Raw genomic sequence first — 72,089 nt, 5'->3', positions numbered from 1 at the left:
TCTAAGTCTTGTAATATGAATATAGAATATGTCAGTCTTTGAGTTTGGAAGTTTTCTTTCCAGTATGTATTTTTTGATGTGTTTTAAAGATGTTCATACCTAGTGAAAGATTTGTTACATTCCCTACAACTGTAAGGTCTCTGTCCAGTATGGAACTCTCTGATGTCTTCTAAGATAATCACACCTAGTAAAAGATTTTGCCACATTCCTTACAACTGTAAGGTCTCTCACCAGTATGAACTCTCTGATGTCTTCTAAGATGTGAGCAACTAATAAAGGACTTGTCACATTCCCTTACAACTATAAGGTCTCTCTCCAGTATGAACTCTCTGATGTTTTCTAAGCTTTGCCATATGGGTAAAAGTTATGTCACAATCTTTGCATTTGTGAAGTTTCCCCCCAGTATGAATTTTCTGATGTCCTCTAAGATATGAGCGGCTAGTAAAAGACTTGTCACATTTCTTACATCTGTAAAGTTTCTCTCCAGTGTGAACACTCTGATGTCTTGCTAAGGTACAATTTCCAAGTAAAGGTTTGTCACATACCTCACATTTGTAAGGCTTCTCCCAGTATGGATTTTCTGATGTCTTCTAAGAGTTGAGTTGCAGGTAAAGGATTTGCCACATACCTCACATTTATAAGGCTTTTCACCAGTATGGATTCTGTAATGTCTTTTAAGATGTGATAATTTAAGAAAGCACTTACCACATTCTTTACATTTGTGAAACTTCTCTAGAAAATGAGTTTTCCTATGCCTAATCAATGATGAATAGCGGGGAAAGGACCTATCACACTCATTGCATTTGTAAAGCTTCTCTACAATATGGAGTCTGAAATGGCTTTTAAAATGTGAAAGCAGAAGAAAGATCTTGCCACATTCTTGACAAATATAATGTCTCCCAGCACTATGCATTTTTTGATGTTTCTTGACAGAGGAAGAATCAGGCAAAAAAAATTTATCACATTCCTTGCATTTGTAAGGTTTCTCTCCAGTATGCCTTTTCTGATGGCTATTAATTCCTGACAACTGACGAAATGACTTTCCACATTCTTTGCACTTGTGGGTTTCTCCCCAGGTATGAACTCTTTTATGAATTTTAAGGCTTGAACTCTGGGTAAAGGATTTTTCACAAACATTGCACTTGGAGGTTTAATTCCCAGTATGAATTCTCTGATGTACAGTGAGGGTATGCAGCAGTCTTGAAGCATTTCCCGCATGTCTCACAATGGTGTTGTTTCACTCCAATATGGATTAGTTGTTGCAAAATCCTGTATGCAGAGCTGAAAGAGTCATCATATTCTCCCGGCCTGTGATCTTTCTTTGCAGTGTAGAGGGCCTCTGATCTTCAGTAATGTTAGAACACAATTTTACTGAATTCTCACAGTCTTTGGATTTGCAAGGGTTCTTCTCCAGTGTGCATGCTATCATGTTTATCTAGGTTTGATGAGTTAAAAGAGGCATCCCTGTGGTTACTGCAAATGCAGTTACTAGGATTTTTCTGTAATTTCCTTGTTCTACCTAAAGTGCACATGTGGAGGGGGTCATAAAGCACTTTGCCAAGCTCATTACACTGACAACACTCCTTTTCAGCCTTCCCATGGTGATGGACAGGATCATATTTTGCAATACTTCTCTCTGAAAATGAGTACAGTTCAGATTAATAGGGCTTGTTCTAATAATAAACACATGATAAATGACTGTCTCCCTAAGTTGTTACTTAACATAAATGAACATGACACTGTTTGGATTAAAGCTCACAATAATGGACATTTTTTCATTCACTGTAATTGTGGCGGATTCTCGCAAACATCAGCATGACAGCCTTCAAAGGTTAGTGAGTTATAACAGATATCTCTCTTTATCAAAATCTCTAACTGGAGAGAGAGGGCCTGAGTCTCAGGCCTGAGAGCACCATCAGAGGGAAGTTAAGCCTCGGGCTTAGGAGCAGTGTCAGAGGGAGATCCAAGCCACCAGCCCTGAACCAGGGAGTGATTGCTGGGGGAACAATAGGAGCAGCTTCCAGCAGTGGCTTCCAGAGAGATATTGCACCAAATTTCTCTGGAAAACAACACCTGTGTCCCAACAAGCATCCCACTGCCATTTCTCCATTTGAGACACCCTGTAGCTACATTGAACACTGGAACCCCAGCTATACCTACACCTAAAGGAACAATCGGTCGGAAACGTGATCCTGCCTCCAACAGAAGCATCCAACGGCAGGCTGTAATCCCACCCTATACTCAAAGGGAGTGAACACCCGTGCCTTGGGCCCACTTCCAGCAAGAGCAGTGATCACCGAAGGTTCTGCTCTGCTTGCACTAAAGGAGCGGTCAACAGAGCCATAGCCCCCAACTATCCAGGTGGAGAAAGAGATGCCCCCGTTATGCATAAGCTTCACCTATGCTGATTGGAGGAAGATATGCATAGACAAAAAAATGAGAAAGCACTCAACAAGATAAAAAGCAATATGGCACCACTAGGAACTAGTGGTGATACAATAACAAAACCCGAGACAACCCAACACAGATGAAGCAGAAGAAAATGACCTTAAAAATAACTCTACGAGGATGATTAACACACTTTGAGAGGAAATGAGAAACTCCATTAAGGAAATAAAGGAAAATACAAACAAGAAATTGGAAGAAATCAATAAATCTTAAAGAAAACCAAGAAAAAGCAATCAAACAGGTAAAGGGAAATGATTTAAGACTTGAAATCTGAACTAGAGGCAATAAAGAAAAGATAATCTGGGAAAATGATTAGCAACTACAAACACAAGCATAAACAACAGAATACAAGAGAAATGGAAGAGAGAATTTCAGGCACTGAAGATATGATAGAGGAAACAGATTCAACAGAGAAAATTTTAAATCAAACAAACCCTTAACACAAAACATACAGGAAATCTGGAATACCATAAAAAAGACCGGACCTAAGAATAATACGGATAGAAGTACAACTCAAAGTCACAGAAAATATATTCAACAAAATCATAGAAAACCTACCTTCCCCAACCTAGGAAGGAGGACATGTCTATGGAGGAGTACAGGGAAGCCTACAGAACACCAAATAGACTGAACAACAACAACAACAAAAAAGGCCCTCATGCTTACCACATAATAATCAACATCAAGAAAAATCACCCACTATGACCAAGTAAGATTCATCGCAGAGATACAAGGATGGTTCAACATTATAAACAAACTTAAAGAAAAGAAAAAAAAAACCACATGATCGTCTCAGTAGATGCTGAAAAGGCCCTTAACAAAATTCCAACACTCACTCATAACAAAGGTCTTAGAGACAATGGGAATACAAGGAACATACCTAAACATAATAAAGGCAATATACATACAGTAAGCCAACAGCCAACCTCAAACTAAATGGAGAGAAACTCAAAGCAATCCCCACTGAAATCAGGAACAAGAAGATAAGGCTATTCACTCTCTCCATATCTGTTCAATATAGTACTCAAGTTCTAGCTAGAGCAATAAGACAATAAAAGGAAAGCAAGCGGATAAAATCAGAAAAGTCAAACTCCCCGCTATGTTGCTGATATGACAGTTTACGTAAGTGACCCCAAAATTCTACCAGGGAATTGCTACAACTGATAAACACCTTCAGTAATGTGGCAGGATACAAAAATTACCTCAAAAAACCAGTAGGAGGGCTACATCACACTTTACAACAGCCACAAATAAGATTAAATATTTTGGGGTAATTCTAACCAAACAAGTGAAAGATCTCTATGACAAGGAATGTATTTAAAGAAGGAAATTAAAGAAGATATCAAAAAGGGATAGGTAGGATCAACATAAAAATGTCAACCCTTCCAAAAAGTAATCTATGGAGTCAATGCAATCCCCATGGAAATTCCTGCACAATTCTTCATAGACCTTGATAGAACAATATTCAACTTCATACAGGAAAACAAAAAAAAACCAGGATAGACAATACAACCCCTGTACAATAAAAAGATAATCCCTGACTTCAAGCTCTTTTTATAGAGCTAGAGGGTAATAAAAGCAGTTGATATTAGCATAAAATCAGACAGGTGGACCATATGAACACCTAATTTTAGACAAAGACTCTAAAAAACACAATGGAAAAAGAAAGCGCATTCAACAAGTGGTGCTGGTAACTGGCTGCTGACATATAGAAGAATGCAAATAGATCCATATTTATAACCATGGACAAAACTCAAGTCCAGATGGATGAAAGATCTAAATATAAATCCTGGAGTATAATGGAAGAGAGGAAGGAGGAAAAATATGAACAAATGTATCAAGGCAATGATGGAGAAATCCACAGAATCAGCAGACCCAAACTAGTGAGAGATCACTGACTCTATTTGGTAACTCAGGAACCTCCATAGGACTGAATTGGACTCCCTGAATACAGGTGACAATGGTGTGGTTGGGGCAATATATGAGGCCACTGGCAGTGGGTACAAGATCTAACTACAATGCATAAACTGACTTTTGTAGAGCCCATTGTATATGGAGAGACACCTTGCCCAGACTAGGCATGATGTAGGGACAGTGGTCCTGCCTCAATGAGATGATGGGATAGACTTAGTAGATTTCTTAGGGGGAGCTCCTCCTTGTCCGAGGAGCAGACGGGATGTGGGGTGGGGGAGCATGGGGAAACAGGAAAGGAGGGGGACCTGGCATTGGGTTGTAAAAAAAATTAATGAATAAAAAAAATCTAATTGGAAAAAAAGATAGAAAGTAATTGATGGCTATGATTTAGCTTTGAGGTAGAGCTCACTGAGTGGTTATATTTAGAATACATGCCTCTATCTTTAAATATTTCTTCTCAGAAACTGATGAAAAGAGTTTAATCCAATCACAAGTTCACAGTATCTATACTTACTAAGTGATAAGCATGGAAGAGTATTATTCAGAAGACCCAATTCCTTTATGGATTAAAGTCTTACTTAAAACATCAAAGGATTTATGTTTCTCTCTAGAAAAATACATTAGGTCCTTCAAAAAGTCATTGATGCAAAGAGAGTATTCTGCCAGACATAAGAGCCTCTAGATCATCTGTATCAGGGCTGGGATGGCAGTTTATTTCTATCCTCCACAGTCTGAGCTCCACACACTTATTGTCTCTTAACTTTCCTCATAGGGTTGTTCTCAAGTCCACTCTGTACAATGACTCCTGAGATTATTTCCCAGAAGGGTGTGTGCATGTTTGCCACCGGCAAGAAAATGAAGGACATAATGTAAAGATATGCATACAAGGAAGACAATTATAGAATATGCTTACTTCATGGTCTCATGTTATACTTAAAATTTTATAAAAATTATTCCAATCCAATTTCGGCATGGTCAAATAAAACTGAATTTTTATATACTAGAAGTAAGTCACTATATAATTCAGGTGTAATAACAGAAAATGCCTTTTAACAGTTACTATAATAGACAAGATGCACAAGGTACCAGGACACTACATTAAATTATATGATCAGGAATCCTTTAAAGTGGAATTGAACCTCTGGCTTTCTCTTTCACTTGCAGCCTTCACTGTTGTCCTGCTCATTCACTAGTTCACCCTAGTTGTGGTTCTCTCTCCTTTCCACATTCCAGGGCAATCTCATTGTTTCCAGACAGGTGGCCATGCCTGCCTTGACACAATAATCCACATGATTTTTCACACAGCCAATGACCCATGCTTGAACTTTTAGAAAGTACAGAGAAGTCTGAGACAGTACTGTACTCAGTACATGAAAAACACAAAAGCAGAGGCATTTAGGCAAGATTTCTCGACTGATATTTTTTATGAAATTCCTCAGTATATTTAGTAGTTTCAGTTTGTATACACTGAATTTTTCTCACAATTAAAACCATGTCAACTGCAATACCCGACATGGAGCTTTACAGTATAAGTGGAAATATTACACGGATGAATCTTGGGAACCAAAATGAAGAAGGATGACACCTCTGAAATGGGAAAATGGAAAGAGAAAATAAATAGCATGAAAAAGTTATTTCCTTTTAACTCTTTTCAGGACAGATTAACAGATTTTATATCCAATGAAGTCAGAACAAACAAAAGACAGGTTAGGAATTCTACAAGCAAAATATTCTCACCCACGAAGATAAGGTTGTTGTAATTCTCCAGCATCACATCAATGCACAAAGCCCTCTTAGCAGAGTCCAGGCATTCCCACTCCTCTTTCGAGAAGTCCACAGTCACATCTCTGAATGTCAACACACCCTGAAATAAAAAAGCATGGTTTGATTACTTGCTATCTGGAAGTGCTGGCTATAAGGAGGCGGAATGTATATGAATGAGTAGTTGCTCAAAAAGATGATATCCAGTGCAGTCACATTCTATCACAAATGTTCTAACTCTGTGCAAGCAGGATAAAAACAATAGTCTTACAAGCAGTATCTATGAAACAAAAAATACAATTAAGGTCTGGGCACAGTTGTCTATCTGTTACGGATGCTGTGTTTGTGTTACACAGGATCACAGCAGACATGTATCAGAAGAAAAATTCATTATGAGAAAATGTCATTTAAATGCTGTACCTGTAGATCATGCTAAAACCCTCACACCTATCAATCCAGCGTGTACTAGGGCCTTATGTGTCTCTACTCTAACAGGCTCAGTTGGGATGTTTAAACCCTAGGTACAATGCCACACCATTAAATAGCAAATGGGTAGGTTAGAAGGCAGACTATATGATGGATTTTATAGACAAAGAGTTTTGGTTTTTTTCCATAGTAGCAAGGATTTTAACATCACTACATGCTTTCACTTTTAATTTTATGAGAATATTTGGGCCACTAAGATGAGATAGAAATTTCTGTATCTGCAATATTTGATATAATCCAAAATTTCCCTAAGAATATGCATAAGCCAGCAGACAAATAACAATTTCAGAAGTTTCAAACAATATTTCACTTCACTCCCAAAGAGCATAAAAACTGAGGGAAATCTAAAACACATCCAAAAATGTTTAAGGTAAAACTACTAAGAAAACCTTTACCAGTGACATTTTGAAGGCTCATAGCAAGAATTTACCAAAAGTCTGATTAATTAAATATCGAGGAAATAAAATTATAAATCAACAAACGGGCAAATGAACTAAACAGACACTATTCCCAAAGACAAAGACCACTCAAATGGCCAATAAACATTGCAAAAGCATTCAGGATTCCAAAAAAGACCACCATGGAAATGCAAATTAAAACTACTTGGAGCTGGGCAGTAGTAGAGCATGCCATTAGCCCCAGCACTCGGGAGGCAGAGGCAGGCGTATCTCTGTGAATTTGAGACCAGCTTGGTCTACAAGAGCTAGTTCCAGGACCAGGACAGCTTCCAAAACCACAGAAACCCTGTCTCAAAAAAAAACCAAAAACAAGAAAACAAAAACAAACAAACAAAAAACCTACTTACAAACATATGGCCTCATTCCAGGCAGAATGGCTGTCATCTATTAACCTGACAAGAAATGTTTGAGTGGATATGGACAGAAAGGAATCCCTACTCACTGTTGATGGAGGGGAGGAGAAAAATTAATACAGCCATTCTGAACATCAATTTGGAAATTATTGAAAAAAATTTTACAGAGAACTAACATGTATCCCAGTTCTTCCTGGCCATACACCCAGAGAAAAAACACCCAACTACAGAGATAAAACAGTAAACATGTTGTTTTATCACGAGAGGAAATATATTGGAATCAAAACTAATTATCAACAGATGACTGGATAATGAAAATTGTATAAAATGGAATATAATTCAGCTGGAGAGAAAAAAAATAAAATATAAAAATTTGAAGGGGAAATGGATGGACACAAAATGTGTAACATTAAGTGCGGCCATACACTTTCCCAGAAAGAAGATACCACAATTTTTGCTCATATGCAGAATCTATCCATAATATATGTATATAGAAACAACGTATATGTGGGCACAGTATAACATGGAGAAGAAAACAGAAAAAGGTTAAATTATCAGGGACTGAATGCAGGTAATGAATACCAGTTATGAAAAAGGACATAAAACTAAATCCTTTTCTAGTTCTAATTTTGTCAAAGCTTTTGGGGTTTGGGTGGTGGGTAAGTAAATCAAAACATAGTAGATTGTGAAATATAAAACCCCATGTGAGGCTCCAGAGTTTCTATTCCCTGTGACAGCTCTAACTGCATAAAAGTACACTGAGTTGTAGTGTTTGAGTCTGCTTAATTCAGTGTGGGATTTTCTTGTTTGCTTGCCAAATTGTTAATAATGAAAAATTTAAAAATCAGAAGCAGAAAACTAAGAGTTTCAATATATCAAAGTATAACATTTTTAGATAAAGAGTAAAAAGGACCACTGACCTGGGACATCTTTACTGGAGAATCAGCCATTTCTTACAATTTCTCTTCTTTGAGTTCCTCTTTCAGGAACAACGAATACATGGCTTGCTTCCCTTTCAAATAAAGTGGTCAAAAAGGAAGAGTTAAAATTAATACTGAAAGCTGTTAGAGAAAAATGTCAAACCACATGAAAATACCCAAGCAACAGTATTCTATCAGGTCTCTAGTCAATGATCCCAGAAGAGCATGGAAGACATCTGAAGCTTGAAGAGAAAATCACCATCAAGCATCTTGTTGCACAAAGAAAACTAATCTCTGTAACATTGATGGAGAGAAAAGGCATTCAAGATAGTCACCAATTAAAACAGGTTTACTTCATTAAATACATTAGAGGTAAAAAAAAAATACACAGGAGTATCAGAGGAATCATTCAAGAGAACACGGGGAAATAATAAATGCCATGGGAAGAATAAATACAGAGAAACTGGGAAGTAATTATCTACGAGCCATACAGCAAATCACTCACTATTTTCCAAAAAGGAGGAATATTATGAACAATCCAACCAGTGACAACATGAAACAAAACCATTGGGAAAATGCCATGAAAACAAAACAAAACTAGCCACACTGAAAATCACAAAAGAGGATCCTCAAATAAGCAAACCTTCAAGTTAATAAATTCATGCCCCAGCTGCTCCATTCCTTGCCATAGGCTCAAAGGACTCAACATCCTACTCCAAAGATACTTGCTCACCCTTATTCATTTCTGCTCTACACACAATAGCTACAAAATGGAAACAACATAATGTCCTCCAAATGACAAATGGACAGGTGAAAATGTGGTAGTACATACATACCAGAAAAACAGACATTGCACGATTTCTCTCATAGGGAAATTCCTAGCTCCAAATGCTCAGATGTGAATACACAACCTGGGGTAACTGGAGTAACCAGAAAAGTAACAAGACAGCCCTGGAGGTGTGTGGGAGTAGTAGAGAAGGGAGTAACAGAAACAATTGATCTGAAGGGAAATGGAAAAACAGGTGTGAGGATTTAGTTATGGATAAGGGGCAGATATTAACAAGAGAAGAAGTGTGTGAGGGGGTAGATAACAGTAGGGGTGTGTAGAAAATTTATAAGGAATCCACCTATTCCTTGACTATTATCCAGCCGCCAAATTTGTGTATAGTAAGTACATAAAAGCCTGTGGAAGCACATACATTTAGTGTATAAATGAAAATTTCCCAACTGGATGGTGCTCCTTGGGGGTGATATTTTGTTTGTGCTGTAACAAGTAAAGCTTGCCTGAAGATCAGAGTGCAGTGCTAGCCATACTAGTTAGTCACAGAGGCCAGGCAGTCGTGGCACACACCTTTAATCCCAGCAGTGGTGAGACAGAGGCGTACAGATCTCTGTGAGTTCAAGACCACCCTGTGCTACACGAGTTTTAACCAGCCTAAAAGAAAAACACAGCTCACCCCTTTAATCACATCACCAGAATGGTAGAGCCAGGATTGATATAACTGTGAGGAGAGGGGTATGTATACAAGGCTGGAGAAGAGAGGAGCTCAATGCATTCAGTAGGAGGTTTTGTAGAGAGAGCATTCAGCCTGAGGATTCCTCAAGATAGGATGGCCCTTTTGGTCTGAGCATTTGTAGAGGTAAGAACTCTAGTGGCTGGCTGCCCTGCTTCTCTGATCTTTCAACACTCACCTGCTTGCTAAGGTAATTGTCCCGCTAACAGTTTTGGGCCCTTGTCTTTCACAGTACCCCCCGAAAACTCCTCGAAGGCCCTGAGCCTCTAAGGCAATGACTTAGAAAGGACAACTTAGTCCAAAGCTCATTTTAGCCTAGTGCAGAGCAGGTGTGTCGGAGAAGGGTGTTTTCCCACCATGTGTCCCTGGACCAGTGGTGGGAAAGCAGACCCCTGTGTGAGACATCCAGGTGAAAAGTCTCTAGACTCCAATAAGCCTCTCCACTGATGCAGCAATCCAAAGCAGACCAAATCAAAACGAATTAGAAAAGGCCCACGTTTACTGGATACAACACTGCCGGATGGCCTTACAGCTCCCCCCACCCAAAGAGGATATGGGGAAAGGGAGAGTGGAAAAAACACAAGTCTGTTCTCTGCAGAGCAGTTTAAATGCCCTGTGGGAATAGTCTTGGGTATGTCTGGGGGAGGAGGCCATCATTTGGCAGAGCCTTTTGAGATGCAGCAAGGTTTGCAGGGAGATGGGGGGCTTGGGTGGAACCTCCACCATAACACTGCTAATATCTGATTCTGGATTTTTATATTGAAGACCAAATAGAAGTCGTGCTACAGATCCTCACAAGAGCTATAGATTTTCTAACAAAATGACCAACACCAGCAGTAAGAAGCCTGCTTACTTAGAAGTTGTTGGTCACAGTTGTCCGAGAGACTTCCAAACATTACTTGGTATTGTTGTTGCCCATGGTTGCCTCCCAGAGACAGAAGATGATTCCCTAGTGCTGAAGAAGTCACAAACTTCAGACACAAATACTAGAGAACTGGAGACAGAACTGACCTTAAAGCCTCCTCCCTGGGGACTAGCTCCCATGGTACGAGAAGGCAACATGCAAGCTTCCAAAAGGCAGAGCCAGACAATAGTCTTACCCAGCTATGACAACTATGGACCACAACACTGCATGCAGCCCTGGGCATACAAGGGTGGCACATATACCTTGGTGGTAACCAACAGCTAGTAATTGGATTAAGACACTCTCAACAAGAGTGAGAACATGCCTGGTACTGGAAGCCTCTCCCTCTTTCCCCAAGGCTAGCAAAGGCATGGATCTTAGAGAGTCTACAACCAGTACTTTACTAAATCAGCAGAAGTCCTTACTGCACTCTATTTATCTTAATTTCCAACAGACAATAGGAGACAATAAGAGGGAGGATGGATAGAATTTAACATGCTGTAAATATACTTCCTGATTCTTATCAAAACTATGTTGGCATCATTTTCAGGATTGGAAACAAAAACATTAAAAGGTAGAGAAAGCTATAATACCAAAGCTCAAAAAATTCTGAAAACAATAAATAAACCTAGAGGTATTAATTTTTACCATTTTTATAGTACATAAAAATCTAAAAAATGAAAATGATTCAACAATGGTATGAAAACATGGTCTGTGATGTTAATGAATGAGGACAGCATCACTCACATGCATAGTCAAATAAAATTTTATTGACTCCATTATCAGTTGTTCTGAAGAAAGTCTTCTCATGCCCACATTAGGAAAATCCTGACGATTTCTCAGTGGGTGTCTCCAGAATTATTTCTAGTGAAACAGAATGTGTCAAAACTGATTTCATTTACATGACCCCCTTTGCATACCTTCACCAATCCCTCCACCAAGCCTGGATCCTTACTTAGCCACTGTCTCCTGTCTCCTCAGGCCTGTTTGTTCTGCTCCAAAGGTGAGTAGGTCAGGTGCATCAGTGAAGTCTGCATATGAGAAAAGGATACTTCAGAAAGCATCTAGATTTCTGACACAGATATCTTCTCTGTACGCTAACAAGTAAAGCTTGTCTGAAGATGAGAGGGCAGAGTTAGCCACTAGTTCACCATAGAGGTCTAGATGTCTCTGTACAGACAGAGAGCAAGTGTTACCGCTGGGCAGAGAGAGGACTATACGGCAGGGAGAGACAGGAGGTCAGCTTTTTGTGGGGCCGAGTTAGCAAGGTAAGAGCTGTCTGTGGCTTGTTCCTTCCTCTCTGACCTTTTCAGCATTTGTCCTGAAGTGTTCTCGTTATTAAGACCAATTAGAACTCATGCAACAATTTGGCAACCAACGTTACCGCAGGGATCTTGAAAAGGCCACTTGCCTGTGGCATTGCAGCCTCTGGTACATGAGAGGGCTCCCACTGCAGTCACAGCCAAGCAGGTTAGATTTTCTTTTCCTTTTCCCCAAGCCTCAGGACCAAGTTTGTATTTTTTCCTGTTATGGCTTCCTACAATAGTCTCCAGCTGCCACACAGACTCCAAAAGCTCATGGGCTCCAATCACCACAGGGCTTACCAGCCCTAGACCAGCTAGGTATGCCTTCAGGCAGCTCCAATCACACTTGCTGTTTCTTGCACACAATCCATGTGTGTTTTTCAGACAGCCAGCTCTCTCCCCTGTGGGTTGTCAGCTTCCCCTGAAATCCCTTCTTGAGATGCTGCCCTACTAGGTGTTATGGTGGAAGTTCCACCCAATTTCCTCCTTTACCTATCTTCCTCCAAACCCTGCTGCATCTCAGAAAGCCCGACAAATGATGATTTCCCCCCGCCTCCCCAGAGGTACTCAAGCCCACTCCTACAGGATATTTAAACTGCCTCCCCAGAAAACACATGTATCCAGTTTGATTTGGTCAGATACGGATTACTGCATTGGCGGAGAGGCTAATCGGGTTGTAGGGATGTAGAAAATTTTCGTCTGGAGGTCCCACCGAGGGGGCTGTTATGCCCCCATTGGTCCAGGGCCCTGTGGTGGGAAAACATCCTTCTCCCCCATACCTGCTCTCTGCCGGGCTAGATCTGCTTTAGACTGGGTTAAGTTGTCCTTTTCAAGTCACTGCCTTAGAGACCCCAGGGCCTCCACAATTTTCAGGTGTCCGGCAAGACACAGCCATACCAGGCCCCGACCTGTTACTGGAACAAGGGCCTGCCTTGTCCAGTGGGAACCCTTCTTCTTCTTCAGAAGATTCTCTGTTCAAGGGATCTCCTACACCCTGTCTGTTTTTGACCCAAAGCCTACCACAGTGGACAACATTGTGTTAGGCTTTGGGTTCTGGCATAGACTTGTGAAAAGGGCACCTGCCATTCAAAGCCAGATCCCCAAACACCCTTGGGCTGCCTTTTACAAAATCTATTTAAATTGTGGTCTGACACCATATGTCCTGAACACCTGATTTCTCTGTGCAACTAAGGCCTTGACAATGGGACACAATGGCCACCAGGGGGATTTTTGAACTTTCCATCCCCCAGGCCCTTGAAAGTTTTTGCCAGCATGGGGACCAGTGATCAGAACCCCATGTGTCCACGGTTTCTGGATACTCCCGCCCTTCCTTTTGTAGCCAGTGTCTCACAGTACTGGTCATGTTAGCTAGAGTCACAGCACCTCCGCATTCCTGCCTATCTGTGAACTGGGACCCTGAAAATTCCACCCTGACCTTGCTGCCTGAGACACTGGTCCCTCCCTCACCTCCCAACCCTGCCTGCCCAACCCTCTTCTACCCTTCAGGGCCACACATTTCATTCAGTGGCCCACATTCCTTTCATTCCTCCTCCGTCCACTTCTTCCCCTTCAGGACAAAGATAGAGAAACAACTTCCCCCTCCTTACCCACCTTCCTCTTTTTCCCTTCCCCTGACGGCCCCTCCCTATCATTCAACGCCATCTCCTTGTCCCCCTCAACACATTGTCCTATATTTGACCTAGCCTCCCCAGTGGGAGTCACAGTCCTGGCCACCCATCTCATTTCTTAAGTCGGCAGCAGATACTAGAAAGCAATTTTAAAAAGCTGAGGAGGGGTCCCCAAACTCCCATATGGGAACTGGTTTTCAATGCCCAAAAGGAGGCAGCCGAATCCTCCTGAAAGACAAGGCCGTGCTCTGAGTCTAAGCCTTAGCAGCTGCCCTGAGGTCACAAGGTGTACAAGGGAAGTCGCCCACCATGAGGATCCATCCCACTGGAGCTCAAGGCAAGTCAACTCTGCCAGGAGCCTGCATTGGACAGTCTCACAAGCTATTGCCTGGACCCTCAGCCACAAATAAGGACATGCCCCATCTGCCATCAGCCTGGACACTGGAAATCAGAACGTCCCCATGCAGGCTCGTCCTCAACATAAATACAGTTACACAAAACCGGATAGAAGAGAAAGTGGGAAGTAAATGTGCAGAGGGTGCCTGAAGTGGCCTTCCCCCTGTAATCAGATTGATGCCTACCCCAATGTCATCATCGTTGAACATTCATCCAGTAGCTGAGGGAAGCAGATGCAGAGATCCACAGCTAAGTACTGGACTGTTCTCCCAGAGTCCAAAGAGAGATAGGAGGGATTATACTAGCAAAGGGGTCAAGATAATGATGTTGTAAACCCGAAGAGACAGCTCATTACAGCTAGTGGGAGCTCGCTGACTCTCGAATGACAGCTTGGGAAACCTGCATAGGACCAAACTAGGCCCTCTGAATGTGGGTAACAGTTGTGTAGTTTGGGCTTCTGGAACCCATTCCCCTGTGGAGGGATACCTTGATCAGCCTTAATACATCTGAGAGAGAGTTGGTCCTTAAGTTGATGTGCCAGACTTTGTTACCCTCCCATAGGAGGACTTATCCTCTCTGAAGAATGGTTAGGGGGCAGGGGAGGAACAGTAGGAGAGAAATGGAGAACTACAGTTGGTATGTAAAATTGGGGGGGGGGAAAAAAAAACAACTTTCAAACAAAAAGGGAGAAAAAGCAAAACAGGCTTATTCCACATACACCAAGGGAAAGACACCCACAGCAGAATTTCAGAGTCGACTTCCTTATGAACAGCAGAGAAACTGCTCGCACCCCTGATCCCCTCCCTCCTGGTCCCAGCCCTGCAGCTCCTCTCACCTGGGAGGTTCCTGGGCCACCGGGCTGCGGTTCCCGACACTGCGCTGCTGACTGTCACTTTCCCAGGCCGCCCCGCGTGGAGACTGCGGCTCCGGAGTTTTCAGGTCCCCGCGGTACCCGCCATGTCCTCCGCACCCAGATCTGCAGCAGAGGATTCCACACCGTGCAGGACCCGGAGCAGCGACAGAGAATGGGGACTTGGTACTGACGATCTTGGCTTTTCTCCAACTTCCTTACTCTCATATTATGTCCCAGACTTCCGTTTAGCACACTCCCCCAACCCCTCCCACTCTCCACTCTTCCCCCTATGCCCAGCCAATGGACCATGTCTTCTCAACCACTGTTTCCTAGTGAGTGTTTCCTCTCCACTTAAGCGTCCCTCCCACCTTCTCAGCCAGCTCCAGCTGTCAGGCTGCCCTGGACCCACTCTGCACAGACTTCCCACAGGCTTTGCTGCCAGCCTAGACTAGAACTGCATCCAGGAGGACGCTGCACCCGGTATTTGACCCCACAGTGAGCTCTGAAGCCTTCAGGTAAATGACAAACAGCCTAACTTCGACTTGACTACCAGCCTCCTGGACTACAACTTACACCAAAAAAAATATGCTAAATTCAGATGCCAGAGTCCTATCGCCAATACAAACATGACAAGCCAAATCCAAGTACCGCAGTTGTGACCTGGGGAGAGACATTTTAGGAACTTGGATTTTGAAAATAAATAGATGTTTCAAGAAGTCAGAGGTCAGGCTATTACCCAAGGTTGAGTTCATCCTGCATTGTATTGATCTCATCAGTAGATGGAGGTCTTGGGCATTTTGGTAATTCAGAAACAAGTTCTTTTGTGACTCATGTTAAAGGTGCTTTTTAGATACAATTTAGAATTTTTTTATGTTTGTTAATGTGATTTTTATTGTTCTATCCTTATGTCCTCCAGTGTTACTAGAGTTCCTGATTTTTGACAAACATTCGGTCAAATAAAGTCAGTGAAAGAAATGCCCATTCGCCATTCACTTCTCAGAGTCATATTTCCTTGAACACAGTCTGCCCTGGATCAGCATGAGGGTTTAAGTACAGCGTTGCCTAGAGCATGGTGTCAGGCAGGCCTTGCTCAAATGGCACTCCAGGAATGAGTGAGGTGTGTGTCAGCAAAGAGGGAAGCCTCATCAGGTGATTTAGCTTCCGCATCGGAGGGATATTCTTCCATGTTTACTGTCTCAGACAAGAGGCAGGCCCTCCAGTTTCTGTTGAAGCTGGGTATAGTGGCCATCTCCTGGTCACTCAACTGGAAGTCAAAGACTTCTCACGTATACGTGTTGGTGTCACAGACTTGGGGATCACCACCACATTCCTCTGGATGTGGAACCTAATCAGAACCTGGGCTGAGGTATTCTTGTGCTTTGCAGCTAACTCTTTGATCTTGGGGTCCTCTAGGAGTGAAGGGTCTTCTGGCTTGGCCCAAGTCCTATCTGGGGGTGGGGTGGGGCTTAAAGGGCTGTAGGCTGTTACAGTGATACCCTCCAAGTGACAGTACTGGATCAATTTTTCCTGAGTGAGGTATGGGTGACACTTGACCTGGTAGGCTTATGTTTCAATCCATGCTTGTTCAGGATCCTTTCAATCTGGAAGTGGTTGAAGTTGGAGATGCGCATGGCTTTCACTATGACCTCTCAGGCATCCAAGAACGTTATTTTGCTGGTGAGGACGTTGCCTTGATCATCTTGGTGAATAACTCCTTTCTGGGCTGAAGTCCTTGTGGACAGTGAATAAGATAGAGGTCCAGATAGTCCAGTTTCAGGTCCGTGAGGGTCTTCTGGAAGGCCGCCTCTAGCAGTTTTCTCTAAAAGCAGGTGGGTCACAACTTGCTGGCAATGAAGAGGTAATCTTGCTTCACAGACTTCTCTTTGATCTTCTACTTCATGCTCATTGTAATACACATATGTGCAGTCAATATGGCGATATCCAGCATCAATGGCCACCTTCACAGCTTCCTTGACTTGGACTGAGGAAGTCTGCCAGGTGTGCAGGCCCACAATGAACATCTTGACTCTGGTATTGAGCTCCACAAAGGTGGACATGGTTGCTGTTGAAAACTTCCTGAGAGCAGATGTCCGTGTGCTGGTTAAGGGGGGCTGGTGGAGGCTTTATCAATTTGGAATTTTTTAGTGCAAAGGTGAATGAAGACACTCTTGCCTGTTTCAGATGCAGAAAATAAGTAAGGCATGATGTTCCAGCCCTGAAAATGTCAGTTACACCTTCCCATATATGGCTCTGTGAACATTGGAGGAAAAGGAATAATAAGGGAAAAAGGGAAGGGTTAAGATATGCCATTTTCTAGATTCCATACAGCTGTTGTAATCAGTAATCAACAGCAACTGTACTTACCTGCATTGATCTCACACTAGACTACAGTCAGTCTAGGAAAGGGAAAGGCTCACAGGGCCCCATCCTTTACCTCTCAAAAGCTGGCTCTGGGTGGATTGTGAGAGAAGAATCGTTGCCATTAGCTGCAGTCCTCTACTGAACCCAGCAGGCTCCAACACATAGTTCCAAACCCACAGTCTTACAGATGGCCCTGGTTAATCTCAATGAGTCCCAAGCAAAATGAATGAAGATGAATACAACAAAGATTAGTTGGAAATGTGGACCAGGATAATTGAGATGTAGGAAGTGAGAAAGCATTTGAGGCAAACACACACACACACACACACACACACACACACACACACACGAGAGAGAGAGGGGGGAGAGAGAGAGAACATATAATAGACATTTTTAAAACGAGAACAGCTGTCTGTCATTTCTTTTGGTTGTATCAGCTTAATATCAGGTAATACCAAGGGTCAGGAAGTCTTCCTTTTTCTTTCAAGTATTTATGTAGCTGTTTTTCTTTGAAGTTCTAATAGAATGCTGTCAATCTGGTCATGGAGTTGTTGGGGGGATTTTATTACTCATTGCTGCTTCTGTTTACATTTTATTTCATGGTGTTGAAATTTCATGTTATGTGGATCTCAAATTACATCTGTTTCAATTTGAGTCTCAAATTCAGTGAAATAGAAGTCTTTAATATCAGTAGAAATAAGATCCACTTGTTTACTCAAGTCTATCAACCAGGCTGTTGTGAAATGATAATAAAAAGTTATTCATAGTTTGCAAGGTTATGCAAGCTTTTAATCCCAGCACTCATGGGGCACGGGCAAGGGAAACTGTGAGATCACAGCCAGCCTGGTCCAAGTAGTAAATATAGGACAACTGGGAAATACACAGAGAGTTCTTGTCTAAAAACAAAGATGACTTCTCCTGGAAAAGTACCTTTCATGGTAACAGAAGTACCATTTGGGCTTCCAAATGTAGAAGCCATTGAACAGCCTTATCCAGCTATGATTTATATGAACCTCACCAATGATCATCATGGCCCAATAACCCTGAGTGCACTAGTAGAAGACATACCTTGGTGATAACCAACAGCTCTCTAATTGGACTTTAGAAATTCTTAACAAAAGAAAAACCATGACTGGTACTGGAAACCTGGCTAACTACTCAGTGCTGGTGAAGTTTGTGTCCCTAATAATGGCTCCACTTCATCTTGAGTCAAGGTCAGAGAGTTCAAACCTGTCCTTAGGCTTCTAATGTTAAAGTAATAATACCTAAAGGTCTAAGGCATGGTATTGTAGGATATTTGATATTGGTAGATACCTTATCTAAATAACAACAGATTTGGTCTGAGGTGTGTTTACTCTTGACCTTCAAGGCCAGATAATGGGAAATTGAGTCTAAGGTGTGGTTACCAAATGTTTGGAGAAAATCTGTTTATTCCTTATACATGATAAAGAAGTCTTTTGCCATGTTCCCCTTTTGGTTGGGGTACTTAAGAATGCTAAATAAACTTGAGGTGTCCAATATTCACTGGATTGCCCCCTTGACTCTATCCTGTGTCTCTGTTTTTTTTTTCTTGGTGTCTTTATATGCTATTTTTCAGTCTATACTTCCCCTTTCATTTATGAACTGGGAAAGTTGGCTGGATCCAACTGAAGCCCCACAAAGATGGGTTACAAAATAAGTCATGAATCTTGGAGGAGAACCAACAACCACCGCTTTAGTAAACCAGTGTAATCCCTAAAAATATAGAATAAACCATTCCCTTGTACCCATAGATAAATGTAGTTTTTACCTGTCATCAAGAAAATGCTTTGCAACAGATTGAGACCACTGCATATGAACCACAATTAATCAAAATGCAGAGTTTGGGATGCCAGGCTCAATGGATTCAAACTGAATATAAGTCAAAGGAAAATTTTGGAAAGAGATATAAAGGTTGTAAGAGCCAGAGGATCAGGGAGTTTGCCTAGACATTGTGTCTCCTTGTGTCTAGTCAGGGTTCTCTAGAGTAACAGAACTGATAGAATGAATCTCTATCTCCAAATACATATACATATTTATGACATATAAGTATATATTTACACACACACACACACACACACACACACACACACACACTGAGTAGTTTTCCCACCAGCCTGGTCCTACAGCTGCGCCAGCCCCTAACAACACATAGAAATGTTGTATTAGATACAAAGCTGTTGGTCTGTTACTAGCTTTACTTATTGGCTAGCTATGTCTTAAATATTAACATATTTCTATTAATCTAAGTGTTTATATATGGCCTATCTTACTGGAGAGGGAATGCGGACCTCTGTTCTCTCAAGTCCTACATGTTGAATCTCCATACCTCTCCCTGAATTCTCCTTGTCTTCTAATCCCACCTATCTTGCTTTTCTATTGGCCAGTGCTTTGTTCATTAACCAATAAGAGAAACATATTTATAGAATTACATCTCCCAACACACACACATAACAGAGGATTTATATGATTTATAGGCTGCTGTTCAGCTAATCCAACAATGGCTAGCTGTGAACAGAAATTCCAAGAATCTAGTTATCAGTCCACAATGCTGGATATCTCAGGTGGATTTCAGTATATCTCAGAATTCCAAAGAAGTGGGCTCCAATGCCACTGAAGTAATGAATGTACTAAAAAGCCTACAGACAGCAGAAGGGGAGCAAAAGCTTCATTCTTCTATGCCATTATATAGGCTTCTAGCAGGAGTGACCCAGATTTATCCTTAAGCCTCATGATCCTTTCCAAACACTGTGTCCTCCCACCTGAAGATATGGATTGAAGATGTTTGTTTTGCTAAGGTCTGGACTAATAGTGGATTCACACACTTCAAACCATAGAAAAGTAATCTCTCACAGGTGTGTCCTCCATTTCTGGACTGTAGTTAATTCCAGATGTAGTAAATTAGAAAAACTTATGGTTTAGCAGAAAATGAAGGAATAGTTTAGTCATCAAATGTGGAAAAGGCAACATTTCAAGGGGGCTGAGGGTACTACTTCTTCAGGTATGATAAACCAGTGAGCACCTGAGAATTCAAAGTTCTCAGCTGTAAATAGGGTCCTCCCACACATGCCCACCCTGAGTATTAGGATCCCATTCTTTACCAATTAATGCCCTTACTTAAACTGCCTATACTGTCTAAGGCTGAGATGTGATTTTTGTTGTTGTTGTTGTAATTTAGCTCACTATGTAATGAGGGCTTCAGTTTGGTTTTTTGCAACTGTAGTTCTATGGCTGCTGGACAGATTCTCTTCCAGGGCACATTGAGAAACATTTAGACTGTTTATTTACATCTGTACCTGGTCAATTTTATCACTAAGTTCTTAGTTGTCCTCATAGTATTCTGAAGTGCTAGAAACTGGTTAGTTTTATCACTGAACTCATGCATATCCAGAGTTGCTAATTGAAACAAACCAGTGGCATCATTTCCACTTTCTCACAAACCATCATAAGTTTTATATACAGAATTCCCAAATAATTTGCTACGCACAAGTGATGAATCAGGATAATAAAATCCACTTATCACCTTAAATTTGTAATGTAGTTCACATCGTTGGCTTTCAGTAATTTCCAAGCTCCCAGAAGAGGGAGTTACTGGACAGGCTTTCTGAACCTGTAGGTGCTGGTAAACTTAAAAGCTTATTCTAGACACACACACACACACACACACACACACACACACACACACACACACACACACGATTCATCCTTATATTTCTGTTGTTCTAGAGAGATATCTGGAACGACAATCAGTATAGTTGGGGTACTTTAGAGTAACAGAATGAATGGAATGAATATCTATCCTTCTGTGTGTGTATATACACACAGGAAGAGAACACCAATTGGTTCTTGAATATCAAATAGTCAGCCTTGGAAACATAAATACCAGTAACATTATAACTACTGAGTAGTTTTGTGATATGTGTGCAGATACATACTCATATATAATGTATTAGGTGCTAATAAAAAAGAGGGCACATGTTTTTGAAAGATAGCAGGGAGCATATATTGGAAGATTTCTGTGTCATGAAAGCAAGAAGAGAAATGTTCTAACTATAAATAACCTCAAAATTAATAAAGTCAAAAAAGGAAGACAAAAATAAAACAAATGAATAAAGGATAACAATACCCCAAGGTAAAACCAATGCACCAATCTATATAACTATCAGGGAAATGCAGACAGTGCTGCCCTAGCGATAATGTCAATCATCAGGAATAGAAATGATAATTAATAGTGGCGTAAGTATGGGGAAAAGAGGCAGACGCAGACACTGGAGTGGGAGTGGGAACTTGAGAATCAACTTTTGAAATCAGTCTATATGTTCTTCAAAACTGAATAACAGAAAGAAAATGACTGTATGATCCAATTACAGCACTGTTGTGTGACACTATTCCTGTGGAACCATGACAGATATTTACTTATGGCAGATAAGGATCCAATGACAAACCAAAGTTGGAAATCAAAAATTTCTAACGTGGTGAAAAAATTATTCAGTTTGTTTTCTCTTTTTGGGTGTTTTGTCTGCATAATTGTCCGTGCAGCAAGTGTGCTCCTTGTGCCCACTTTAGCCAGAAGAGGTCATTGGATGCCCTGGAGTGAGGTTACAGATTGAGTGTTCATGTGAGGGTACTGGAAATTCAAAGTGAGTCTTCTGAAAAAACAGAGAGTGCTCTTAACCACTGCATCATCCCTGAGCCCAGAGGAACATTGACTTATATTGGGATATAATTTACAAGTGTGATAGCTGCATCATCTTGCAAGGGTGATGGCTAATGAGGCTGGAAATCTGGGAATCACTGCACAGCTTCGGACAGCTCAAGGAAGTTTGAAAGTGTCTTTCAAGACACTCATTACCTATTCAAGGTAACTTGCCTTGTCTAGTCTGGCCCAGACAGCTTGACTGCTGCCTGCTTCATGGCTGGTAGGAGCATCTTCTGTGCAGCTCGGCTTGGTTCAAATACGTAGTGCAATGGTGGGGAATAGAGAGACTACTGAAAGGTCAACTCAAATGAAATGTCCATGAAGAAGCTACATGAGGACCTACCATTTTGTAACCTACGTAAAAGTTATAATAAGTGAGAGTAGTAGAACACATGTGCTATAAAACAATCAGGCACTGGATAATGTGTGCTAGATGTTTAACTGTGGATAGGGCCAGAAGAAAGGAGAAAGAGTGGGTGGGTTAATGAAAAGGAAGGATTGTGTGAAGCTTTATGAAATCCCACTGTCTTACAAGTTAATTGTAAATATAATTTTAAAAACTGAGCAGAGGTACCGTGCATGTGTAAATAATGCTGCTGCCAGACTGGTGCCACATACCAGTCATCTGTCTAGGCCTTACTGGTCATAGAATCCCCATTGTCACCCCAAACAAAAGAGGTCATTACCTGTGCTCTTGCTTACCACCGTAAGTACATGATGTTGCTGAAGACATTAAACACTTTGGTTCCAAGACAGAGAGGGAGAAATCTTGAACTTACCAAGGAACTCTTCCTTCTGACCAGGTTTAGTAGCACTGTAAGGTCCTGTCAGGCTACTGGCAGAGAAAAGATGCCCATGGTCTTATTCACCCCTGGCCCCAGGATCCTGTATTACCAACCTACTAGTCAAGATGTCTGTACTGATCCAATAGAGGCATGACCACTTATGAGCATAACGAACCTGTTACATGACTGCATTTGATATCTGCTCCACAGAGGGGAATTCATGCCTGGTAATGTAAACAAGGCCAAAAACGAATTAGGAATTATAGGTCCAAGGGCAGAGCCTATGGATGTTTTGTTAATGATCATGTGATCAATCTAAATATTTATGATTGCAATTATCAATTTGTACTACTCTCAAGCTTGGTAAAGGAAGCTTCTTACAGGTGGTAGTGGGCAGTGCAGGGACTCACAACAGTTCAAAAAATGCTGAGAACAAGCAATTGTGTAAGATTGGTGCAATTAGCATTTCATTGTTGCTGAGGGAGGGTCCCATGAGACTCTTTTACCTGCATGAAGTTCTACTGACAACTGTAGTATTTTAAACTTTAGAGTTAATACTTCTCCAGTCTTACTCAGTACTTCAAAATGAACTGAACTGAGCCATGTGAATTTTTGTTGCTATTTTAATTTTTTATTAATTAAATTTATTCATATATTTTAACTCCCCAATACAGTTTCCCTTCCCTCCCCCCACCGACCTCCGACCCACTCCACAATCCATTCCTCCCTTTTTCTGTTCAGAAAGGGCAGGCCTCCCATGCATATCCCAAGCATGCATATCAAGTTGAGGAAAGACTAAGCTCTTCGAGGAAGCTAGGAGAAAGAGAAGGGGAGGAGAGGAAAGCACATGGGATTAGGAAGAGTGAGTCAGGGGAGGAATAGATGAGAGAGAGAGAGAGAGAGATACCATAAAAGAGGGAGCCATTATGGACCTAAAGAGAAAACTGACTCTAGAGAAATGTCCAGAGATCTACAAGACTGACCCCAACTAACAATTTGAGCAACGCTAGAAAGGCTACCATAAGTGCCTTTCCCTGATAATGAGATAGATGACTAACTTATCCACCATCATAGAGCCCTCATCTAATAGCTGATGGGAACAGAAGCAGACACCCACAACTAAACACTGAGCCTAACTGGAATCCAGATGCAGAGAGGGAGGACAACACCAAGCAACAGAAACCCACAGAGACAGCTGACCTGAACAAGGAGGAGCCAATGGGCCCCCAGACTGATAGCTGGGAAACCAGTATTGGACCGACTCAGACACCCTGAACATGAGACTTAGTTAGAAGGCCTGGGCAGTCTAAGGGACCTCTGACAGTGGAACCAGGATGTATCCTTTGTGTATGAAAGGACTTTGATAGCATCTTCCCCATGGAGGGATACTCCCTTAGCCTAGAGGCAGGAGGGAGGGCCTAGTCCCTACTCCAAATGACTTGACAGATTTAGATGACCCCTCCTGTAAGGCATGACCCTACACGTGGAGTGGGGGAGGGAATGGGATGGGAGGGGTGGGGGGACATGGGAGGGTGAGAGAGAGGGAGGGAGAGGGAACTGGGATCAATATGTAAAATAAGAATAAAAATTTAAATAAAATAAAAAGACTAAGCTCCTCCTCTTGTTTTAATGCTGGGCAAGGCAACCATTATGAGGAATAGGTTCTCTAAAGCTAGCCAAAGCATGAGGGACAGCCCCTGTTCCCACTCCAATAGTGCCACATTTAGATCCCACTATATAGCTGTCACACATATGTGGAGGGCCTAGGTTAGTCTTATGCTGGCTCCCTGGCTGATGATCCAGAATCTGAGCTCATATGAGTCCAGATTAGTTATTTCTGTGGGTTCCTTTGTGATGTGCTTCACACACACACACACACACACACACACACACACACACACACACACATCTCACTCCCCATCCCACCCCCCTCCCCTGGCTGGCACAATCTTTCCTCCCTCTCCTCAGCAGGATTCTGAGAGTTCAGCTCAATGTCTCTGCATCTGTTTCTATCAGGTACTGGATGAAGGCTCTCTAATGACAATTGGGGTAGTCACCAATCTATGAGTATATCAGACTATCATTAGGAATCTTCATGTTGACTTTCTTTTCTTTTTCTCTTCCTAATCATGTTTGGTTCTGCCCTAGGTCTTTGGGCTATCCAGCCTCTGCGTCCTGGCAGTCCAGGCAGTTTCATGGGTGGGCTCACTCTTTTGCTATGAGCCTGAGGCTGGACCAGTTATTAGTTTGCCACTCCCATAATCTCTGTGCCTTTATCCCCTGCAGGGATAGACAGGGCAAACTGTGGGTCAAAGTTTGTGTGGTTGGACAGATGTCACAATCCATCCGCTGAAAGTACCCCCAGTCACAGATGGCCAGTTCAGGCTATGCATTCACCATTGCTAGTTGTCTAAGCTGGAGTCATCCTTGTAGATTCCTGGGAGTTTCATTTGTACCATGTTTCTACCGACTATGAAATGCCACTACTTTCCAATCATCTCTTTCAGTACACTCCCCTCCATTCACCTACCCTCCCTCCAAGCCCCACCTGATCCTTCATGTTCCCATCAGCACTTGTCTCAATCCATCTTTGAGACCTCTTCTATTTCTTTCTCTTGGAGATCCATGTATTTCCCCTTGGGCACTGGTTGTTACCTTGCCTCTGTAGGCATGTGGATTGTGGCAGGGTTATCCTTTACTTTATAGCTAATATCCACTTAAAGTGCCTCCAGAGCTGTGGTTTTAAAAGCATGCATGACTACACCCTTTGTCTTTAGGTATATCTAAGCTGTATGTGATCATGACCATGACCTTCTGGCTCACTATAAGGTTTATTTTGAAGTCAAACAAAAGATGAGAATTATTTAGAGCACACTGTCATCACAGGATATTTGACAACACCGTGTGAATGGCATCTTCCAATTGCTTTTATAAAGAGCTGAATGGCCAATAGCTATGTAGGAGAGAATAGGTGGGACTTCCTGCAAGAAAGAGAAGCTGGACCTGAATCTGAGTGCCTGGTAGAAGCCATTGAGCCACAAAGCAAGTCATGAAGGAAAAGGGCCACAAGATAGAAAGTAAATTAGTAGAAACAGGGTAATTGAAGTTATAAGAATAAATTGGGAACAAGTCTAAGGTGAAGGCCAACCTTTCATAATTAATAAGTCTCTGTGTCATTTTGGGCAGTGGTGGCAGCCCAAAAGAAAATCCAAATACACTTTCATGATTTTATTTTCAAGAACACCAAATACACTTTATTAGCATGAAAAACCAATCAGAACAAGACACAGCAAGCTGAAACAGACATTGGCAGTCAAAAGGGTTAGTGTTGCATACAGCCTTTTTTTTTTTCCCCTTCTAGTAGCCCTGGTGATACACAGAGGGATATAAAATAACCCCTGAAGCAGCTGATGTGGAACCCAGCAGTGCTCACCAGCAGGCACAGAGCACAGAGACAGACAATGAGATTGGACTTGGCTACTGTAGTGCAAATGTCTGAGAACTCAGTCCAACACTGAGAAGCAACACTAGAATCTGACAATTACTCAAGCTGTACTACATCCTATACTAAGTGACAAAAAGGTGGCAAGTGATGTTATTTACAGACATCGCAGTTGTACAGTACCTTTTATATCTACAATTCGGGTTTTCTGTGAAGAGTTAACTGCACTAAAATGCTATAAATTGTACTTAAGTAATTCAGCTATGAGCTGACAGAGAAATACTGCCATCCAAATGATTATAGTTTATCATAATTTGATATCAGCAACTCGCAGAATTACTCTCATCTGATGTGTCTGGGCATCTTCTAGTCTTGTTTCCCTCCAGGTTCACAAGCTCAAGAGCACAGGAAAAGATCCATTCTGATGAAAATGTGGACTGCATGTGTCCACTGAGAAAAAAATCCCATTCGAATCTCCAACTGCACACCTGTCTGAAGCCACAGCCAACATCCCAGAAACAAGACTAGTACTAACCTGTAACTCTGACCTTGGAAGAATTATCTTAGAGACCTTGGTTTAGTAGAGAACAAAAGGACACTGATCATAAACCACATGGTGACTGAACCTGTGGCCAGAAAAATTGCATTTTTTTTTTCTCTCCCAAAGGAAGACAATCTTTTGTTTTCTTACTTGTCTTGGACTTTCAATGCTTGATTTATACTTAAGTACAAACATCACTACTTTTGGAAGGTTATAAAAAAATTCTTAGAAAAACTAATTTCAAACATGAGTCACACTGTTCAACTACCCATCCAGTATTAGTAACATGTTTTTCAGTATGAAATAGAATTCATCATAGCAAATGCCCCAGAATTGCCTCACTCAGTCACCAGAGCCATTTAAAACCAACCAGCTCACTAATTTGTGGTGTTTTCACAGCTCTGGACACCTGAACACAATGTGTTGTTTCTAGGCACCTTTGTCTGTGTAATAGAAGATCACACTGGATAAAGGCTAATGACTAAGTTCACATTCTGAGTGAAAAACCCTAGAAGCCAACTCTGCTTCCAATGATTCTACTGAGAGCAGACAAAAGGAACAGAGGTTACTTTGTCTTGACTTGTTCTCACTCTAACCAGCAAACCATAACTTTCTGTTTATAGTGACACTCTTTTTAAAAAGCTCACCAATACCATCATACATAGTGCCCCTGCAGACCACTGCAGGGCAGATATACTGCGGTCTGAAAAGAAAAGTCCTATTCAGTGATATTGTAAGAAATATTTCAAAACACATGCAAGAGCTGGGTCTTTATAATGTTCCCGAAGCCCAGTGACAATGGAGGAGTGAAATTCACAAGGGTTGGGGCATCAAAGCTGAAGTTGTAGTTCCACTGTTCAAACTGGGCATGCAGGGAAGGTCCCAGAAAGAAGTCAGCCTGAGCAGAGTCCCTGAGCAAAACCATGTCCTCATGTTTACTTTGTAGGTAGGCTTCTGCTTGCTATGGGACCATCACGCTGCAGTATCATGGATTCCCTGTGATCTGAAGCAAATCAGGCACAAGGCACAGAATGAAACTGATCTGCTTATGAGCTTTCCAAGTTCCCTGTCTGCTAACATGCAAGGGGAGATCCCAGGATACCTAATGCTGCATCTGTGTCCATGACTGCAGGGACAGGGTGGTTGAGTCCTCTTCTGAGTTGCAATTCGTTTGTGGTACTGAAGAACCATGACCACTTATCTCCATCATCCCAGGGGACTCACTTTGGTCTAATTTGTACAATGGATTGATCTGTGCATTAGCTGCAAATGTGTGTATTTGTTGCATTGGGAGGGGGGATCCACCCCTTCTTCAATGCTCAACCATCTTCTCTCTGAGAGCCTATCTTTCTCTATCTTCTGGAGACACCAGTGAGGGATCGAATCTAGCAAAAAATGTTGAATGAGGGCTCACAGGAGCTGTATACTGTTTAATCTATTGTCACTTTAGTACTAATCTGAGGCAGCAGGAAAAGGACATTTCTTCAGCATTAATTCAGAAAGATGAATTTTTCTTTTATTGGAAAAGCAAGGCTTTGATTGCCTGGTGTAAGTTCTCATGGGGAAACCCAAACCCAGTGTCCTGGAGCCTCTGTCTCAGTAAGGTGCTCCTAACCACAGGACTCCACAGTGCCTGTATCCTCTGAAAGCTGCTTTGCATTCTACCAAAATTTTTCTCAGTATTCAATAAACTCTGAGTCTTTTGTGGAAAAGGACTACTTCTCCTCCCCTCTCCATGGGGTGTAGTGAGAGTAGGAGTCTCTTTGAGCAAGCTTTGTTCCCTGGTGGCACTTGACTCATTGTCCTTTCTCAACGCTTATTTCAACAATCTGCAGGATCTCCACAGCATAGTTTTGGCTTCATCTTGAAAAGATCTTTGAAGGGTTTATTCCCAGATGTAAGGCAACAATTCCTCATAAAGGACTGCTCTGCTGCTGGGGAGTGGAGTCTCCCAGACTGATGCTTTTCTCAAAGAGACACCTGCTAGAGTTCATGTCCACATTTTAGGGGTGGCTTCCTCCTTCATGGCTAAACAGAGACTGGCACCTGGGTTTCAAGTTGTTCCACATTTCCTCCACTTTATCAATTGATTTAAAAAGTGAAAGCCTACTGCGTGCAAGATCCCACTGTGCATGGTATGGTGCACAGAGGCTCAATGCAGTGCTTGTCTTCCTCTTCCTGGTCCATCCTGGTCAAGTGCCCTGCCACCTGCACCAAGGTGCAGAGGTGGCTGCCCAAGGAGTACTGTGCCAGGTGTTGGGACCTGGGCAAGGAGTAGATGCTGTCTGAGTGCTGGATGACCATGAAGGACACTCAGTGGCCAGAACACTCATGGTGGCCTAATCCAGGGCACCTACAGCTAGGCAGGATCACCAGGGCAGCACTACCAGGGCAGCACAGCCAGCGACTGAGCAATTCCTACAGTTTTTGAGTTCCATCCTAGGCTACTGCCAAGCTAGGGCAGCCTTGCTTCCTCAGGAATGAATCTGGCAACTCCAGCTTGACCAGAAATCCCCTGCTAACACAAACCCACCCATTCCAGGACGCCCCCCCTCCCAACCCCATCAGAATGAAAAATACAGGACAGGCAGGACCACCCATTAATATTTTGTTGTTAATGTTTACAATTTAGAACTAGGTAAAGGATTTGTCAAATTGAATGCATTCCAGGGATGGAACTTTCAATGAATAGCAAGAAAGGAATTGTAAAGATATGCTTGGTCAGAAGATGAATTTTGTGATGCACAGCAAAATTACAGATAAAACTCAAGGCCTTTTAACATTTTTATGTTATTACATTTGTCCTCATTATGATTGTTTTTATAAGAGACAGGGTTCATGTAATCATAGCTGTCATGGAATTTACTATGTAGTTCAGGATGGTCTCACACTTAGAGATCCTACTACTCTGTCTCCTGAGTGTGGGACTAAAGGCTTGCACCATCATGCCTGGTACCTATTTAATTTTGGATGTTAAACAAGATAAATGTTTTTATGACAGCTTTTCCCAGGGGCTGGAGATATATCACTTAGTGTTTAAGTTCATTGGCTGCTCTTTCAGAGGATAGGGGTTCAATTCCCAACACATACCCAGCAGCTCACAATTATCTGTAACTGCAGCTTCAGGGCATCTGATGACCCTTTTTGGCCGCACCTATATGTAGTGCCAGCAAAACAAGCAGGCAAAGCACAATGACAGTAAAAGAAATAAGATTTTACCACAGTAACATGGGGGGAATTTTATTTTGGCATATACTATGTGATATTTTCTAAGATTTAAACCTCATTAAAGATTTCTACAAGTTTCTTACGTTTATCTTTCTATTATAGATACTGTTGTGATTTATAAGCAGAGAATACAAGAAAACACTATGTCACAAAATTTACAATGGTGTCTTTCTCTAGTATGAATTTCCTAATGTTTCCTAAGACATGTGAGATGGAATAGGATACATCAGTCTTTGCATTTGGAAATTTTCTTTCCAATATGAATTTTCTGATGGGTTCTATGATGTTTGGACCTAGTAAAAGATTTGTCATATTCCTTACAACTATAAGGTGTCATGAAAAACATATTTACAGAATGACATCTCCCCATCAATAAGGTCTCTCTCCAGTATGAAGTCTTTGGTATGTTCTAAGACGTGTGCCCCGGGGTAAAGGACTTGTCACAATGTGAATGTTTGTAAGGTTTCTCCCTAGTATAAACTCTCTGGTGTTTTCTAAGATTTGTGCCACTGGTAAAAAAAATGTCTGATTCCTTAGGACTGCAAGGTCTCTTTCTAGTATGAACTCTCTGATGTACTATAAGAAGTGACAGCTTGGTAAAGGACTTGTCACATTTCCTACATTTGTAAGGTTGTTCCTCAATGTGAACACTTTGATGGTTTCTAAATTGTGAGTTCCAGGTAAAGGATTTGTCACATTTAATACATTTGTAAGGTTTCTCCCCAGTATGAACCCTCTGATGTGTTCTAAGATGTGTTTCCCGAGTAAAGGACTTATTACATTCCATGCATTTGTAAGGTCTCTCTCCAGTATGAACTCTCTCATGTCTTGTAAGATCTGAGCAACAGGTAAAGGATTTGTTACATATCTTACAACTGTAAAGTCTCTTTCTAGTATGAACTCTCTGATGTGTTCTAACTTTTGAGTTCCAGATCAAGGACTTGTCACTTTCTATAGATTTGTAAGATTTCCCCCCAGGGTGAATTTGCTGATGTCTTCGAAGTTGTGAATTCCAGGTAAAGGACTTGTCACATTCCATACATTTGTAAGGTTTCTCTCCAGTATGAAGCCTCTGATGTGTTCTAAGATGTGTGTCCCGGGTAAAGGACTTATCACATTCCATGCATTTGTAAGGTCTCTCTCCGGTATGAATTCTCTCATGTCTTTTAAGATCTGAGCAACTGGTAAAGGATTTGTCACAATCCTGACAACTGTAAGGTCTCTCGCTAGTATTAACTCTCTGATGTGTTCTAAGTTGTGAGTCTTGGGTAAAGGACTTGTCACGTTCCACAGATTTGTGAGAGTTCTCCTCAGTATGAACACTCCGATGTCTTTTTAAGTTGTGAGTTCCAGGTAAAGCACCTGTCACATTCCATACATTTGTAAGGTTTCTCCCCAGTATGAACCCTCTGATGTGTTCTAAGATGTGTGTCCCGGGTAAAGGACTTATCACATTCCATGCATTTGTAAGGTCTCTCTCCGGTATGAATTCTCTCATGTCTTCTAAGATCTGAGCAACTGGTAAAGGATTTGTCACATTCCTGACAACTGTAATATATCTCTCCAGTATGAACTCTCTGATGGTTTCTAAGTTGTGAGTCATGTGTAAAGGACTTGTCACATTCCATACATTTGTAAGCATTTTCATCAGTGTGAGCACTCTGATGGTTTCTAAGTTGTGAGTACCAGGTAAAGGATTTGTCACAGTGCAAACATTTGTAAGGTTTCTCTCCAGTATGAACCCTCTGATGTGTTCTAAGATGTATTTCCTGGGTAAAGGACTTGCCACATTCTAAGCATCTGTAAGGTCTCTGTCCAGTATAAATTCTCTCATGTCTTCTAAGATCTGAGCAACAGGTAAAGGATTTGCCACATTCCTGAGAACTGCAAGGCTTCTTTCTAGTATGAACTTTCTGATGTGCTTTAAGTTGTAAGCTCTGGGTAAAAGACTTGTTACATTCCATACATTTGTAATGTTTCTCCCCAGTATGAACACTTTGATGTACTGTAGGACTTGAACACTGGTTAAAGGATTTTTCACAAGCATTGAGTTCGGAGGGTTCAGTTCCAGTATGAATTCTCTCATGTTCAATGAGGCATGAGGCAGTCCTGAAACATTTCCCGCATATCCCACACTCGTATGGTTTCTCTCCGATACTGATTGGTTGTTGCAAAAGCCTGTATGCAGAGCTGAAAGAGTCATCATGTTCTCCCTGCCTGTGATCTTTCTTTGCAGTGTTGACTCTCTGATCTTCAGTAATGTTGGAACACAAATTTAAAGATTCCTCACGGTCTTTAGATTGGCAAGGTTCTTCTCCAGTGTGCATGCTTTCATGTCTACCTGGGTTTGATGAGTCAACAGAGGCAACCCTGTGGTTACTGCATGTGTAGTTGTCCGTAGTTTCACTTGTTCTATAAAGTGCACACGTGGAGGGGCCATGAAGCACTTTGCTAAGCACATTACAACGACAACACTCCTTTTCAGCCTTCCCATGGTGATGGACAGAATCACATTTGCAATACTTCTCTGAAAAGGAGTATAGTTCAGATTAAGAGGGCTTGTTCCAATAATAAACATATGATAAATGACTGTCTCCATAAGTTGTCATTTAACGTAAGTGAACCTGGAACTCCAGATTAGAGCTCACAGTAATGAATATCTTTCAATCATTGTAATTGTATGGATTCTCACAAACACAGCATGACAGCCTTCAAAAAGGTCAGTGAGTTATAACAGGTATCTTTCTCAAAAACCTCTAACTGGAAGGAGATGGAAAAAATAATTGATTGCCATGAATTAGCTTTGAGAGAGAACTTTTTTTGGGAAGCCTCCATCTTAAACCCTACCCACCTGCTGTCTAGCCTCTAGCCTGGACCCTAAGAGAGCACCGAGGCTGGAATTTGAATGCTCTCCTTATTTTGGCACCTGAAATACAGGGAATCAGGAAGGTAAATTCAGACCAGTCCTTGAGGGACTGTCTCCCAGGAAGACTGGCACTGGAGGTCTCAGTAATTGTAGGCTACAGCACTATCTCACCAGGAAGGTTGCTACAAAACTGGAAGTCCCAGAACTTTTGGTGGTGAGTAAAAGAAAAATTTCCCTTAATCCGCCCCACCAAGGCACCTCAAAATGTTTCTTCTGGAAGTGTCCCAGAGACACTTCCTAATTGGCTGCTTCTCAAAGAGCCCTCACCAATGAAACACTATTGGTTCCAAGGACTTAAATGTTTTGTTAAGGATAACTAACTTCCTCCCCCCTCCACCCTCTCTAAGTGCTCTCTTTATACAGTCTTCCTTCTTACTAGGGGTCAAACAAAATCTACACTGCAACAGTCTATTATTAAGAATAATGGCTCTCTCTTCAAGGGACAGAGCTGCTACTTCACTCATGGTCTAACAAAGAAACAACAATACTTGGCGATCCTAATTGGTGTTACCTGTTATGGCCACCTAATCATTCAACAAGATTGCCTGAAAACGTAAACAAGGGTCAAATGTTTGCCCTGCATTACTATTTCAGATCCCTGCCTGCTCTGAATGGGAGCTAAAGGATTAAATTCTGCCTTTAAATCTCTGACCTGTCTGGAAGTTCAGATCCTTGGAGCCTCTTGCTGTTATTCATTTAAAAAACTGAGCAAGTTTCACTAACAAGGTGTTAGCATAAGGCTGTGCTGCTTCAAGAGACTATTTCAGCTGCTTGACTCTTACAACTTTTCCTCCTATTGTTACACTGCATATCTGCCTTCCTCTCTAAATGGATGAAGCTATCTGGCTACTGGTTTCTTTACAAAATATGAGGCCACATATAGGAACTTCCAGTTACCCCACCAGAATCCAGTTCATGGAGACAGGATGCTCTCTCCAGTCTCCAGGGTATGCAAAATTCTACAGGGTTTCTAGGTTCACTTGCAGACAACTACTGGGCTCAAATTCCATAAAAGCCCACTCTCTTTACATCTCTGTTCTCTAAGTTTAATTATTTGCACTCTTCTGAGCCCTTCTGTTCTGGGTGGCCAGCACCTAAAACATCCCAGGGCTGCTACTTGCTTTTTGTCTAAGTCTGAACTCTACAGATTCCACTTAACTCTAAAATTTTAATCTCTTATCCTAACACTATGAACCTATTTCTTAAGCTGTCTGTTTGCCTTCTTATTAAATATCTGAGTTTACCTGTCCTCTCTATCATCCTGTTATATCCGTAACAATTTAAAATACACTTCTCCTTTATCCATAAAGCAGCTGCTTTGGTCTTTTTAATCGCCTCATTGTTTATGATACATTATAAAAGATTCATAATTACCAATGTCCTTATATTTTATATTTCTGATTAAGAGTATCCTCACTTCTGGTTAAGTCTCCTTATGTATATTGTATTTTTGTTTAAGAACTTTTGTTTCCACATTAAGATAACATCATTATTTTTTAGGCTAAATTTAACAGAGATAAAACATAAAGTTTCAGGTTTATATAAGGTAACTAATGCAAAATTGTTAACAATACCTTCACTTAAATCATAAACTATTAAAGATAACTATGAAATATAGCCTAATGATTAATTATCTGAATAACATTTGGAAAATTTCTATAAAATGTAATATGTGTGATATAAATGTATAATTTATATAAAGATAAACTGTTAAAAATAAATTTACTTTAACTATAAAATATATAACTTATTAATTAAAATTTTACTTAATCTATATGCTACTAACAATTTAAAAATATAGATTACTGACTAATCACATAGTATTCAGATATATTCAATTAATATTTGAATATATTCTCTTATATATGTACTAAAAACTATATTTATAAAGATGTTGTTGTAGATATAAATAATTCTCTACTTAAGCCCCTTGCCATTTAAGATGTTTAAACTTCTCATGATAAACAGAACTATGCTTTGTTCTAGTTTCTGCCAGGCTTCTATTTTAGTTATATATACTTTGGAGTCAATTGCCTTCCTTTATCTGTTAAAAGGACAGGGTCAATTCTCCGAGTAAGTCCTGTCCAAAGACAATCTCAAAATCTAAATTTAATATCTGTAATCACTGCCCCCTATGAAGGTATGGCTAGATATACTGTTTAGCCAAAAAGCAAAGTATTTTATATTCCCTTTGAACATTTGAACATTTTTTTAAATGTAAAACTTAAAATTCTTCTGATTTTAATGAAGATATCTCTTTAATTTATATACATAGAGCCTTCTAAACAGGAAAGGAAATATTACTGCTTTTAACCAAAATTATTTCTAGGTTTTCAAACTTCTATTATGACTCGAAAAAAAAAAAAAATGAGTCTCCCTGCCTCTTTTATAACATGGATTTCAATACAGATTACAAATAGTAATAAGCTGATATATATATATATATATGAGAGCATTGAGGCTGGAACCAAAATGAAAGGTGGATGAAAACTTTGAAATGTAAAATGGTCTTTCCTACTACTAAACTTGGCCTGACTCTTGTTTTTTTGTTTTTGTTTTTGTTTTTTTTTTTTTCAGCACAGCGTAACAGATTTTACATCCTATGCTATCAAAACAAACAAAAGACAGGTTATGGATTCTACAAGCAAAATGTTCTCACCCACAAAGACCAGGTTGCTGTAATTCTCCAACATCACATCAATGTACAAAGCCCTCTGAGCAGAGTCCAGGCATTCCCACTCCTCCCATGTGAAGTTCACAGCCACATCCCTGAATGTCAACAGAAGCTGAAATAAAAAAATATGGTTTGACCAAGTGCTACCTGTAAGTGCTTTCCTAGGTATAAGGAGATGGAATGTATATGAGGTAAGACAAATAAAGGCACATTCTATCATGAATGCATTTTACATTTTCTGTGAAAACAGGATAAAACAATAGTCTTAAAAGCAATATACATAAAACAAGAAATACATTTAAGGTCTGGACAAATTATCTATCTGTTATGGATGCTGTGTTTATGACCCATAGGATCACAGTATACACGTCTCAGAAGGAAAATTCATGATAAGGAAATGTGCTTTAAATGCTGTAGCTGTCTGTGGATCATGCTAAAACACTGACACATATCAATCCCATGTGTACTTGGGCCTTAAATGACTATATTGTAATAGGCTTAGTTTTGATGCTTAAACTCTAGATACAATGACGCCATTGCACAGCAAAGGGGTAGGTAGGTATGGAAAACAGAATTTATGACTGATTTTATAGACAAGCATTTTGGGTTTTTTCCACACATGCAAGGATTATAACAGTACTACATGCTATAGATTTTTAACACTGCCATATAAATAAGTAGCCTATGGAATTAATTTTATGAGAATATTTGGGCCACTACAAACAGAAAAATTGGCATCAGCCATATTGATATAATTCAAAATTTTCCCAAGAATATGCATAAGCCATACAGAGACAAATACCAATTTCAGAAGTTTGAAGAATATTTCACTTCATTCCCAAAGAGTATAAATATTGAGGGAACTCCAAATAACACATCAAAAACTCTGAATAACGGTCATAGCAAGGATTTACTGAAGCATGAATAATAGCAACCCAGAGACTGATATTGGGGTTCAAGCTGAAGATCAGAGAAGCAAAGTAGCCAGCCACTAGCACTTAACTCTACTTTAGACAGAAATGGTGTTCCTGTCTCTATGAATCCTCAGAGTGCAATGCAGACTGCCTCCAAGCCTCAGAATCCTAAACTGCCCTTTGAGACTGCACTGAGCTTTTTATATACTCTCTAGTGCTGGGATTAAAAGCATGGGATCCCAAGTGCTGAGATCTCCTTTTAGACAGACTCATTCTTGTGTAGCCCTGGATGGCCTTGAACTCACAGAGATCCATCTGCCTTTGTCTCCTGAATCCTGGGATTAAGAATGTTTGCCACCACTGCCCCGTTTCTATAGCTAACTAGTATGGCTAGCTTTGCATTCTGATTTATTAGAACATAGATAATAATTTAGCAAAATTTAATTAAATACCGAGAAAATAAAAGTGCAAATGGGATAAATAGACATTTTCAAAGGCAGAAACTCAAATGGCCAATAAACATTGAAAAAGCTCTCAGGATCCCAAAAAAGGCCACCATGGTAACACAAAGTAAAACTACTTGGTATAGTGATATATTATTTATGATTCATTAAAGTTTGACTGAGGATTCAGAAAACCAAAGTCAGCCTCAAGCTATAGAGATCAGGCAGTGTTGGTATACACCGTTAATCCTAGGACTCAGGATTAAGAGGTAGACAGAAGTCTGTGAGTGCAAGGCCACCCAGATTTACACAAGATTGAATCAGTCTAAAAGAGCATTAAAGCTCATACCTTTAATCTCAGCATTAGAGGGGTATAAAAGACAGGAGAAAGTAGTCAGTAGGAGGTATTCATTCTCCAGTCATGCTGGGGAGAGGTTTCAGTTTGAGGCTTGGTGAGAGACAGGATCAGCTCAGTCAGCCTGAGGTGGCCCAGTGCTTTTCTTTTCTGATCTCCAGCTTGAAGTCTGAACCCAAGTATCAGTCTTTTATTAATTTATATTACAAGTTGGAAATACTACCTCATCACAGACAGAATGACTGTGATAAATTAACCTGGCAATAAGTGTTCGATGGCATGTGGAGAGAAAGGAAGCCTTACTCACTGTTGATGGAGGGGGAGGGTGCAAATTAATAAAGCCATTATGGGAATCAGTTTGGAGATTATTGAAAAAAAAATACAAGAGAGAACTAACATATGATTCAGCTTTTACTCCTGGCCAAAACAAAACACCCCACTACACAGATATTTATACCTCATATTTACTGCTGTTCTATCAGCAAAGGAAAAGCACTGGAGTCAAACTAATTATCAACAGATGAATGTGTAGTGAAAACTGTATAAAATGGAGTAAGTTCAGCTAAAGAGAATAATAGAAAATAAAAATTTGCAGGAAAATGGATGGACCTAAAATGGGTAATTTAGAAAACACTATATTTTCACTCATATGCAGAATTTACGTGTGTGTGTGTGTGTGTGTGTGTGTGTGTGTGTGTGTGTGTGTAATAATAGTATATGTGGGCATAGTATAACACGGAGAGGAGAACAGGAAAGGTTAAATTATAAGGGACTGAATGCAGGTAATGAACACCAGTTATGGGAAAGGACATAAAGCTAAGTGCTTTTCTAGTTCTAATTCTGGCAGCTTTTGGGTTTGGGTGGTGAATAAGTCAATCAAAATATGTTCAATTGTGAAATAGAAAAACCCATATGAGGCTCCAGAGCTCCTGTTAGCTATGAGGACTCTTAACTGTATAAAAGTACATTGAGTTGTACAGTCTTTGGGTCTGTTTAATTGCAGTAAGGGATTTTATTGTTTGTCTGCTTGCAGAATTCTTCATAAAATTTTAAAAAATTATCAGAAGCAGAAAATTAAAGATTTTTAATCTATCAAAGTATAACATATTTAGATATCAAGTGTAAAGAACCACTGACCTGCGACATGTTTACTGGAGTATCAGCCATTTCTTACTGTTTGACTTCTTTGAGTTTCTTTTTCAGGAACAATTAATAGATGCCTTGCTTCCCTTCAAATAAAGGGGTCAAAAAAAAAAAAAAAAAAAAAAAAAAAAAAGGATTAAACTTAATAGTGAAAGTTGATAGAGAAGAATGCCAAACCATACAAAAGACCCAAGCAACAGAATTCTACCAGGTGTAAAGTCAACGATACCAAACACAGGAAAGCATGGAAAGCATTTGAAGCTTGAAGACAAAAATCATCATCAAGCATTTTGTTACACAAGAAAACTGCTCTCTTAAAATTGGTGGAGATATAAGTGCATTTCAAGATAGTCACCAATGAACACAATTGATTTCTCTAAAGCAGCACTGGAGACAATAAATTAGAGGCAAAACACACACAGGAGAGTCAGAGAAATCATCCAGGAGGACATGGGAAGTAATAAATTTCATGGGAAGAATAGATGAATACAGGAGAACTGGGAAGTATTCATCTATGAGCAAGAGAAAAAGCCACTTATTTCTCAAAAGAAGAAGAATGTTAGACAATAATCCAACCATCAACAACATTAAAATGAAACCATAGGAAATAAAACTAGCCACACTGAACATCAAAACCAAGAATCCTCAATTAAATAAAATCTCATGTGAAATGAATTCAGCACATAACCCAGATGTTCCATTCCTTGGCATAGACACAAAGAACTTGACATTCTACCCCACAGATACTTGCTCACCCATGTTCATTTCTGGTGATTTTTTTGTTGTTGTTGTTGTTTTTGTTTTTGAGACAGGGTTTCTTCTGTATAGCTCTACCTGTCCTAGAACTAGCTCTATAGACCAGGATGGCCTTGAACTCATAAAGATCCACTAGCCTCTGCCTTCTAACTGCTGGGATTAAAGGAGTGTGACTAGTCATGATATTTTGTTTATGATGCAACAAATAAAGCTTGCTTGAGGATCACAGCATAGGCCTAGCCACACTAGCTAGGCATAGAGGCCAGGCAATGGTGGCACACATCTTTAATCCCAGCCTTTTGGGAGACAGAGGTAGATGATTTCTGTTATTTCAAGGCCATCCTTGGCTACATGAAATTGATCCAATTTGAAAGAGAAACAGAGCTCACAAAAAAATGATCCTAGCAACATAACAAACCTCAACAGATACAAAAAAAAATTGAAATAGTCCCCTGTATCTTATCAGACCACCATGCTTTAAAGTTGGAATTCAACAACACAAATCGCAGAAACCCTACAAACTCATGGAAACTGAACAATGTGCAATTGCACCATACCTGGGTCAAAGAAGAAATAAAGAAAGAAATTAAGGACTCCCTAAAATTCAAGGAGAATGAGGACACAACATACCTGAACTTATGGGACATCTTGAAAGCAATGCTACGAGGGAAGTTCATTGTACTCAGTGCCCATATGAAGAAAACGGAGGATAGTCACATTAGAGAATTAACAGCACAACTGAAAGCCTTAGAACAAAAAGCAGCAAACTCACCCCAGAGGAGTAGATGCCAGGAAATAATCAATTTAAGGGCTGAGATCAATAAAGTAGAAACCAGGAAAACAATACAAAAAAATAAAAAAATAAAAAAAAAAAATCAATGCAACAAAGAGTTGGTTTTTTGAGAAAATCAAAAAGATAGACAAATCTTCATCCAACTAACAAAAAAGCAGAAAGAGAACATGCAAATTAACAAAATCAGAAATGAAAAGGGGGACATAACAATGGACACTGAGGAAATCGAGACAATTTTCAGGTCATACTATGAAAACCTGTACTCCACAAAATTTGAAAATTCGAAGCAATTGAACAAATTTCTGGATAACTATCACTTACCAAAATTAAATCAAGAACAGACAAACAACTTAAACAGACCTATAACCCCTAACAAAATAGAAGCAGTCATCAAAAACCTTCCAACTAAAAAAAGCCCAGGTCCAGATGGCTTCAGTGCAGAATTCTACCAGAAATTCAAGGAAGAGCTAATACCAATACTCCTCAAATTGTTCCACACAATAGAAACAGAAGGTTCATTACCAAACTCTTTTTATGAGGCCACAATCACCTTTGTACCCAAGCCACACAAAGACACAACTAAGAAAGAAAACTACAGACCAATATCCCTCATGAACATTGATGCAAAAATACTCAAATATTGGCAAACCAAATCCAGGAATACATCAGAGAAATCATCCACCATGACCAAGTAGGATTCATCCCTGGGTTGCAGGCTGGTTTAACATGTGAAAATCTATCAACGTGATCCACCATATAAAAAACTGGAAAAAACCCCACATGATGCTGAAAAGCCTTCGACAAAATTCAACACCCTTTCATGATAAAGGTCTTGGAGAGGTCAGGGATAACAGGAACATACCTAAACATAGTAAAAGCAGTATACAGTAAACCAACAGGCAACATCAAACTGAATGGAGAGAAGCTTAAGGCGATTTCCTCTAAAATCAGAACAAGACAAGGCTGCCCTCTCTCTCCATATCTCTTCAATATCGCACTTGAAGTTCTAGCTAAAGCAATAAGACAACAAAAGGAGATCAAGGGGATCCAAATTGGAAAGGAAGAAGTCAAACTGTCTCTATTTGCAGATGATATGATAGTTTACATAAGCGACCTAAAAAACTCTACCAGGGAACTCCTACAGCTGATAAACACCTTCAGCAAACTAGCAGGAAACAAGATAAATTCAAAAAAATGAGTAGCCCTACTTTTTTCAGACGACAAAGGGGCTGAGAAAGAAATCAGAGAAACACCACCCTTTACAATAGCCAAAAACAACATAAAGTATCTTGGGGTAACGCTTACCAAACAAGTGAAAGACCTATATAAGAACTTTGTGGCTCTAAAGAAAGAAATTAAAGAAGATACCAGAAAATGGAAAGATCTCCCATGCTCTTGGATAGGTAGGATAAACATAGTAAAAATGGCAATCTTGCCAAAAGCAATCTACAGATTCAATGCAATCCCCATTAAAATCCCAGCACAATTCTTCACTGACATTGAAAGGATAATAATCAACTTTATATGGAAAAACAAAAGACCCAAGATAGCCAAAACAACCCTGTAAAATAAAGGAACTTCAAGAGGCATCACCATCCCCGATTTTAAGCTCTACCACAGAGCTATAGTTCTGAAAACAGCCTGATTTTGGCTCAAAAATAGACAAGTAGCCAATGGAATCAAATTGAAAATCCTGATATTAACCCACACACCTATGAACACCTGATTTTTGACAAAACAGCTAAAAGTATACAATGGGGGGAAGAAAGCATCTTCAACAAATGGTGCTGGCACAATTGGATGAGGGTGTGTAGAAGACTGCAGATAGACCCATGTCTGTCACCATGCACAAAACTCAAGTCCAAATGAATCAAAGACCTGAACATAAATCCAGCGACACTGAACCTTTCAGAAGAGAAAGTAGGAGGTACCCTTGAACAAATTGGTACAGGAGATCGCTTCCTGAACATAACTCCAGTAGCACAGACTGAGATCGATAATTAATAAATGGGACCTCCTCAAACTTAGAAGCTTCTGTAAGGCAAAGTACACAAGACCAAACAGCAGCCCACAGACTAGGAAAATATCTTCACCTATCCTACATCTGACAAAGGGCTGATCTCCAAAATATATAAAGAACTCAAGAAACTAGTCAACAAAACACCAAATAACCCTATTAAAAAATGGGGGTACAGAACTGAATAGAGAAACTCTCAATAGAGGAAATAAAAAAGGCTGAAAGACACTTAAGAAAGTGCTCAACATCCTTAGCTATCAGGGAAATGCAAATCAAAACAACTTTGAGATACATTCTTACTCCTGCCAGAATGGCTAAAATTAGAAACACCAATGACAGCTTATGCTGGAGAGGATTTGGAGAAAGTGGAACACTCCTCCACCACTGGTGGGAGTGCAAACTTGTACAGCCATTTTGGAGATCAGTATGGCAGTTCCTCAGGAAAATGGGAATCAGTCTACCACAGGACCTGGAAGTCCCCGTCTTAGGCATATACCCAAATGATCCCCATCCATGCAACAAAGACCTATGCTCAACTATGCTCATAGCAGCATTGTTTGTAATAGCAAGAACCTGGAAGCAACCTAGATGCCCCTCAACTGAAAAATGGATAAAGAAGTTGTGGCACATCTTACACAATGGAATACTACTCTGCGGGGGCAGGGGGATGACAAAAGAATGGGATCTTGAAATTCACAGGCAAGTGGATGGAACTTGAAGAAACCATCCTGAATGAGCTAAGCCAGTCACAAAAAGAGGAACATGGTATGTACTCGCTCATATATAGATTTTAGACACAGAGCAAAGGATCACCAGCCTATAATTCACACCGCCAGAGGACCTAGGATACAAGGTGGATTCTAAGGGATTCATACAAGGTCCCTCACAGAAGGGGGAAGGGACAACATCTCCAGAGCACATGGGGAGTGGGGGGGCAGTGAGTGAAGAGGGAACTAGAAGAAAGAGAAGGGGGGGAGAGGAAAGCACATGGGACTAGGAAGATTGAGTAAGGGGAGGAAAAAAAAAGAGGAGAGAGACAGAGACAGAGAGAGACAGCATAAAAGAGGGAGCCATTATAGGTCTGAAGAGAAAACTGAACCTAGAGAAATGTCCAGAGACCTACAAGACTGACCCCAAATAACAATTTGAGCAACAGTGAAAAGGCTACCATAAATGCCCTTTCCTGATAATGAGATCGACGGCTAACTTATCCACCATCATGGAGCCCTCATCTGGAAACAGAAGCAGACACCCACAGCTAAACACTGAACCGAACTGGAATCCAGATGCAGGGAAGGAGAACAAGACTAGGCTGCAGAAACACATAGAGACAGCTGACCTGAACAAGGAGGAGCTAATGGGACTCTAGACTGATAGCTGGGAATTCAGCATGGGACTGACGCAGACCCCCTGAACATAGGTCTCAGCTAGAAGGACTGAGCAGTCTAAGGGACCTCTGACAGTGGAACCAGGATGTATCCCTGGTGCACAAAAGGACTTCAGGGGCACATCCCCTATGGAGGGATCCTGCCTTAACCTAGAGACAGGAGAGAAGTCCTAGTCCCTACTCCAAATGACTTGACAGATGTAGCTGTCCCCTCCTGGAGGGCATCACCCCACATGTGGAGTGGGGGGGTAATGAGAGGGGAGGGTGGTGGTGGGGGCATGAGAAGGTGGGAGAGAGGGAAAAAGTAAGGGAGGGAAGGAGGGAGGAAGGAAGGGTGAGGGAACTGGGATCAATAAGTAATATAAATATAAAAATAATAAAAAAAAGAAGAGCAACAGTGAAAATAAGCATAGCTTAAAAAAAAAGTAATCCTAGCAGTTGGGATCACAAGTTTTTAAATCCAAGCACTAGGTAGGTGGAGACAGGAGTGATAGGCTGGGTGGAGAGAGGATTGTAAAGTGGGGGGTGGGGTGGGGGGGCAGGCAAGAGCTCCAGCAGTCAGTTTGAAGCAGGCTGAGGAGCAGTCTGAGGACAGGATGGCCCCTCTGGTCTAAGCATCAGTAGAGGTAAGAACTTTCTAATAGCTGGCCACTCTGCTTCTCTGACTTCTCAGCTTTCATCCCCTAGTATCTGTCCAAAACTTTTTATTATTAAGAATTAGAATCTGTGCTACATTCATTGCTGCTCTACTCACAATATCTACAAAACGGAAACAACCTAAATGTTCAACTGACAAGAGGAGAGTGAAATTGTGGTACATATATCCTATGGGATATTACTCAGCTCTAAAGAGACTGAAATCGTGAACTTTGCAGGTAAACAGATGGACTGAGTGAGGTAACTCAGACCCAGGAAGAGAGACAATGTCTATTTTTTCTAATAGGAAATTTCCCACCTCCAAATCTTCATATGTCAGTACACAACATGAAGTGAGTGCAGTAATCAGAAACGGGGAAGGAGATCACTGTGGGACATAGGGGAGTGATAGAGAAAGGAGTAATAGGAAACAAATGATCAGAAGGCGAAACAGAGAAAACAGGGTTGAGGATTTAATTATGAAGAAAGCACAAATACAAACACGGAACAAGGAGGGTAAAATAACAGTAAAGATGCCTGGAAAACAAATAAGGAATCCATTTATTCCTTGACCATTATCCATCCATGAAAAAATGCCTAAAATAAGTCTCTTTTAGAATACACATTTAGAGTGTACATGAAAATTTTCCAACTGCGCTGATGATGCTTCTCACCAGAATCAAAGAATTTCTAACAAAATAACCAACACCAGGTGTGAGAAGCCTGTTTTGAAGTTGTTGGTCAGAGTTGTCAAAGGAATTCCAAACATTACAGGTTACTGCTGTTGCCCATGGTTGCCTCCCATAGGCAGAAGTTGAGTCCCTAGTGTTGAAGAAGCCACACACCTCAGACACGAATCCTAGAGGACTTGAGTGACCTCAAATCTTCCTGCCTGGTGCCTAGCTTTCATGGTACAAGAAGGCAACACACAACCTTCCAAAGGAGGGAGCCAAACAAAACTCCCACCCAGCTATGACACCTGTGAACCACAACAGTGATCTGTACTACATGACAGCCCTAGGGGTACAAGAGTGGCACACATACCTTGGTGGTAACTGTAGTGAGTTTTCACCTTGTCTGCACCTGTGGCATAGACCACGCCCATTGGGGGGTGGAGACAGGGCCAGAGGTTACCTGGGTGAACTAAGTCTGACAGGAGTACATCTGGAGGCATCCTTCGGACCAGGAACCTGCTGGTGTTCATCTGTCTATGTTGTAAGTTATTTCTCCCTGAACAAACATCTATTCGGCCTATTAGTTTCTCCTGATCCTTATTAAACATCAATAGGTAACTAACAGGTTCTAATTGGATTAAGACTCTTTCAACAAGAGGGAGAACATGCCTGGTAGTGGAAATCTAGCCAGTTTCTCCAGGGCTAGCAAAGGCATGGATCTTGGAGGAGAACCTACAACCACTACTTTCCTAAGTCAGCATAAGCACTTATTGTATTCTAAATTTTTCTCCTAATTCCCAAGAGACGATAGGAGCCAGTATAAATGGAGTGTGGCAGCTTGTAAATATACTTCCTGATTCTGATCAAAACTCTGCTGGCATTATTTTGGAATGAAGACAAAAACACTAAAAGGTAGAGAATGTGCTAGAATACCAAAGGACCCAAATTTTGAAAACAATAAACAAACCTAAAGGTATTAATATCTACTCATTTTTATAACATATTAAAATCAAATAATTGAAAATCATTCAACAATGGTATGAAAACTTGGTCAGTGATGTGAATGGTAAGGACAGCATCACTCACAGGCATAGTCAAATAAATTTTACTTGACTCCATTATCAATTCTGAAGAAAGTCTTCTCATGCCCACATTAGGATAACCCTGAGATTTTTCTCAATGGGAGCGTAAACTATTATTTCTACTGCAACGAAATGTGGCAAAACTGACTTCATGTCCCACATTCACTTGATCCCCTTTCCACTCCTTCACCAATGCCTCCACCACACCTGCTTCCTTAGCCACTGTCTCCTCTCTCCTTCCAGGCCCCTTTGTTCTGCTGCACAGGTGAGCAGGTCTGGGTGATCAGTGAACCTTGCACATGAGAAAGAGATTGTTCAGGAAGCCCCTGGATGTCTAACACAGTACTGTGCTCAGTAGATGAAGAGAACACTAAATTCAGGATTATACAAAAGATTCCCCAACTCTCCTGCACTGTCAGAGCACTGAGAACAATTAGCATTTTTAGTCATCATAACCTGAATCCTACTTCGAATAACAACTCATCGAAAACCAAGGAGCAGAAATGATATTGAATGAATGGGAGGAGAATTATACACTAGTGAGGTTCTGAATTGACCATAAACCAATAATAATAGTCTTAAACCTCCCAAAGGGACACCCACAAAGAAGAGAACATTTCATGAAATTTTCCTTTTTCCTTTGAGGATTTCACTTTATTATGTGAGATGTGACACTCAATCACACAAAGCTCACACACCTGCAGATTTTGTCAAGACAGAATGAGGAGGAGCAAGGGATACGACACAGAAAACATACTTCTGCAATTCTGCAACATCCAGTCCCAGTACAAAGCCCTCAGGGGGGAGGGTCCAGGCACTGCCCCTCCACCTGGGAGAAGCCCAGTCACACCACTGGCAATCAACAGACCACAGAATCCTCCTACTTGGGAGAAAACAGGTGGGTGGAACTCTGTGTTTTACAGTCCAGCCTGGTCTACACGGTGAGGTCTGCTCCAGACAGAGCAACACTTCGAGTTCAGGTCTCAAACACCGAAAACACCAGAAACAACAACAACAACAACAAAAAACAGTTTGCCCACGTGTCCATGGACAGAGGGCTTTTCTTGGGCCAAGGAAACAAAAGACTACTGTAGACATTTTTTTTTTCTGACATAGATTAGTTATAGTAATTATTCAAAAGATTCCTTCCAATATCATTCTATACTACAATGTATTTAAATTTGTCTTTTCCCCTCAAACAGGGTTTTTCTGTGTAGTACTGACTATCCTTGAAGTCTGTAAGTACACCCTACTAGCCTTCAACTGACAGCGGTCCATAAGGCCTGGCAAAGACACTTTGCGGAATACTGTGTTTCCAACAGTGTGCACATTCATGTCCGAGATGGCAAAATCAACGGTGGATAAAAGCACACTTTAAAAAGTTAATGTTTACAAGCATACTGTGGAACTCGCAATAAAAAAAAAAAAAAAAAAAAGGATTTTCTTATTCAATGAAATATTCAGACGTTCCTTTCATGACTATAATCTAAAATCTCTCTGCGAATCCAAGTCTTCAGGTAAATGTGCCACTCTCTTGAATATGGAAGTGTATAACAAGGGAATTAGTATGGATGATCGTACAGTTTCAAGAGCTTTGTCCTTTTTACCACTGTCAAGAGAATTTTGCTTGCAAAAATCAACAGATAAATTCAAATATTCTATTAGATTATTTTTACAAGAATATTTTGGCAAACAATATCAACAGAGAAAATAGGCTTATTCTATATGATTTAAAATACGCCAAGGGAAAGACACTCACAGAAGAACTTAAGAGCTGGCTTCCTTAGTGACAGCAGAGAAACTGCTCGCACCCCCGGTCCCCTCCCTCCTGGGTCCCAGCCCCGCAGCTCCTCTCACCTGGGAGGTTCCAGGGCCGCCGGGCTGCGGTTCCCGCCACTGCGCTGCTGACTGTGACTTTTCCAGGCCGCAAGCGTGGAGACTGTGGCTCCGGAGTTTTCAGGTCCCCGCGGCACCCGCCGTGTCCTCCGCACCCAGATCTGCACCGTGCGACTCCTCCAAGGTGCAGGACTCCGAACAATGACAGAGAAAGGGCACTCATTACAGCTGACCAAAGCTCCTTCCCATCTCCCCCCCGCCCATTTTCTGTCCCACCTTCCGCTACGTCACTTCTCTAAACCCGTCCATTACCCAATCTTCCCCTACTGACAGCCAATTGGTCACATCCTTCCATCCGCTATTTCCGCTCTAATGTCCCAGCCAAAGGGAATGGTCCTTCCCCCTGCCTTCCCCACAGCTGCAGCTGTCAGGCTGCCCTGGACCCGCTCTGCGCAGACTCCCCACACACTTGCTGCCAGCCTAGACCAGAACTGCATCCAGGAGGACGCTGCACCCCGGTATCTGACTCCACAGTGAGCTCTGAAACCTCCAGACAAAAGACAGCATAACGTCGATTTGACTGCCAGCCTCCCGGGCTACATTCTTACAGCAAACGATATCAGGGTAAACTCGATGCCAGCGCCCCATCGCTAACACAGACATGACAAGCCAGAACCAGACATTGCAATTGTGCCTTGGAGAGAGACATTTCAGGAATTTGGATTTTGAAAAGAAATAGTTGTCTCAAGAAGTCAGTAGTCAGCCCATTGCTAACAGACCAGGACTGGTTTATATTTTGCTAACCCAAACATGTTGTTTTGTGACTAATGCTAAAAGTGCTTTTATATTAAATATAGGGGAAAAATAGTGTAGTGGTGAGTGAAGAGCCTCTTGGCTGCACTAGATGCAGAAAATAAGTAAGATATGTAGCCCCAGCCCTAAAAACTTTGAACACCGAGGAGAATAAGGAAGTAAGGGAAAGAGGAGGGAGGGCTAAGACACGCCATTCTCCAGACTCCATACAGCTGTTGTAATCAGTAATCAACAGCAATTGTACTTACCTGCACTGACCTCACACTAGACCACAGTCAGTCTAGGAAAGGGAAAGGCTCACAGGACCCCACCCTTAACCTCTCAAATGTTGTCTATGGATGGATTGTAGGAGAAGAATCACTGACTTTAGCCGCAGTCCTCTGCTCAGCCCAGCAGCCTCCAAGACATAGCTCCAAATCCAGTCTCAGAGATGACTCAGGTTAATCTCTGGATCCCAAGGAAAATAAATGGAGATGAACACAACAGAGATATTTGTTGGGATTGTGGACCAGGATAGTAGAGAGGTAGAAGATGAGAATGGGTGGTGTTTGCAACACACACAGAGACACACATACTTTTATACACACATTCTCTCTGTGTGAGAGATAAATCCATTAGAGAACTAATAATATAATTTTTTAAATGAGTACAGCAGTCTGTAATTCTCTTTGGGTAAAGAAAGCATTGGTTTGGAAAAGATGCTGGATATTCTCAGAATGGGTTATCCTATCCACTTAATTACTGAAATTCTCTTGAGCTGAAATGACATTTTGATGAATATTTGTACGGGGGCACATGTATCTTCATATCCTTTGTCCACTTGGAGAGATCTACCAACATACTTTTCCAGATACCTTTCTCACCAGTTTTCCAGTCATGCTGTTTCCAGGCTCTGACCATCCAACCAATCCATTGACTACAGCCCATGAGTCAGTGAACAACCACACATTTGGCTATTTTTCCTTCCAAACAATCTGAATAATGATGTGTAGTGATGGGAGATGTCATTCTGTAAATATGTTTCTTTTATTAGTTAATGAATAAAGCACTGTTGGCCAATAGGAAAGCAAGATAGATGGGACTAGGAGACAAGGGGGATTCGAGGAAGTAGAGACTGGAGAGAACAGAGGTCCAGGCCCTCTCTCCGGTAAGATGATACCACGAGAAATACTTAGATTAATAGAAATGGGTTAATATATAAGACAGAGCTAGCCAATAAGAAAATAGTAACTAGCCTACAGCTTTATATCAAATACAGCATCTCTGTGTGTTATTTGGAGCCGGCGTGGTGGTGGGACCAGATCAGCAGGGGAAAACCACTCATAACAGTGTAGTTTCCTATTTCTACCCACTGTGTATATTTCCCATCACCTTTGTGTTTCATAATTGTTCCAGGAAGAGATATGATGCTGCAGTTATCTACTTCTGGGTGGTGCCTTATAATGTGCAGAGCCATTAGTAAACCAGGCTCTTCTTTGGTCAACTATTAATAGGGTAAACCCCATGAGACTATAGATCATGTTTGGCAGCAAAATGCACTATAACATGCTTAGAAACCAAAGGCATTTGGGTTACTTCTTCATATAACTTTCAGGACCTTCAAATGCCTGATCATGTATAAATCACTCCCATTTGATAATGTATTGCTGCTGTTCATGTCCTACTTTATGTCATTGTGGGTCAGATAACACCCAGTTCATGATGGGTAGTTCAGGTTATGTGGTAACTTGGTGGCCAATTGTCAACCATTTACTGTCATTAAGGCCCAATGTCAGGCTAAAGCTGACTTTGGGAGAATAGTTGTCTGCAGATAGAGTCTTGCTACAAAATTCCAGTGGTCTTGAAAGACCCTCAGAGCTTAGAGCGTGGACCTTCATGCTCTGACTCAGGAAAGGCAATACCCCAAATCACTCATGAGAAGCGGTCTTGATTCAAAATGCAAAAGGACTTGTTTATTCCAAGTTCCCTGGGTTTCACAGTCATGCACCACACAAGGGTAGAGGCCTGAGGACCTCGAGGGCAGAATTGTGACAGTTTTTATAGGGTTTACAACAAAGGCCCCACATAGGTCACTGAGGCCAGGGTTTCAGAAGCAGCCAGATAAGCAATTAGTCAGTTCATTTTCTGATATCTTACTAGGCTTGGATTACGTACTCAAGGACCTGTCTGTCGTAAGCAGCAAGGAATGTGACCTTGCCTATTTACTGGCAGAGGGCAGAGTCTGGAATTTGAGGTTTTTAGGGCTTTTTAGATAGTATTTTTAAACTTCTAGTTTCCTGGGGCCACTGGAGAGTTAGGCTATATTTTCCATCCTTACAGTCTCTTGTTTGATCTACCTATAGGGGCCTGCCAAAGGCTCCAACCAGCATCCCTATCTGCCCACCTATGCCTCAAGTATCATGGGATCTGCAGGATAATATGGTCCAAGGGGTACAGCAGCCTGCACAGCAGCCTAGAGAGAGAAAGAACTCTCTCCTGTTCCAGGCACTACACAAACCTAGCAGCATTCTGAGTCACATGGTATTTGAGGGGAAAGTAACACACCAAATTGAGGAATATCTTGTTTCCAGAATCCAAATAGGTACACTAAACCTTCTGCTTCTTTCTTGGTGCTAACTCAAAAGAAAACTCCCTTACATAAGGGATAAGATGACAATCCACTAGTAACCCAGGATTGGGTTACCTATAAGAAGAGCAGAAAATGAAAGGTGTAAGCTACACTCAAAGGCTTTACTTCTAATTCACAATGGGGAGTAATTGCATAAATGTGACAAAGTCATTCAACTCTTATTAGTCATACTAGAGAGAAACTATATAAACATAAAGGTTGTAGAAAAAGCCTTCAGAACAAACCCAGCTTCTAGTTCTTGTGTTGTGAGCAAAGCTCCAAGACATCCTTCCTGTTAATACCTGGAAACTGTGTTTAGCAACAAACCACTTCCAAGAGACAGACAAAGCCATAAAAACTATAGAATGCTCCCAGCACCAACCAATGAGAACAGACTACCTGAAAGTAACGGAAAAGTCAAAGAAACTACCAAATGTTCCCATCTGTACCCAACCAATCAAAAATGCTAGCAAACCAGTTGCCCCGACTCTGAGAAATTCCCCTAATTGTTCCCCAAATGTCAACCAATCAGGATCCAAGCTATGCCCCTCACTACCGACTGATGCAATCCTGTGATTGTCTTAAAAGCCTAGCAGTAAACAGGAACTCCACTCCCTCTGGAAGCTACTGTGTCATCTTGCTAGATGGAGTCCCTGTCACGGTCGGATGAAACAGTAAACCTTGCTTTTGCAGCTTGGTGAGTCTATTTACCTGTGGGTCTTTGGGGATCCTCACAATTTACGTTTAACAGTATGCACATGATCTTCCTGGGGAATATTAGAAGCAGTACTCCTGGGATAAGTCATAAATGATTCATAACAACTTTCCATAAATCCAGTATCCTCAAGGTGTATGTATAAATATGAACTACACCAAGCATGCAAGATATGGAGATCAAAGTCTAAAGTCAGGTCAAGGGCACCATGTGGCTCAGCTTTGCTGGTTCTCGGTCAAGATGCTGGGCTGGATTAATTAATGTCTTTCACCATTCCCATCAGAAATGTGTGTGCTAGCATGGACATCTTCTCTCTTCACACTTTTTCATACCTTCTATTTTTAAGTTTAATTCTACTATGAAGATCTTGAAAGTGAGCAAACAATGAGATATTAATGGGGCAGTTTTTGTGCTGAGTTTTGGGTGGAATTTGCTTTTGTCAGCAATTTGAGCACCAAGCAAAGGATTTACCACATTGAATGTGTTTGGTGGGTATCATTTCTAATGCTCAATGACACATAGGTTTTAAATATGGTAAAAATTTATGTGTTTTTTTAGAAATATGAGTTACATGATATATAGCCCAATTATAGGTATTTGCCACATTTTTATGTTACTGTATTTTGTCAATATCATTATGATGATGATGATGATTGATGGGAAGTCCTGACAGCCTTAGAAGTGACTATGTAGATTAGGTTGGCCTAAGACTCACAGATATTTACTTGCCTCTGCCTACCGAGTGCTGAGATTGAAGGTGTATATCACCTTGCATGAAATTATTCTCAATTTTTGGATGTGGAACTAGATACATAGCTCATAGCTGTTTTTAAGTACACTTCAGGGAATATTATGCCCTCTTCTGGCCTCCATAGTCATCAACAAACAGTGCACAGAATTTCTTGTAGACCAGATACCCACACACATTAAAATGAATTCAACATTACTTTTGCAAAATTTTATTTCAATATGAACTCTGTTATTTTTTTTAAGTTTAAAACATCAGTAAAGGCTTTCAGAAGTTCCTTATCTTAATGATTCCATTATGCATACCTGGGATTTGTAAGTCAAGAATACTGTATAAATATTATGTATGTCACATGATTTACAATGGTCTTTTCTGTCCAGGATAAACTCTCTGATATCTTCTAAGATTTGAAAGGTGGATGTAAGATATGCTACAGTCTTAACATTTGTAAAGTTTCTCTCTGATATGCTCTTAGATATTAGCAGCTACAAAACATCTTCTTACATTCCTTACATCTCTCCAGTGTGAACTCTTTGATGTAGGTCAAGGTTTTGTCCATTCCAGACATTTGTATGTACCTTCAGATGTGTACTAGATTTTTCTTGGAAGTAAAAGATTTTCTCATTTTGGACATGTGTAAGGTTACTCTTCAGTATGGATTTTCTGATGTCTTCTAAGATTTAAACTCTAGATAAAGGACATGATAAATTTTCCACACTTGTAAGGTTTCTAACCAGTATGAATTTTCTGATGTTTTTTAAGATATGTGAGTGTAGCAAAAGATCTGCTACATTCTCCACATTTGTAAGGTTTCTTTCCAGTATGAATTTTCTGATGCTCTCTAAGATATGTGCATGTGGTAAATGATTTGTCACATTCCTGGCATTTGTAAGGCTTCTCTCCTGTATGAATTCTCTGATGCTGTGTAAGAGTTGACTTTGCAGTGAAGGATTTCTCACAGTCCTTACATTTGTAAGGCTTTTCTCCTGTATGAATTCTTTGATGCTCTCTAAGAGTTGGCCTCACAGCAAAGGATTTCTCACAGTCCTTACATTTGTAAGGCTTTTCTCCTGTATGAATTCTCTGATGCTGAGTAAGTTTTGACTTCATAACAAAGGATTTGTCACAGTCCTTACATGTGTAAGGCTTCTTTCCTGTGTGAATTCTCTGGTGCACTGTAAGAGTTGTTTTCATAGTAAAGGATTTGTCACAGTCTTTACATTTGTGAGGCTTCTCTCCTGTATGAATTCTCTGGTGCAGTATAAGATATGACCTCACATTAAACGATTTGTTACAGTCCTTACATGTGTAAGGCTTCTCTCCTGTATGAATTCTTTGATGCTGCATAAGCTTCGATTTCATAATAAAGGATTTGTCACAGTCCTTACATGTGTAAGGCTTCTCTCCTGTATGTATTTTCTGATGCACTGTAAGACATGGCCTTGTACTGAAGGATTTGTCACAGTCTTTGCATTTGTAAGGCTTCTTTTCTGCATGAATTCTTTGATGCTGCATAAGCTTCGATTTCATAATAAAGGATTTGTCACAGTCCTTACATGTGTAAGGCTTCTCTCCTGTATGTATTTTCTGATGCACTGTAAGACATGGCCTTGTACTGAAGGATTTGTCACAGTCTTTGCATTTGTAAGGCTTCTTTTCTGCATGAATTCTTTTATGCATTGTAAGATTTGAACTCACATTAAAGGATTTGTTGCAGTCCTTACATGTGTAAGGCTTCTCTCCGGTATGAATTCTTTCATGTTTTATAAGACTTGACTTCATAATAAAGGATTTGTCACAGTCTTTACATTTGTAAGGCTTCTCTCCTGTGTGAATTCTCTGATGCACAGTGAGATATGAAGAAGTACTATAGAATTTTTTACATTTCCCACACTGGTATGGTTTCTTTCCAATGCAGATTGGTTGTTGAAAAAGACTATATGTAGTGTCAAGACGTTCATATTCTCCCTCCCTGTGCTTGCTCTTTGCAGTGTAGAGTCTGTGATGTTGAGTAATGCTTGAACACACATTTAAGGATTTCTCACTTTCTTTAGAATTGCAAGGTTCTTCTCCAGTGTGCATGCTTTCATGTCTCTCTGGGTTTGATGAGTCAACAGAGGCATCCCTGTAATTACTGCATCCGTAGTTATTAGAGTTTTCTACAGTTTCACTCGTTCTAAAAAGTGCACATGTAGAGGGGTCATGAAAAATATTTCCGAGCTCATTACACTGACAAGACTCCTTTTCAGTTTTCCCGAGTTGATGGACAGGATCACATATGAAATATTTCTCTGGAAAATGAATAAGGTCATATTAGTAGGGGGTTGTTCTAAGATGAAACATCTGATAAATGACTGTCTCTCTATGTTCTCTCCTGAAATAAGTCAACCAGCAACTACTTAGACATTTTTCTTATTCAGACTGACACTCTGCAGTTATTTGTGAATCATAACAGACATCTCATCCTTATTAAAATTGTCTAATGGCACAGGATGGATCAGGAAAATGAAGAATCAAAAATTAGCTTTGGGATTGAGATCACTGACTCATTAAATTTTTCATACATGTCTCTATGTTTAAATATTTCTCCTCAGAAATTGATTAACAGTTTAATACAATCCCAAGTTCACAGAACTCATTCTTATTAAGGGATAGACAATGAAAATTTGTGTTCAAAAGACTAAATTCCTCAAAAGATTAAAAGTCTTATTTAAGTGCATCATAGGGTTTATTTTTGTCTCTAGGAAAACACATTAGATTATTTACAAGTAATATTAGGAAGGACAGTATTCTGCTAAACACAGAGGCTGAGTTCATTTGAGACAGGTCTGTCAAAAGCAGCTATTTCTTATTTCTATTCTCCATTTTCTAAGATCCACATGGTACTATGTTTCTTAACTTTTCTCATATGGTTATTCTCAATTCTAATCTGTATACCAACTCTTGAGAGTTTATTCCAGAAGGATGTCTGTTTATCCTCTACTGGGAATAAAATATGGATTCAATATAAAGACAGACATCAAGGAAGACAATTAAAGAATAATCGTACTTCATATACCCATATTAAACTTATAATTTGTAAAATTATTGCAATCTGGTATCAAGAACATTAAATCAAATTGCATTTTGTACTAGTATTATGATCATAATTCAGGTGTTTTATTCTACTGTTGTAATAGTTAAAACAGACAGGATACATCCTGGGACTAGGAAGCTATTCTAAATTAAATGATCAAAAATCCTTTTAGGTGCAATGGAATATGGTAAAAAATATTCTCAGCTCCTGCTTCATCTTTTACAAGAAGCCATCATTGTTGTCTTGCTCATATCCTAGGCCATTCCAGGGGAATCTCATTTGCTCCTGAAGGAGACCATGCCTACTTTGCAAACATTAATCCATGTGTTCTGTGAAGTAGTCCATGAAACATGCTGATGTTTTTAGAAAGGATATAGACATCTAACATAACACTACACTTAGTAGATGAAGAGAATATACAGTAGAGGAATGTAGGGATATTTTCCAGTTGCTATTTCCTGTCAGGATCTTCAGCAAATTTAGGGAATTTTAAATTTGCACATTGAGTTTTTCTAAGAATTTTACCATGTCAGGTACAACTATGGACATGAGGCTTTAATATATGCTACAAATATGACATGACACTAAGTTTCCAAATGCATTGTAAAATCAATATGAGGGATGCATGACAACTTTATTATGGAAAATGGAAAGAAAAATGCAAAGAAAACATTATTTTCTACTACCAAAATTTCCTATTCTCATGTTGCTCCTAAGGCAATTTTACAGTGAGTGAGGATACTACCAATAATGCCAATACATGCAAGTGACTAGTTAGAAATTCTACAAGGAAAATGTTCTTACCCACAGAGACCAGATTGTTGTAATTCTCCAGCATCACATCAATGTACAAAGCCCTCTGAGCAGAGTCCAGGCACTTCCATTCCTCTTGGGAAAAGTCCACATGCACATCCTTGAATGTCAATAGACCCTGAAATAAAAGACTTGTTTGACCATGTGCTACCAGACAGAGTGTGTTCCTGTATATAAGTAGACATGAGGAAATTAGGCATGTAAATAATGAAGACAGTTAATCAAACAGATGATTTTAATGTAGTCACATTGTATAATGGCTGGTCTAACTCTGTGAAAACAGTAACACAACAGACTCACAAGCAACATATACAAAACAACACACATTTAAGGTCTAGACATGGTTATCAATCTGTTATGGATGCTGTGTTTATGTCCCACAGGATCAGAGTGTACATGTCTCAGAAGAAATACTTATGGTAAGGAAATGTGCTTTAATTGCTGTACCTGTAGATGATGGTAAAAAATAGTGCCAATCTATCAATTCTGTGAATTCTTTGATCTTACATGATTCTGTTCTAACATGCTAAGTCCATATGCTGGAACTCTAGGTCCCATGCCATTCCACTGAGGAGCAAAGTGGTAGATATCAAAAGTATAATTCATGTTAGAGGTCTTAGGCAAATAATTTTCACATTCATTAACAATGAAGGAATGTAATAACACTGCGAACTGACAATTTTAACACTAACATATAAGAACAGGTAATCTACGGGATTAGTGTTATAGGTATTTTTGAGTCATTACCAACCAGATGGAAAAAGCCGTATCAATCATATTTAGAATAATCTAAAATTTAACTAACATAATAGGAATGTGGCAATTTAGGCAAAATAATACTTGCAGATATTTTGAAGAGTATTTCTTTTGTGTAGAGTTCTAAAAATCAAGGGAAGTCCTGTTACATGATATTTGTTTACACTGGGGGAACATGTGTCTACCTTTGCCACACCTGATTGGCTTAATAAAGAGATATATGACCAACAGGTATACAGGAGTTCCACAGAAAGCGAGGAACTCGGGAAGAAACTGGTGTAGAGAGAGACATCAGCAAGACACAGAACAAATTGGAAGCAAAGAAGAAAGGAAGGGGAAAAGCCACACAAGGGAACACAGATTAATAGAAACAGGTAAATTTGAGTTAGCAGATGTAGTTGGGAACGAGCCAAAGCTAAAGGCCAACGTTTCATAATTAATATTAAGTCTGTCATTATGGGAGCGCTGGCAGTCCCACAAAAGAAAGTCCAATGACAATGTCCAAAAATACATCAAATTATGTTTAATTTATAGGTAAAAATGTAAACTTAAGTGTAGTAACTGTGGTTGCATTCACAAATGACATAGATTACCTGTCAGTAACAGAATGTATTAAATTCTGTGAGAAATAGCATCACTTTTCAGTGTTTTACAAATGTAATAGAGCTCAGAGTAAATTTGAGCTTTTTCCACTTTTGAATTTTGTAGTTTTCTATGTGTTTCCTTCTAGTACTTATTCCATATCGTCTAACAGGTTTTAGGCTAGTAGTGCTTAATATTCTTCCTTTATTTCTCTGGACATGCATAGTGGTGACATATTCTGTCTGAGCCATGAGGCAGGAATAAATGCAAACATGAAGGTCAGAGCCCATTCCCCAAATCTCCACTTAAAAGCACTTTAGCATCAGGGTAGGGACATCAACCCATCATCTCACAGGAAACTGAATAGAGTTAAGCAGTCACAAGAAATATTCTCTCTTCATCAAATACAACGTATTATGCACAGCAATCAGTCAAAACCCCAAGAAATTATTCCAGATGCATTTCACATAATTATTCCAGATGATTCCAAGCTAGAAAGGACTGCACAGTGGGATCCTGATAGGGGTTGAAAGGAAAATAAAAGTTAAAAATACTGTTCAGGATCCCTAAATTCCATCATGGAAACACTCAGGAAAATTACTTTGAAATACTGCCTCCCCCCAGGCAGAGAACAGATGTCATCAGCAACCTAAAAGCAATTGTGAAACAGGACAAGAAGAGAAAGGAAGCCTTATTCACTGTTGAAGGAGGAGGATGTAAAGTAATACAGTCATTGTGGAAAGCAATCTGAAATTTATTCAAAGAATTTAATGGAGAATTAACACATAAACCAGTTGTTTCACTTCTCAAATGTAACCAGAAAACTCCATATTCTAATATAGAGATATTTATACACCATGTGCACTGCTATTGAAATTACAATAGCAAAGTATTAGAAGCATCCTAACTATCTATCAACAGATGAATGGATAATGAAAATGACATACATATAAAATGGAATACTATTCAGCTGAAGAGAAAATTGCAACAAAAATAACAGGAAAATTGTTGGACTTAGAATGTGTAAAATTTAGTGAGACCACACAGTGTCAAAAAAAAAAAATCCACACATTTTCCCTCATATGCAGAAACTGGTCATATGTGCGTATGAAAAACAATATACATGTGGGAACAGCAGATTATGGAGAGATGACACAAGAAATATTGAATATCAGGGTTGAGTTAGAACTGAATACAGGTAATGACACCACTTGAAAAAGGATGTAAATCTAAGAGCTTTTCTAGCTCTAATTATACTGCATTTATTTTTTTTCTGATGGATACATTCATAAAAATCTATTCAATAACAAAAATGTAAAATCGCTTTTGTATGATTCCAGTGTACCTGTTCCCAATGACTACTCTAATTTCATAAAAGTATGTTGATTTGAACAGTATTTGGGTCTGGTTAATTTCAGTGTGTGTCTGTTTGTTTGTTTGTAACAATTCTCCTAATAAAACTTAAAATATTATCAATAGCAGAAAGTTAAATGCTTGTGATATCTGAACATAATGACATTTCTAGAAAAGTGGACATGAACACTGACCTGGGATATGCTTACTAGAGAACCAGCCATTTCTTTCTGTGTGTCTTCCTTAAGTTTCTCTTTCAGGAACAATGACTTGATAGATGGCTTGCTGTCCTTTCTTTTAAGATCAATGCAAAAGAAGGAAAACAAATTAATACTGAAAACTGTTAAAGAACATTGACAAGCCACATAAAAAGATTCAAGCAACAGCCCATGACCAGGTATACAGACAATTCCAAATCCAGGAGAGCTTGGATTGACATTTAAAGCTTGAAGAGAAAATCAGTATCAACTATATTATTATATCCAGGAAAAGTCTATCTTAAAATTGATGGAGACATAAAGACATTACAAGATAGTCTCAAATTAACATAACTGATTTCACTAATGCACCATTTCAGACAATATTTAGAGACAAAATTTATACAGGAGAATCAACAGGAAATAATAAATTTCATGTGAAGAATACTCAATCCCAGAGAACTGGGAAGTAATCATCCACGGGCAAGACAGAAAATTACTAATTCTCACACAGAAGGAAGAAAACCCCTACCAATAATCCACCTAGCAACAACATCAAAAAGTTCTAGAGGATACAGGTATACATACATACATACATACACACACACACACACACACACCAGTAATTCTTTTTACAATACAATGTGAGACTTGAGTTTCTCAGGCTCAGCAAGGCAGGTAAGATTTACACAAGAGAGATAAACTAAAATTGCCAAGAGAAACTTTTAACATCAATTGCTCAAGGCTGTGGGTCAAAGAGGGGGGGGGGGGGTCTAAGTTTATTTTGCCCAAGAAAGAAACTGGTGCCTTCTAGTGCTCTGGTTTCACTTGTAGCACAGGCCTTCAGGAAAGTTTACTTTTCCCTGAGAATGAGCAAATGCACTGATTACCTTTATCGTTATTTCTCAGATGAAACGGGAGGGAGCAGTTAATCTCTGATCTAAAATCTTGAGTTATTAAACAAGAAGTTTGAGAATCTTTTAGTGCAGGGTTAGTTTGGATTTTCACCTCTCTATCTGCCAGTGAGGTGAACAAGGGCATGCTTATTTTTTCTATACATCTGGCAACTATGAATCAACAGCTCTGGGTGTGTAGTAATTCTATGTCCTTGGGTATCTGGGAATGTCTTAGATGTGATACTTTTGCCTGAGCCTTACACACTGACCAAATGTCTGTCAATAAAGGTTATTGCAGGAAGCTAGAATTCTGCAATTACAATGGAGAGCGGAATAAGGACCTGATAGTGGGAGACAGGTCTAAGAGATTTAATCAGTAAACTAGGACCTGTTAATGGAGAACAGGTTTTACACATAGTTAGGGAGTGTAATCAGTAAAACTCCAAATGCATGGGAGAAACTAGTTCCCAGTAAATGATCAGATTGTGGGAAGTAAATCCCAAGTTTGTTACAGAAAGGGATAAGCTCTAGGAAGAACCTACAGCGACAAACAGCCAATTTATTCACAAGTTTATAAGGCTATGTACAGATTTTATGCTATTACATCTAACAGAAGAATCCTTAATTCATCTGAGTAATCTCCTGAAAGTATAGCTGTATAATTACTATGTGATCTTACAGAGTATTTTTCCAAGAAACACTGAGCAGGAGCAAGAAAGGCTGTAAGCAAGCTATTTTCACCCACAGAAAGCAAACTGCTGCAACTCTGTAGCATCCATACTCAGTACAGAGCCCTCTGAGCAGGCTGCAGGCATTGAACCTCCTCCTGTGAGAAGTCCAGTCACACCACAGGACATTAACAGACCACAAAATAAAACACAGCACATTATGGAGGCAGAATTCTAAATAGTCTTAATAAACACAGAATCAGATATCAGTGTAAATGGTCAAAAATAAGAGAAGTAAATGAGCCAACCACTAGTGAGACTTCTTACCTCTACTGAATGCTCAGACCAAAAGGGTGAGATCCAGTTTCTAAGAGTCCTCAGAATGAACGGACTGAGCTGGTGTCTGCTTTTACCTCCTATGCCTCCCACCCAGCCACATCACTTTAGGTCTCCACCATCCTAGTGCTGAGATTAAAGGTATGTGATTCCCAAATACTGGTATTTAAGGTGTGAGCTCTACTTTTTTTTTTTTTTTTTTTTTTTTTTTTTTTTTTTTTTGAGAATGGTTAAATCTCTGGTAGTGTTTGGTGGCCTTGAACTGCTGTCTGTTTGAATTGCTGGGATTAAAGGTGTGGACCTCCACAGCCTGGCCTCTATGGCTTACCTAAGGGCTAGGTAAACTCTGATTTTCAGGCAAACATTGTTAGAGCATAAATAAAATATCACCACAAGCTTCAGCAGTTGTTTTGATGGACGCATTTAATACTACAACTTGGGAGACTCAGGTGGGTGGGACTCTGTGAGGACCAGTACAGCCTCCTAGGCATGGTGAGTCCTGAGCAAGGCAGAGCAACACCTTGAATTCAGGTCTCAAACACAACAAACAAAGGAACCTAAATTAACAGTGTGGTCATGTGTCCATAAACAGAGTGCTTATTTTGGACCAAGGAGATGAAAGAGTCTTGTAGAGATTTTTCTGATGTAGATAAGTTATGGCAATTATTCAAAATTCCTTCTAATTTTATCCTGTATTATGACACCTCCCCTGTTTTTCTTCATGCCCACCTCCTGGGGGACATAGTTTCTCTGTTTAATCTCAGATATCCACAAACTCCCTGTGTAGACCAGCTTGGCAAGCCTGCCTCTTCCCACATGCTGGGGTTAAAAGCTAGTGTCAATACCATCTGTTTCATAATACCTTTTTCTAACTGTGATCTGATACCATGAAGCAAGATACTGTGCTATTCTAGGTACTAGGGTGCAATATTAAGAAGTCAGCATGAGAAGACACAATTCTTTTTTATTCCTTCCCTTATTTTCCTGACATAAGATCTCACCATGTAGACCTGGCTGTCATAGAATGCACCCTAACGATCAAGAAAGTCTCTCACTCAGGCCCACCTCTCTTTGCCTCCCCAGTAGTGGGGAGGTGTTTTTTCCTGCTGGTCTGTCTGGACCCACAGCCATGCCAGCCCCAAATAATACACGGAGACGCTGTATTAGATATAATTCTGTAGGCCTCTTATTAGTGGCTATCTAGAAGCTTATACCTGTACTCTCATCTTCTGGCAAGGGCTGCCAAAGACACAAAAGAAAGCCTATGCTTCAAGTGGAAAATTAATGGAAGGTAAAAATTTCACTTTTAAATGTCAGTGATTACAACCCTATCTGTGTAACTCATAAAAGCTCTTCTTATGGATTCAATTATATTTAGAGGTTCAGAATGCGAAATTAATAGTTTTCTGTGCCGCTCTCTTGAATAGGGAAGTGGTTTAAGTTGAAAGCAAGCATGGAGGGATGTAAATTTGAAGAACTTTGTGCTTTCCATGTTAGCAAAGAGAACTGCTTATGAATATCAACACATACATTTAAATATTCTAGCAAGTTATTGTGTAAAACATTTTGGCAAGGACAATCAATAAAAGGGGCAAGCTTAGTGCAATTACTATAATCTGAAAGTTGCCAGACAAGAGTTAAACAACCATAGTAGGAATTTCTGAAAAATCTCCTAGCTGAGAAACTCATCAGATCCTTGGTCTCTTCCTTCTTGTATCCCAGGCCAGTATTTCCTGCCACTGCACTGTTGCTGGTGACTTTACCATAACTGCTGACCAGGAAACTGTGGCTGTGTGTAGTTTTTAAGTTCCAGTGAGTATCTGTCCTTTTCCTCTGCACCCAGGTCATGACACTTAACTCTTTATCTTCACAGTGTAACTTGTTATCCCAAAATCCAATTACTGAGAATTTTCTAGTCTCTTCCACTCTTCAGTCTTTCTTTTCAACATCTAAATTGGACCTCCTCCCTCCTTCTCCACAATGCGCCATTCCCTCCCACTGTCTCAGAACACCTTGCACTGGCTTTCAGGATGCCCTAGACCAGCTCCACAGAGTTTACCCACATGCTTGCTGCTAGCCTAGAGCAGAACTGAATGTAAGAGGACCCTGCATCCCTGTATCAGACCCCCACAGTGACTCTGAGCCCTTCATGTAAAATCAGGTAGCCTAACCTCACCTCAACTACCAAACTACCGGGATTCAATTTACATCAAACAATAACAGGCTAAATTCAGATTCCAGCATCCGATCGCTAACAGTAAACTGAAAAATCAAAACCAAATACTGCAACTGTGACTTGGGAAGAGAGATTTTAGGAACTTGTATCTTGAAAAGAAATAGACGTCAACCCATTACTAACAGCCCAGGACCAAGTTTATCCTGCACTTCATGGCTGTGACCACTAGGTGGTGGTCTGGTCACGTTCCTAACTGAAGCTTGTCTTCTGTGATTCAGGTTCAGGTGCTTTGATCCACACAGGCCCGTGGCCGAACATACACACTCATACACTCTAACCCCACCAACTCCTAGGTGAATGCGGAGACACTTGGCTCTGCCAGATGAAGGAAATAAATAAGGTATTAGTAGTGATATTTTGTTTGTAATCTAACAAAGAAACCTTGCCTAAGGATCAGAAAAACAGAGTGGCCAGTCCCTGGCCCTTACCTGTATCTCAGTCAAAATGGCCAATACTCTCTCCAAGATTCCTCAGACTGCACTGCTCCGGTCTCCTCCTGCCTTATATTCCTCTCTCCAAGCAGCCATCACTCTTGTTCCCACCTCCCTAGTGCGGGAATTAAAGGCTTGTGATCCCTAACTACTGGGATTAAAGGTGTGAGCCAGGCTTCTCTTTTGAACTGATTCACTCGACTATAGGCCAAGGTGACCTTGAACTCATAGAGATCCCTCTGCCTTTGTCTCCTGAGTGCTGGGATTAAAGGTGTGATGACCTTTGCTTGGCCTCTGTGACTAACTATTGTCTTGGGTGGGTGATTATCTAGAGCCTTAATCCTGCACTCTGATCTTCTGGCAAGCTTTATTTTTTAGATTAAAAAAAAAAAAAAAAAAAAAAAAAAAATCTTCACTGCGTTCAATTTTATCTTCAAACCAATATTGGCTCCCTATTTTATGTTCTCTCTCTCTTTCCTGTCTTCTATTCCTAACCAGGCTCTTTCTTCCTGGTCGCACATGTTTTCCTTTCCGTCCCCTCGTTTTATCCTTCTTTTCTCTCCATTCGCTGCCTCCCCCCCCCCCCAATTACCCTGAGCTCTGGGGAACACAAAGAAAGGTCTAGAGAACTACAAGATTGCTGCCAACTAACAATTTGAGCTTCCATGGAAAGGCTATCATAGATGCCCTTCCCAGAGAGTAAGATCAACAACTAACTTATCCATGGAGCCTTCAACTAATGCCTGTTGGAAACAGAAGCAAACACCAATACATAAACACTGAGTTGAAGTAGAACTCAGATGCAGAGGGAGAGGACAAGACCAGGTGGCAGAAACACATAGAGACAGCTTACAGGAACAAGGAGGAGCTAACGGGCCACCAGACTGATAGCTGGGAAGCCAGCATGGACTGACTCAGGCAGTCAGCACTACATTCAGTAGATAAAGATACAGGATTCTACAAGTGATTTCCCATGGTCATGCAGAGTCACAATACTGAAAATACCTAGAAAGCATTTTCCCTGAATGCAACTTGAATGCCACTTCCAATCACTTCTCAGTCAAATCCAAGAAGCAGAAACAGATCTGATTGACTGGGATCACAAACATTAAAAGACTATGTCAATGAATTTACCATGGACCAAATTTGGTGAAAGTCTTACAACTCCCAAGGGGAAACACTCTTGGGGAACTATTTTCCAAGAGACACCAAGAAGGAACAAACTATTCTCATTCACACTAACCAGTCTGCTGCATCCCTTAACATCCTATCCCAGTACAAAGCCCTGTAAACAGGCTGCAGGCCTCGACCTTCCTCCTGAGAAAAGCCCACAGTTACACCACTGGCAGGCAACAGACCACAAAATAAAACTCAACAGGTTTTGTAGCCAGAATACCAATTATTCCTATAAACCCAGAGACAGTTATCTGTAAGGAGTACGGCTTTTCTGCCCGCCGCCTGGTCTTGTCCAGCCACCATGCCAGCCCCAAATAACACACAGAGACTCTGTATATGATATAACTCTGTTGGCCAGTTACTTGTTTCTTATCGGCTAGCTCTGTCTTAAGTATTAACCCATTTCTGTTAATCTAATATTTCCACGTGGTCTTCTTACCCGGGAAAGGGGCCAGTATCTCGTCTCCCCAGACTCTCCATCTTGACTCCTCCTTACTACTTCCTCTTTCCTCCTTGTTTCCTAGTCCCGCCTATCTTGCTTTCCTATTAGCCAACAATGCTTTATTCATTAACCAATATGAGAAACATATATACATAATGGCATCTCCCATCAGTTATCAGTATAAATGCTGACAAATCAGAGAAGTAAAAGACCCAGCCTCTAGCAAGACTTCTTACCTTTTTTGAATCCTCTGAACAAAGGAGTGAGAACCTGTTTCTAGGAATCCTCAGACTGAATGCTCTGAGCTTCTCTCTTCCTGCTTATATACCTCTCTGCCCAGCCACATCACCTCCTGACTCTACCTCCCCACTACTGGGATTAAAGGTGTGACCTCAGTTTCTCTATTAGAATGGTTCAAGCTTTGGTACAGCAGGGTGGCCTTGATCACCTGATTTTCCTGTTTCCTCATCCCAAGTGATGGGATTGAAGGTGTGTGCCACCACTGCCCGGCCTCTATGGCCAACTAGTGTCTAGCTCTACACTCTACCTCCAGGCAAGCTTTATTTGTTAGAGCATGAATAAAATATTACCACAAGTTGGAACAGTTGTTTTGCTGCATACCTTTAATCCTAGTAATTGGGAGAAACAGGGGGTAGAATTCTCTGAGGTCCACATTTGTGTGTTCTACATGTTGAATCCTGAGCAAGACAGAACAACACTGTGAGCTCAGTCTCAGGCACAAGAATGAATATACACTGATTGATCATGTGTCCGTGGATATAGTGCTTATCTTGGACCAAGGAGCAAAAGTCTCCTGTACATAGTTTTCTAATGTTAATGACTTGTCATAATTCTTAAAAAGATACTTTCTAATTGTATAGTGTATTTTAATGTATTCTGTTTCTTCCTTTTTCCCCACACCTGGGGACATTGTTTCTCTGTGTAATTCCAGCTATCCTTAAACTCCCTCTGTAGACCAAGCTGGCAAGAAATCCCAAGATCCACCTGGCTCTGCTTCCCAAATGCTGGGATTAGAGCCTACTGCCAACAGTAACTGTTTTATAATGCCTTTTCTAAGCCTACAGTGATTTCCAGGTTATCAGGTGCCACATTAAGAAGTCAGCACAAAATATAGATATTTTTCCTTTCTTTTCTTTTGTGCCTGAGCAATGTCTCACCATGAGGCCCTGGCTTTAGTTGAACCCTGTGTTGAGAACAGGTTGTCTACAACACACTTTATAGATTCATCTGTCTTTGCCTTCTTGTGTTGCGATTATAGTTATTTGCCACCAAGGTGTCAGACACTTTTCAGAATGCTGAATGTACATAACAGGGTGTCAGTGTCTGAGATGGAAGACTAGCAGTGGGCAAAAAAATGTCAATTTTAAGTGTCACCGTTTACAACCTGCCTGTGGATCTCACAAAATCTCTATTTGGAATTATGTTTACATATTGGGAATGTCAAATTCCATTTTTATGTGCTACTCTTCTAAGTTGGAAGTGGTTTAACACGGAAGTAAGCGTCAATGAATGTAAACTTCAAGAGCTTTGTGTCCATTCTACCAAAGCAAAAAGACTGCTTGTAAATATCAACACATGTATTTGAATATTTACTAGATTACAATAAAGGAATATTTTGGGTGTTTGCAGCTGCAGCCGCGCTACTCTCTAACACCAGCACCTTCTCTCACTTGCTGAGCTCCAGCAGAGGGAGCAGGAGGGCAAGTAAGGAGGTGCTTATAGCATGGCTCCTACAAAGCAGAGTGGCCTCAAACCCACAGGTGGTAAAAAGCACCCCAGGAAAGGACTGCCTTCCATAGTGGCTCGCAATACTGGGTCCTCTACTGGAACTGTGAAGAAAACTCATGGTTACAGGCCTGGTTCTGTGCACTCCAGGAAATCAGAGGCTACCACTGGACTTCTGATTAGCAACCTCCCTTTCCAGCCTCTGGTGGGAGAAATTGATCAGGACTTCCTAGCAGTGTTTTATTATCTCTTGATTGTCAGTGTGTCCAAGAAAGACACACAGGCCAAAACTGCTGCAGTTATTGTTCTATTTATTGCCTAATATAATACCTAATATAATATTCATACAATATATTTTAGAAAATTAATGTATATGTCTAATCCTGGCAGTTTTATTCCATGGTCATGGGACACAACAGTTGCCCCGCACAAGCTAACTTTTCTAAGAACTGAAGGTCCTGACACTTCATTCATTGATCAATTTCCCCAATATTCTTTTCCCATCAACATGAGTCCCTGTGTAGGGCAGAGGTTAACTCTGGCCATTTAACATTGTTACTTGGTGTGCCCCATAATCGCCTGAACGTATTGTAAAAAGACTTGCACTTGGTTCTGAATATCTTATTCTTGAGTAAGTACAGGCATGGATGTTTCAAGAATATCTCAGAGCCTCAACAAGAGACCTCTGGCTTCTTTTTGTGCATAGCCTCTTGGAAGGCATAAGGAAGACCTTGAAGTTAGATGAGGATATCTCCCTAAAAATCAAAGAGGTAGTATGCACATAATCTTTGTGGGGAAGTTTAGAAGCAGTACTCCTAGAAGTCATAAATGATTCCTTCAAAATTCCATCAATCCAATATCCCCATGATGTACACATAAGAAGCACCCCAAGCACCAAAGATGTGGAGACCAAAGCCAAAGTCAGGTGGTGAGCATCATGAACTCAGCTTTGCTGGATCTTGGTCAAGATGCTGGGCTAGATGCAAGACTTTCACCATTCCCATCAGAAATGCCTGCACCATCATGGACAGCTTCTCTCATTCTAAAATGAAGTTTTGAGAGTGAGCAAAAAATGAGAAATTATGGGAACAGTTTTTGTGTGTTTGATTGTTGGTAGAATTTAATTCTAATATGAAGTTTTGAAACTAAACAAACAATGAGAAATATTTGTGTTTGGTTTTTGGTAGGATGAACTTTCATTAGCAATTTGAACCCTAGGTAAAGGATTTGTCAAATCAATGTGTTTGGTGGTTGTAATTTCTATTGGACAATAACACATAGGTTTTATATATGATATAAATTTATGTGGTTTCTTGGAAATATGAATTGTATGGTGTACAGCACCACATATTTAAGTTACTATATTTTGTCATTATTATTATCATTATGATTGTTGACAGTGTCTATGATGTTCTGACAGTCCTAGAACTGACTATATAAACCGTGATGGCCTCAGACTCACAGAGATCTTTTCGACTCTGCCTACAGAGTGCTGGGATTGAAGGCATGTACCACCTTGCAAGGCATTATTCTCAATGTTTAGATATTGAAAGAGATACATAACTCACTACTGTTGTTAAGCAAAATTTCAGAGAATATGATGTTCCCTTCTGGCCTCCATAGTCATCAAACAAACAGATGCATAGAAATTCCTGTAGACTAGACACCTCACATACATTAAAAAATAATTCACACAGTTACTTTTGCAGAATTTTATTTCAATGTTAACTATGTGTTTTTCATAAGTTTTAAAACTTACAAAGTCTTTCAAAAGTACCTTATATTTACATCTCCATTATGTACCATGTAAATGCTGTGTCACATGATTTACAATGGTGTCTGTGCAGGATAAAATCTATGATGTCTTCTAAGATATGAGAAGTGGATATAAGAGATGCTGGTCTTAACTTTGTGAAGTTTTGTAACGAGTATGGTTTTTCTGCCTGCCGCTGGTCTTGTCCCGACGCCACGCCAGTCCCAAATAACGCACAGAGACTCTGTATTTGATATTATACTGTTGGCCAGTTACTACTTTCTTATTGGCTAGCTCTGTCTTAAGTATTAACCCATTTGTGTTAATCTATGTATTTCCACATAGTCTTTTTTACCCGGAGCCAGCTGCCGTGTACTGCTCTCTCCAGACTCTCCATCTTGGCTCCTCCTTACTACTTCCTCTTTCCTCCTTGTCTCCTAGTCCCTCCTATCTTCCTTTCCTATTGGCCAACAGTGCTTTATTCAGTAACCAGTATGAGAAACATATACAGAGTGACATCTCCCATCAAAGTTTCTCTGTGATATGTCTTTTCTGATGTGCTCTAAGATATGAGCAGCTACCAAAATTCTTCTTACATTCCTAACATCTGTAATACATCTCTGTAGTGTGAACCCTCTGAAGTGTTCTAAGATTTTTTTTATGTAGGCAGAGGACTTGTTACATCACAGACAATTTTTTAATGATTTTTCCAGTATGGACTCTCTGATGTCTTCTAAGACTTGAACTCTGGACAAAGGCCATGTCACATTTTCCACATTTGTAAGGTTTCTCTCCCGTATGGATTCTCTGATGCCTTGTAAGATAAGAGCATAGAGCAAAAGATTTGCCACATTCCTCACATATATAAGATTTCTCAACAGTATGAATTTTCTGATGTTCTCTAAGATATTTGCGTATTGCAAATGATTTGCCACATTCCTGGCATTTGTAAGGCTTCTCTCCTGTATGGATTTTCTTATGTGTCCCAAGATATGACCATGCAGGAAAAGATTTGCCACAATCCCTACATGTATAAGACTTCTCTGCAGTATGAATTTCCTGATGTACTCTAAGACGTGTGCGTGTTGTAAATGATTTCCCACAGTCTTGGCATTTGTAAGGCTTCTCTCCAGTATGGATTCTCTGATGTGCTGTAAGAGTTGACTTCACAGTAAAGGATTTATCACAGTAATTACATGTGTAAGGCTTTTCTCCTGTGTGAATTCTTTGATGATCTATAAGAGTTGTCCTTGCAGCAAAGCATCTGTTACAGTACTTACATTTGTAAGGCTTTTCTCCTGTATGAATTCTTTGATGCTCTTTAAGTTTTGCATTCACAGCAAAGGATTTGTCACAGTCCTTACATGTGTAAGGCTTCTCTCCTGTATGTATTCTCTGATGCACTGTAACATTTGGCAACGAAGTAAAGGATTTGTCACAGTACTTACATTTGTAGGGCTTCTCTCCTGCATGAATTCTTTTATGCCGTTTAAGATGTGTGCTCACACGAAAAGATTTGTTGCAGCCCTTACATGTGTAAGGCTTCTCTCCAGTGTGAATTCTCTCATGTTTTGTAAGATTTGACTTCCAAGTAAAGGATTTGACACAGTATTTACATGAGTAAGGCTTCTCTCCTGTGTGAAATCTCTGATGAAAAGTGAGATATGAGGCAGTACTGAAGGATTTCCTGCATTTCCCACACTGGTATCGTTTCTCTCTAATGTAGTTTGGTTGTTGCAAAAGATTATTTGTAGTGTCAAGGCATTCATCACATTCTCCCTGGGTATACTGTTTCTTTGCAGCGTAGAGCCCCTGAACTTGAGTAATGCTGGAACACAAATTTAAGGATTTCTCACAGACTTTAGAATTGCAAGGTTCATCTCCAGTGTGCATGGTTTCCTCTCTATCTGGGTTTGATGAGTCAAGAGAGGCAAACCTGTGGTTATTGCATCTGTAGTTATTAGAGTTTTCTGTATTTTCACTTGTTCTATAAAGTGCACATGTGGAGGGGTCATGAAGAATTTTGCCAAAAGCATTACACTGACAACACTCCTTTTCAGTCTTCACTCGTTGATAGACAGAATCACATATGTAATAATTTTCTGGAAAGTGAGTAAGGTCATATTAGAAGGGAATGTCCCAAATTAAAACATCTAATAAATGACATCTATCTATTTTTGTTCTCCCATTTAAAAAAAGTCAACCAGCAGCCACTTAGATATTTTCCTTAAACTTAATTGATTGTGTTATCATGAAATCAGACTGACAGTCTTCAGCGTTAGTGAATCATAACAGATACATTAACCTTATTGAAAATGTGCAATGACACCAGATGCATCAGGAAAGTGAGGAAGAAACAAGTTCTGTGGGATGTGCTCATTGACTCATTACATTTAGAATACATGTGTCCATGTTTAAATAATTCCTCGGACTCTTATGAAGAAGAGTGCAGTTCAATCCCCGGTTCACGGTACTTGTATTTATGAAGTTACAGGAAATGAAGTGTAGCGTTCACAAGACCAAATTCCTTAAAAGATTAAAGTCTTACTTAAAAGTATCACAGGGTTTATTTTTCTCTCCAGAAAAATGCATTAGATTCTTCAAAAGTAGCAGAGGGAGACACAGTAATCTGCCAGATATCAGGGACTCAGATCACTTGACACAGGGCTGACATGGGCAGCTATTGGTTATTCCTATTCCCCCTTGTCTGAGCTCCACATGGTGCATGTTAACTTTCTTCACAGAGTTATTTGACTCTAATCTTTACACTAGCTCCTGAGAGTATTTTCCAGATTGATGCCTGTCTATCTTCTACTAAGAAGATAAGGGAGTATCATTATAGAGACAGACATCAAGGAAGGCCATTAAAGAATAAACCTATTTCCTGCACCCACATTGGGCTTATGATTTGTAAAATTATTCCAATCTGATGTCAAGAACATCAATTCCATTTCCATCTTGTCCTAGTATTTTCATCCTAATTCAGGTGTAATAGGCTCGGGCTGTAGTAGCAACAACAGACAGGATGCATCCTTGCACCAAGAAGCTATGCTATATTACATTGCCAAGAATCCTTTCAAGTGTAGTGGAATATG

The 72,089-nt window shown here is 40.3% G+C and overlaps 3 protein-coding genes, 1 long non-coding RNA gene and 2 pseudogenes across 4 annotated transcripts in view; all 6 read right to left on the bottom strand.

The window, feature by feature from the left end:
* Positions 1 to 11,508: 11,508 nt before the first annotated feature.
* LOC127215535 (uncharacterized) lies at positions 11,509 to 15,098 on the bottom strand. Its single transcript, XR_007833970.1, has 3 exons — positions 14,922 to 15,098; positions 11,714 to 11,789; positions 11,509 to 11,622 (listed from the first exon to the last, which is right to left on the bottom strand). It is a non-coding gene; the product is annotated as an uncharacterized LOC127215535 (long non-coding RNA).
* A 931-nt stretch (positions 15,099 to 16,029) lies between these two features.
* Positions 16,030 to 16,996, bottom strand: LOC127215531 (aldose reductase-related protein 2-like; annotated as a pseudogene).
* Positions 16,997 to 26,898: 9,902 nt separating this feature from the next.
* Positions 26,899 to 29,118, bottom strand: LOC127215530 (suppressor of cytokine signaling 5-like; annotated as a pseudogene).
* Positions 29,119 to 30,422: 1,304 nt separating this feature from the next.
* LOC127215529 (zinc finger protein 54-like) lies at positions 30,423 to 38,471 on the bottom strand. The gene is made up of 4 exons (XM_051175942.1): positions 38,463 to 38,471; positions 35,599 to 35,725; positions 31,401 to 32,540; positions 30,423 to 30,727 (listed from the first exon to the last, which is right to left on the bottom strand). The coding sequence occupies exons 1-4, from the start codon at positions 38,469 to 38,471 to the stop codon at positions 30,423 to 30,425; spliced, it is 1,581 nt and encodes a 526-aa protein (XP_051031899.1).
* Positions 38,472 to 53,262: 14,791 nt separating this feature from the next.
* LOC127215533 (zinc finger protein 54-like) lies at positions 53,263 to 59,337 on the bottom strand. The gene is made up of 3 exons (XM_051175943.1): positions 59,308 to 59,337; positions 56,414 to 56,540; positions 53,263 to 54,824 (listed from the first exon to the last, which is right to left on the bottom strand). Exons 1-3 carry the CDS (start codon positions 59,335 to 59,337, stop codon positions 53,263 to 53,265), a joined length of 1,719 nt encoding a protein of 572 aa, XP_051031900.1.
* A 10,335-nt stretch (positions 59,338 to 69,672) lies between these two features.
* LOC127215528 (zinc finger protein OZF-like) overlaps positions 69,673 to 72,089 on the bottom strand; it is a 16,141-nt gene continuing 13,724 nt past the window's right edge. The window contains exon 3 of the mRNA XM_051175941.1: positions 69,673 to 71,096. Coding sequence (XP_051031898.1) covers positions 69,673 to 71,096 — 1,424 coding nt within the window. The remainder of the gene's footprint in view (positions 71,097 to 72,089) is intronic.

This window comes from Phodopus roborovskii, unplaced genomic scaffold, assembly GCF_943737965.1.
Source record: "Phodopus roborovskii unplaced genomic scaffold, PHOROB, whole genome shotgun sequence".
Classification (NCBI taxonomy): Eukaryota; Metazoa; Chordata; class Mammalia; order Rodentia; family Cricetidae; genus Phodopus; species Phodopus roborovskii.
This window is presented reverse-complemented; position numbering and strand designations above follow the sequence as displayed.

Bases quoted from the DNA above. Each gene is read 5' to 3' on its own strand.
- LOC127215533 (XM_051175943.1), bottom strand. From the start codon at position 59,337: ATGGCTGGTTCTCTAGTAAGCATATCCCAG. The intron at 56,541-59,307 runs GTCAGTGTTCAT...CTTTTATTTCAG, and splicing joins CTCTAGTAAGCATATCCCAG to GGTCTATTGACATTCAAGGA. The intron at 54,825-56,413 runs GTAAGAACATTT...TTCATTTTCCAG, and splicing joins CAACAATCTGGTCTCTGTGG to AGAAATATTTCATATGTGAT.
- LOC127215529 (XM_051175942.1), bottom strand. The intron at 32,541-35,598 runs GTGAGAACATTT...ACTCCTTTTCAG, and splicing joins CAGCAACCTGGTCTTTGTGG to AGAAGTATTGCAAATGTGAT. The intron at 30,728-31,400 runs CTTACAAATGTA...CTGGGGAGAAAC, and splicing joins GGTTCATACTGGGGAGAAAC to CTTACAAATGTATTAAATGT.